This window comes from Mesocricetus auratus, unplaced genomic scaffold, assembly GCF_017639785.1.
Source record: "Mesocricetus auratus isolate SY011 unplaced genomic scaffold, BCM_Maur_2.0 Super-Scaffold_100009, whole genome shotgun sequence".
Taxonomy (NCBI): domain Eukaryota; kingdom Metazoa; phylum Chordata; class Mammalia; order Rodentia; family Cricetidae; genus Mesocricetus; species Mesocricetus auratus.
In genome coordinates this window covers 12,735,008-12,789,389 of record NW_024429193.1, presented here as the reverse complement: position 1 = coordinate 12,789,389, position 54,382 = coordinate 12,735,008, and the positions used below count along the sequence as shown (strand labels likewise).

The 54,382-nt window shown below is 47.5% G+C and overlaps 1 protein-coding gene and 1 long non-coding RNA gene across 8 annotated transcripts; one reads left to right on the top strand and one right to left on the bottom strand.

The window, feature by feature from the left end:
* Positions 1-6,304: 6,304 nt before the first annotated feature.
* Positions 6,305-11,439, bottom strand: LOC121142298. Its single transcript, XR_005879278.1, has 3 exons — positions 10,161-11,439; positions 8,551-8,618; positions 6,305-6,355 (listed from the first exon to the last, which is right to left on the bottom strand). It is a non-coding gene; the product is annotated as an uncharacterized LOC121142298 (long non-coding RNA).
* A 22-nt stretch (positions 11,440-11,461) lies between these two features.
* On the top strand, positions 11,462-53,816 carry Mcoln2 (mucolipin TRP cation channel 2). Of its 7 annotated transcripts, none has more exons than XR_005879277.1 (14): positions 11,462-11,591; positions 25,677-25,836; positions 27,900-28,073; positions 29,906-30,059; positions 33,212-33,296; positions 33,414-33,510; positions 34,327-34,426; positions 36,901-37,013; positions 38,557-38,706; positions 40,718-40,819; positions 40,918-41,040; positions 47,837-48,043; positions 49,931-50,086; positions 53,014-53,816. XR_005879277.1 is itself a non-coding variant. In XM_005081904.4 (14 exons), exons 1-14 carry the CDS (start codon positions 11,515-11,517, stop codon positions 53,048-53,050), a joined length of 1,701 nt encoding a protein of 566 aa, XP_005081961.3. In that variant the 5' UTR covers positions 11,462-11,514; the 3' UTR covers positions 53,051-53,816. The 7 variants fall into 7 exon arrangements, 6 of the variants coding, with proteins under 6 accessions (XP_005081961.3, XP_021089602.2, XP_021089604.2 ...); XM_005081904.4 differs by having other exon boundaries at positions 49,965-50,086; XM_021233943.2 differs by having other exon boundaries at positions 49,965-50,126.
* Positions 53,817-54,382: the final 566 nt, after the last annotated feature.

Below are 54,382 nucleotides of genomic sequence, written 5' to 3'. Positions count from 1 at the left end.
CCGTGGCCTTTTCACTTCCAGTGGCCCAAGGACAAGGATTCTGCTCCTCACATCACAGCTTGGGTCTGCTCAGCCACAACCAGCTTTTTTTTTTGTTTTTTTGTTTTTTTGTTTTTACGAGACAGGGTTTCTCTGTATTGTTTTGGAGGCTGTCGGTGCAGCCTGGCCTCGAACTCACAGAGATCCACCTGCCTCTGCCTCCCGAGTGCTGGGATTAAAGTCGTGCACCACCACCGCCGGCTGCCACAACCAGCTTTGGCTCAAGTGTATGCAGGTATGGCTCCGGTCACACATCCAAAGGCCCCAGTCAACAAAGCCGGGCAGCGTGCTGTGCCTCAAGTGGGCTCAGATGTTCCTTCCACGTTGTCGCTGAGGACACAATAAGCAAATTCTGGAGGCACGAACTCAGATGAACAGAGAGCAGGGGCTGTGAAGGTGTGGAACCCTCCAACTAAACACCGAAAGATGCACTGGACCTTCTGGGGGCTACAGTGGGGACCTGCCAGGATAGGAGCTGGCAGAGTCGGGCTGGGTCTGCACCTGTGACCCCACAGTGCAATGAAGACATCTCCTCCCTTGCCCCCACAGTAGCCACGTGGATTGGGTGCCCAAAAGATGTGGGAACAGAGCTGCCTGCGGTCTAAGGAGCCCGCCTCTATCCCGAGCTTGGATAATTCTAGGTTTGTAAGACGTGATGTCTATTCCGGTGGGTGTCACCCGTTTTCCCATCCCTATGGCTGCTTCTCTCTTTAGGAATGAAAGCGTCTACCCTAAGCCTGTTCTGCTTTTACATCTCAGAAGGTGATGGCGTGTCCTGATTTCACAGCCTCGCACTTCACGGGGCTTTGAAGGTGATTCTGGAACTAGTTGAGACGTGGAGATTACCAGGACAAAATAAATGTATCTTTCATAGCAGGAAGTACATGAACAGGGGACAAAGAAGGAAGGGTACAGTTTGAGTGTGTCCCACCCGAGGCCCTTGTGTTGGGAGCCTGGGCCTAACAGGAGGCATTCGGTCCGTGGGGATAGAGGCGTCATGAGTGGATATATGTTTTCCTTGTGGGAATGGGCAGCCATCCTGAAGGGTTGTGGCCTGTTCCTCTTCCCTTGTCACGTCCCTCTTTTTCTTTCTGCGTTGTCACAGGGTGTTCCTAGAAGGTAACACGATTCTAGACTTTTGGACCCTGAACCACATGAAACTCTTTATAAATTACCCAGTGTCAGGCTCTCCTGTTACAGGCACAGGAGAAGAACTAAGTCTATTGTTCAACTTCACACAAGGGAGAACAGTTAGCTGGCATTTTTCTTTCTTCATTTCTTCTTTTTTTATTTCATTTTAGAGACAAACTCCAACTACATCTGTAGGGCCTGGTTGCCTGGAACTTGATATGCAAACAGACTGGCCTCAAACTCCCAGAGCAATGTCTGTCTATGCCTCCCAAGGACTGGGATAAAAGGCTCATGACAGCACATCTAGGTAAGGAATTGAGGGTTTGAATAAGGCAATATTTATTAAATAAATGAACCATCAACAGTCCTTTAAAGCAGAAGTATATGCTTTGCAAAGGATTCCAAGAGAAAGAGATGAATAAAAGAAAACACTTGAAAAATAAAACAGAGCTAATGATACTCAAACATAATATACAAAGAACTCAAAATTCAGCAATAAGACTACCCATTTAAAGTGGATATAGTAACAGGAAAAACGCCTTATTGAAGATGACATACAGTGACAAACAACATGTGACGGATAGTCAACCTCTCAAACCACTAGGGAGCTGCAAATGAAATCAACTACTGCATACCGTTATAATAGTCAAAATTCAAAACACTGAAAATCCCAAATGCTGGTGAGGATGTGAAGTGACAATCTTGTCTGTTACCGAGGATGACTCAGAATATTATAGTTTGTGACAGAAGTGACAATCTTGTCTGTTACCGAGGACGACTCAGAATATTATAGTTAGTTTGTGACAGAAGTGACAATCTTGTCTGTTACCGAGGACGACTCAGAATATTATAGTTAGTTTGTGACAGAAGTGACAATCTTGTTTGTTACCGAGGACGACTCAGAATATTACAGTTTGTGACAGAAGTGACAATCTTGTTTGTTACCGAGGACGACTCAGAATATTATGGCTAGTTTGGAATGTGGGAGGTTTCTTACAAAAAAGATATTTCCATGGTACACACTCTAGCAGTCCTGGCACTGCTCAGTGTTTGAAAGATCTGGAAACACTCTCACATTAAACGACAAGGAAAAGCAATGTTCATGTAGATGCTTATAGAGGCTGTCTTCAAAATTTATAACACATGCAAGCAACCAAGATACTCTTTTTCCCCTTTTTTAAATTTAAATTAGAAACACGCTTGTTTTGCATGTCAATCCCAGTTCCCTCTCCCTCCCCTCCTCCCCTGTCCCCCACTGACCCCTATCCCATCCCCTTTCTGCTGCCCAGGGAGGATGAACCCTTCCATGAGGGATCTTCAAAGTCTTTCATGTCATTTGGAGTAGGTTCTAGCGCCCCCCCCCCCCGTCTAGGCTGAGAGAGTATCTCTCTATGTGGGCTCCCAAAGTCCATTCTTGTACTGGGGATGAACACTGATCCACTACCAGAGGCCCCATAGATTGCCCAGACCTCCAAACTGACATCTACATTCAGGGGGTCTGGAACAGTCCTATGCTGGTTTATCAGTCTGGGGTCCATGAACTCCCCCTTGTTCAGGTCAGCTGTCTCTGTGGGTTTCTCCAGCCTGGTCTTGACCCTTTTGCTCATCACTCCTCCTTTTGGCTCAGTGTTTAGCTATGTGTTTCAGTTTCCATCAGCTACTAGATGAAGGCTCTAGGATGGCATATAAGGTAGTCATCCATCTCATTGTCGGGGAAGAGCATTTAAGGTAGCCTCTCCACTATTGCTAGATTATTAGTTGGGGTCATTCTAGTAGATCTCTGGAAATTTCCCTAGTGCCAGATTTCTCTTTAAACCTATAATGGCTCCCTCTATTATGGAATTTCTTTCCTTGCTGTCCTCTATTCTTCCCCTGACTCAATCTTCTTGCTCTTTCAAGTCCTCCTCTCTCCTCCTCTTCTGGTATCTTCTTTAATTTCTTTCTTTAAAGACTCAAAGTTCTTGTTATATAGGTCTTTCATTTGTTTGGTTAGTGTTAACCCAAGGTATTTTATGTTGTTTGTGGCAGTTATAAGGGGTGATGTTTCTCTGATTTCTTTCTCAGCCCATTTATCATCTGTATGTAGTAGGGCTACTGATTTTTTTTTGAGTTGATCTTGTATCCTGCTACTTTGCTGAAGGTGTTTGTTAGCTGTAGGAGTTCCCTGGTAGAATTTTTCAGGTCACTTATGTAAACTATCATTTTATCTGCAAATAGTGAAAATTTGACTTCTTCCTTTCTGATTTGTATCCCCTTGATCTCCTTTTGTTGTTTTATTGCTCTAGCTAGAACTTCAAGTACAATGTTGAAGAGGTAGGGAGAGAGTGGACAGCCTTGTCTTGTTCCTGATTTTAGAGGAATTGTGTTGAGTTTCTGTCCATTAATTTGACATTGGCTTTTGGTTTGCTGTATACTGCTTTCATTATGTCTAGTTATGTTCCTGTTATCCCTGATCTCCCCAAAACGTTTATCATGAAGGGGTGTTGGATTTTGTCAAAGGCGTTTTCAGCATCTAGTGAGATTATCATGTGATTTTTCTTTTTCAGTTTGATTATATGGTGCATTACATTGATGGATTTTTGTATGTTCAACCATCCCTGCATCCCTGGGATGAAACCTACTTCATCATGGTGGATGATTTTTCTGATGTGTTCTTGGATTCAATTTGTCAGTATTTTATTGAGTAGTTTTGCATCAATGTTCATGAGGGATATTGGTCTGTAGTTTTCTATTTTTTGTCTTTGTGTGGCTTGGGTACCAAGGCAATCAAGATACCCTTGAGGAAGTGAATGGATAAATATTCTGTGGTATGTCCATTCAATAGAATTATTCAGTGCTAAAAAGTAGTGAGCTAGCAGGTAATTAAAAGACATGGAAGACCTTTAAGTCCATATTATGAAGTGAAAGAAGTCAATCTGAAAATTTTACATACTATTAGATTCTAACCATATGGAATTCTAGAAAAGGAAAAACAGAGACAGTAGAAAGATCCATCATTCCTAGGGGTTACAGGAGATGGGAGAATTAGTACATGGTACACAAAGTGTTATCAGTTAGTTCTGGCTTCTATAACACAGTAGTATAGATCCAGTAGGTTAAACCCAACAATAAATAGTCAGTTTTCACAGTTTGGGGATCTGGAATGGTCAAAGTCGAGGTGTGAGCAGATCCACTGCCAGTGAGAGTGAGTTATCTGATCTGCAGCCCAGTGACTGGGAGACTCTGGTGTGGGGGGTTGATTGTGGGGGAGGCAGGGGACATATAGGAGGCCTCTGGGCTTTCACTTTGAGCCTATATCTGCTCTGAGAAACAAAGTCTGTTTTTAAAAACATAGTGATATTTCCAGGGCTGGAGAAACAACACCCTTTCTTGTTTCCCCCTTGTCTGTGCCAGTATCCGTATCACGCATTAGTTAGATAGAGCCAGTGCGATTGATCCACAGAGCCCAGAGCACTGCCCTTCTCCTGAGAGAAAGGCCACCAACCCAGGGTCACAGGCTGTCTTTGCTGAGCTGGGCTACTCTCTGCAGAGTAGCTGAGCTACCCTTACCTCCTACCACTTGTGAAAGCTGAAGCACAGGGAATTTGATATGGCAGATAAAATCGAGCGCCTATGGAAGAAACAGAATTCCTGTGGCCCTCCGGAGTAACCTTACTTCCGACACCAGAAGCACTCAGGTCATAAAGATAGGCATCACGGTGAATTTCCAACGGCAGAAGGAAAGACTCAGGCCAAGGAGGACCCAGTTCAGAGATCAAGGACCAAATAATGTATTTACAGCGTTTAAAACCAGCAAAAGATTAACATCTACAAGTTCAAAGCCTACTTCTCGCACAGCGACACATAAACAAAGGGGACATTTCCTTGTTACTTTATTGTGCTCTGTCTCCACATCAACTTCCCAGTAGATATTGCTTTGGACTGCCTGTTTTATAGAATTATTGCTGGTCTACCATTACCCTGGCTCACATTTTCTAGAGGACTTAAAAAAAAATCCCCTTTACCAGTAAATCTATGAAATTGTCCTAAGAAGGAAACCCAGTAGAGAAATTCATGACTGTGACTGGGAAACCTGAAAAGTTGTCTGATACATAGTACAAGGTTGAACAAAAGATTCTCTTTTTTTTCTTCATTTTTTAAATTTAACTTTTTACATATATCACTCTCAGCTCCCTCTCTCTTCCCTCCTCCCCCACCCCCAATCCTCCCAACTCCTCATCCTCACCCCATCCCCCTCTGCTCCCCAGGGAGGGCAAGGGCTTCCATGAAGGGTTTTCAGAGTCTGACACATCATCCTGGGAAGGCCTAGGTTCTTCCCCATGTGTCCAGGCTGAGAGAGAATCCCTCCATGTGGTATGGGTTCCCAGAGTCCTTCTGTATGCCAGGAATAAATACTGCTCTACTCTCCAAGGTCCCACAGATTGTGAAGGCCTCCTCTCTGTCACCCAGGTTGGGTGGGAGGGTGTCTGGATCAGTCCCATGCTGGCCCCTCAGTCATCAGTCTGGGGTCCATGTGTTCCCTCTTGTTTAGGTCAGCTGCCTCTGTGGGTTTTGCCACCCTGATCTTGATTCCTTTGGTCATCACTCCTCTTTGTAACTGGGTTCCAGGAGTTCAATTTGCTTCACAGCTGTGGGTGTCTGCCTCTGCCTCCATCAGCCATTAGATGAGAGTTCTAGGATGGCATATAAGGTAGTCATCATTCTCATTATCATGGGAGAGCATTTAAGGTAGCCTTAATGCCAGTTGGTGTCATTCTTATAGATCTGGGAAGATCTCACTAGTGCCAGATCTCTCCTCCAACTTATACTGGCTCCCTCTTTTATGGTATCTCCCATCCTTTTCTCCTCTATTCTTACCCTGGCTCAACCTTCCTGCTCTCCCATGTCCTCCTCTCCCCTCCTCTTTTCTCCCTCTCTCCTATCTCCTTCTGCCCTCCCCTTTTTCCCCCAATCCAATTAGGAGATCTCATCCCATAACCCTTCTCTGGGTTACCATGCATATCTCAATTACAGACCAATTTCCCTCATGAACATTTATGCAAAAATACTCAATAAATTACTGGCAAATTGAATCCAAGAACACATCAGAAAAATCATACACCACGATCAAGTAGACTTCATCCCAGGGATGCAGGGATGGTTCAACATACGAAAATCCATCAATGTAATCCACCATATAAACAATCTGAAAAGGAAAAACCACATGATCATCTCACTAGATGCTGAAAAAGCATTTGACAAAATCCAACACCCCTTCATGATAAAGGTCTTGGAGAGATCAGGGATAACAGGAACATACCTAAACATAATAAAAGTTATATACAGCAAACCAACAGCCAGCATCAAACTAAATGGAGAGAAACTAAAGGTGATTCCTCTAAAATCAGGAACAAGAAAAGGATGTCACTCTCTCCATATCTCTTCAATATTGTACTCGATGTGCTAGCTAGAGCAATAAAACAACAAAAGGAGATCAAGGGGATACAAATTGGAAAGGAAGAGGTCAAACTTTCACTATTTGCTAACGATATGATAGTCTATGTAAGCGACCCAAAGAATTCTACCAGGGAACTCCTACAGCTGATAAACACCTTCAGCAAAGTGGCAGGATACAAAATTAACTAAAAAAAGATCAGTAGCCCTACTACATACAGATGATAAGTGGGCTGAGAAAGAAATCAGAGAAACATCACCCCTTATAACTGCCACAAACAACATAAAATACCTTGGGGTAACGCTAACCAAACAGGTGAAAGACTGATATAACAAGAACTTTGAGTCTTTAAAGAAAAAAATTAAAGAAGATACCAGAAAATGGAAAGAGCTCCCATGCTCTTGGATAGGTAGGATCAAGGTAGTAAAAATGGCAATCTTACCAAAAGCAATCCACAGATTGCTATTGCTATCAAAATACCAGCACAATTTTTCACTGACCTTGAAAGGACAATCCTCAACTTTATATGGAAAAATAAAAGACCCAGGATAGCCAAGGCAACTCTGTACAATAAAGGAACTTTTGGAGGCATCACCATCCCTGACTTCAAGCTCTATTATAGAGCTATAGTCCTGAAAACAGCTTGGTATTGGCACAAAAGCAGACAGGTAGACCAATGGAATTGAATCGAAGACCCTGATATCAACCCACACACCTTTGAACACCTGATCTTTGACAAAGAAGCTAAAAATATACAATGGAAAAAAGAAAGCTGGAGTAACTGGATGCTGGCATGTAGAAGAATGAGGATAGACCATGTCTATTGTCATGCACAAAACTTAAGTCAAATGGATCAAAGAACTCAACATCAATCTAGCCACACTGAATCTCTTAGAGGAGAAAATGGAAAGTACCCTTGAATGAATTGGTTCAGGAGATGTTTCCTGAACATAATACCAGTAGCATAGACACGGAGATCCACAATTAATAAATGTGACCTCCTGAAACTGAGGAGCTTCTGCATGGCAAAGAACACAGTCAACAAGACAAAAAGGCAGCCCACAGAATGGGAAAAGATATGCACAAACCCCACATCTGACAGAGGGCTGATCTCCAAAATTTACAAAGAACTCAAGAAGCAAGTCTCCAGAACACCAAAGGATCCAATTAAAAAATGGGATACAGAACTAAACAGAGAATTCTCAATAGAGGAGTCCAAAATGGCCAAGAGACACTTGAGAAAGTGCTCAACATCCTTAGCCATCCGGGAAATGCAAATCAAAACAACTCTGAGATACCATCTCACTCCTGTCAGAATGGCTAAAATCAAAAACACTAATGACAGTTTATGCTGGAGAGGATGTGAAGAAAGGGGTACACTCCTCCATTGCTGGTGGGAGTGCCAACTGGTTCAGCCACTTTGGAAATCAGTATGGAGATTCCTCAGGAAAATGGCAATCAGTCTACCACAAGATGCAGCAATTCCACTCTTAGGCATATACCCTCATACAATAAGGGCATCTGTTCAACTATGTTCATAGCAGCATTATTTGTAATAGCCAGAACCTGGAAAGAACCTAGATGCCGCACTTCAATGAAGAGTGGATAGAGAAATGTGGTACATCTACACAGTGGAGTACTACTCAGCAGAAAAACAATGGAATCTTGAAATTTGCAGGCAAATTGATGGCACTAGAAGAAACCATCCTGAGTGAGGTAACGCAGTCACAGAAAGACAAGCATGGTATGTACTCACTCATATATGGATTGTAGACATGGAGCAGGGCATTGCCAGCCCACAATCCCACCACCAGAACAAAAGATTCTTGTATTGTTTGGTCACAAAGCTGACTCAAGGTACAAGCTTTGAAGTGTGGAATGCAGAGCAGAAACCCGAGATTGGAATGTCCAACACATAGCACAAAGCAATGCCTGAGGTCACCTACTGAGAAAGGAGTCCGGATCTTCACTGTAAACAAGCGACATTGGTTAACCATTGAGAGTGACTGTGTGCCTGCAAAGGGACAATTGGTGTCTCTCAGTGAACCTGGTAGCCAAACCCTCCAGCCATCTGATTCTCTCCCCTCCTCCCTCCCCCCCTCTCCCCTCCTCTCCTCTTCCCACAGCTTCTCTAGGTTAAGTGGTTTGGGGGTGCTTGCTACTTTCAGAGCAGCACATTTAAACTGACTGAATGAGTAGCATCTTCCCATTGGGGATACAGAGCACTGCCTGATCCCAGTCAGACAGCCTGGAGTCACCTGCAGGCAAAGACTGAGACCCAGCCCCCAGTGGGTGAGCCTGGAGTCCTGCGGACCAGGCCTGAGACCCAGCGCCCTCCGCTGGGAAGCTTCTCCTCTCCAGTGTTCCCTGAGATTTTGCAGGACTGGAGAGAGGGTTCAACAGATCAGAGACCTGCTGCTCTTCCTGAGGATCCGAGTTCCGTTCCCAGCTCCCCACATTATAAAGGCTCAAAACTCCCTGTAACTCTTGCCCCAGGGGATCTGACACCCTCTTCTGCACTCGGGTACACATTCTCACGCATGCACACACAGGTATACGTAAATAAATAAAAATAAAATGAAATTTTTTTAAGAAAAGGATTTGCCTGCTGGTTATATTTCTTATACTTGTTTTTTATTAAATTTTGAGATAGTGTGGTGCTATATAGCCCGGGCTGGCCTGTACTCACGGTATAATCCAGGCTGTTCTCAAACCTGTTGTAATTCTCCTGCTTCAGCCTTCCAAGGGCCGGGATTACAGGGACATAGTGCTCCACTCCCAACCATGTTTTTAAATTCATACCTTTATACTTATTCATGATACAAGATTCATTGATTACAGCTGTTTAGATAAACACATCTTTAAATTTCATTTTTAAAAATTAATTAATTTAAAATTTAAATAATAACATCACTTTTTTTGGTTTCTCCTCCAATGTCCCCCATGTTCCTCCTCATTCCCTCTAAAATTGACGATCTCCTTTTGCTTATCACGTCTCAGCCTATGTCTGGTTGAATTCTTGTTAGTACAGCTTTTGTACAGATGATTTCAGGGCTGACCATTTAGCATTGGATACTCCTGCACTGACTGCTCAGGGAAGATCTTGGAAGAGGGGGCAGAAAGAACCTGAATGCCAGACAGTCGGTTGTGAGGTCCTGTCTTCTAGAAATGGCTGGGAAGGCATGCCTGGATAGATGTCTCTCTTACAGCTATTTAGGTAAACGCATGTTTTCTCCACCGGAGAAACTTGTTTCTAGACTTCCATAGGTGGGAACCTGTTTAGAGACCCTCACTCCGATTAGGAAAGCTACAGAACACCAGCAGCAGTTTTAACGATGTGTCTGTCAGTGGGTGCATCGAGTGATAATGAGGATGACTTTGGAGAAATAACAAACTTCTCTGACCTAGTCCTCCATCCCCTGTCTCCCTTCCCCACTCCCTTAAAAAAAGCCGTATTTATTTCGCGGTGTGCAGAGGGCCACCACACAGGCACTGCCGATGCGGAGAGCGGAGGACAGCTTGCTGTCTCTGTCCATCCTGGGGTCAGACTGAGCACCTTTTCTTCCTTAGCTGTCTCGCTGGCGCCATCCATCCACTTCGGGAGGGGGCAGTGTACAGAATCCTGAGCATGCTGGAATGGTGGGCGCTGTGACTTCTCAGACAGACTCCCCAGGCTCTCTGTACCCAGCGGGCACTTCCGCTAAGAGGGATTCTGAAAGAAAAAAATAAGGACGGGGGGGGAGTGCTATTTTTACCTAGTAGTCCTTGGGTAGTGACTTTTAAACGAGGGTAGATTCTGTGGGGGTGGGGAGGGGCGGGATGAGGGTGGAAGATTCCTTAACACCATCAGAAGGATCAAGTTGGAGGCTCGCCCGGGCAGGTTACACGAGGCTGTCTCTAAATTAAAAACAAAAGCAAAATAACCAACCAAACAAACAACAACAATCTCCTACAAAAAGGGGCCAATAACGTTTCTGCACCTGCCTTTCCGACCAGCTGTTTTTACACAATCTTCTGCAAACTGTCCTTTGCCCTAGCTAACCCTGGGGACCTTTTGAACTTATACTGATACTCATAGCCCGGAAATGTAGGGGTTTTGTTCCGTGATGCTCCTGGTGAAGTCAGGAAGGTCTGGGCCGGTTCTGTCCAAATTGTCCTGGCAGCTTCAGGTGGAGCTCTGTAGTCTGTAGAACAGAGGCGAGCCATCGCCATCGTCTTGAAGCTCCTGGTTTCAGGCAGCCGTGCGGAAAGACAGGGCGACCGCTGGGGTCTGCGGCTCTGGGCTTACCCGGAATCAGGAGACTGCGGCTGCAGAAGGTCTGTCCGCTCAGGAGCCGGGCACCTGGCTCTTTGCATTTCACGTGCTTGCCCGACATCCCAGTCCGTGTCCGGGAATCATCAGAATCAAGACGCGGTAATGAAGAAGCCCATCCCCACGAACTTGCTGATTCCTAGGCAGAGGGACTGCAGATTACTACTCCCAAAGAGCACAGTCCGGGCCCTTGACAAGGCCGAGCAGAACGAGCCAAGGAAGCGGGCAAGCCTGGGCATTGGTGGCGCGTGTTTGTAATCCTAGTACTCGGGAGGCCGAGGCAGAAGGATTGCTTTGAGTTCGAGGCGAGTCCGGGCCACACAGCGAGCTCAAAAGCAATGCAGTGAGCGTCTGAAGGGGTCAAACACCACTCTGGGAGGAAGGGATGGGGGTAGCCCGGGTGGCCGAAGGCGGGGAGGGCGGGGCGGCCGAGGGCGGGGTGGACAACACGCGGCCTCGCAGCCGGCTCCCTGGGTGACTTCCCTTTATAAGGGCGGATGCTCCTCCTGCCTCCCGCAGACACCCGCAGGCGGAGCCAGGTGGAGGTCAGGCGGAACCGGGCAGTGCGGGAGTCCCGCACGTCGGTGGCGATCGCGCCATGCCCGGAGGCGACGAGGCGCTGGACCTGCCTGCGTGGAACCGCGCCCCGGACCCGGCCAGGGACCCCGGTCTCAGGTGCGTACTCTTCTGGGACGCCACGTCCTGTGGCCTCCTTGATTCCAGCGTCATCTCCTTCCGGGACTGCCCCAGCCGCGCTGTGCTGTGCTGTCCCTGCTCCCACACCTGGCTCCTGCCTCCGGCTAGTGGCCACGTAGATCAAGTCCTTGGCCACGCCGGCGGAGCAGCGCCCGGGGTCGCCTAGGAAGGCTGCGGCTGCGGTTGGGGACGCAGAGACGCGGGGGCGTGGCGGGAGAACAGGGCCACGCTCTCACTGCCGCCCCCGCGGGGCCTGGGGCTGAAATCAGAGCGCTGGCTGGAAGGGTAAAAGGCCTTGGATGCCCCCAGGCTTCCATTTGGGGGCTGCTGTACACAGGGCAGGAAATGGGCGAGCAGTGAATCCCCTTTCCAGCTCCTTCTAGACCCTGGAGCCCTGGAAAGTTCCAAAGGCGGAAAGAAGGCTGGCCCTACAATCTGACGGTTTTCCCAGGTAAGGGACCCGGAGAGAGATAAGATGTTTTCAGGTTAAAGTCCGGCTGAGGCTTTTTCTGGAGACAGGACTCTGAAAGATCCAGATTGGCTCCACAGGAGCCTTCTTGCTATCTTGGGCAGGCCCACGCTAACTGCATGCACTTAGTTAAATAAGACCGGATTTACCTTCCGGAACAAACAGGCCTTTTCTTAGGTGGGAGGGTTTCGGTGTGGTCAACCCTGGTTTCCCCAGCTCTATGAAAAAGCGTTCAGCCAAGCCAGATGGCTCTGCCTGCCAAGGGGCCCCTCCTATGTGCTTAAACTTCTGCGGGCCCGCAGTTGAGCCAAGCAGAGAGGTGAGGACAAAGTGGCCTTTGGCTCCTGCTTGCTGCTCTTAAAACAAATAGTGGTGGGCTGTTAAAGTTTTCTAAGGCAGCCAGGAGCAGCTCCTTGCAGCCCAGCAGGGTGCTCTCAAGGCCAGCTAGGAAAAGTGAGTCAGAAGGGAATTTACTTAGTCTATGATGCTTTCCGGGGTGGAGAATCTTCTGCAAGGGTAGCACAGATTTCCCAGAACTTTGAAAGTCCAATTTAGAATTTTAAGAACTACATTGGTGGGGCTAGAAAGGCGGTTCCCTGCGAGTTCAAGGACGGGGTTGGAGCAGTAACAACTAGGTAAAAATACTTAGCGCCTGTAAACCTACTGCAGGAGAGACAGGAGACAGGAGGGCCCCCAAAGATCACTGGCCAGCCAGTCTACCCCAGTTTCTGGGCTCCAGACCAGTGGAATACCCTGTCTCAAAAGAGATCCGCGTTGTTCCTGAGAATGACTCACAAGGTTGTCCCCATGTGCACAACACGCGTGCACACGTGTACACGTACATGGATATACACACATTGACAGCTGTAATGGGTTGTGAATGTCACATCAAAGTGACTGACGTTTTACAATCACAGACTACCTCTCTGAAAGTAGTGGACTTTATTTGTAATCGGCCCACATGGGTAGAAGTTGAGCAACTTCTCCTGTCTTATCCCTAAAGGCACTGTCCTAAAAACTAAGGAACAAATGCTTTCGGATTTATGGGTTCCCAGTGTTCATGTTGGGTGCGATGCATAACCTTTAGTTTTATTTTTATTTGACGTTTTTTCCTGGCACATTACATTCAGGGCTTAACTGGTTTTTGACATATCCTGTGTCTTCGCAAGCTGCATGCATGGTTAAAGGATACAGACTTGATGTTCGTGGAAGCCGAGTTTGAAGACTTGTGGGTGTGAAATACACCACAGGCGGGTGCCGGGCTGTCCAGTATGAGTGGGGCAGTAAGACAGCGCTGCTGTAAACTGAGGACAGAAGGAAGGTGATGGGAGAGGCGGGGACATGGCCCGTGGATATCAGGATGCAAGTCCCGCGATCTTGTGTACAGGGACCAGGGCTACAGCTCTCTCTGGAAGTGGGCTGTGAGCCCCTGCACTGCCAAGTGCTGCTGCTCACGGTACCCAAGACATTCTACGCCAACAGTACACCTCTGGGGCAGTTTGACAGGTTTTCCTTGTAGAGTCTGGATGCTGCTAAGATTTTCGCTCATCTTCCTCTTTACATCCCAAGATGTGTTGAGCACTTGTTCACCCGAACTGACTCCCTACCCACAGCACACCGTTCTCACTCAGCCTTCCTTAAGCCAGGTCCTACAGCCAGGTCCTACAGCCGGGATCTGTTTATTAAATGGGCACCTCTCATGTAGCCTCCGGTACTGAGGCTTTCACGTTCTTCTCTGTAAAGGAGGTTGAGGTGTGTGTGTGTGTGTGTGTGTGTGTGTGTGTGTGTGTGTATGAAAAAGTCATAGCCCTGAAGTCTGCCAACAAAGGGAGAAGACTTGGAACACCTTTTGAGTGGAGAGCTGGGGAACACAGAACTGAAAATCAGGGCCACACAAAGAGAAGCTAATCTCTCTGGCCAGTGGCTCCCCCATCAGTGACATGGAGCCTAAATTAAGACTGCTTTTTAAATGTGGTGGAAAAAACAAACGCTGACAACCAGGTGGCTTCTTGTGGCTAAGATTTGTGAGTAAAAACAGTTGCCAGAGAAAGCCAACTTGGCGCTAAAACCAAAAGTGAGCCATGTTCCGTTGGGCCTTTGAGTTTAGGTTCTCAGTATCACTTCAGAGGAGTGGAATGACTCTTTAGAGCATCTGTGTGTCTCATATGGAGAAAAGTAACTTCATTCCCAGAAGTAATTTTTTTAATACTTATTTTTGTTTGTGTGTACATGTGCCTGTGTACATGCTGTGTGTGTGTGTGTGTGTGTGTGTGTGTGTTGTGTAAGTGCCCATGGGGGCATGAGGGGGCTGCTTATCTCTTGGAGCTGGAGTTGGAGTTACAGGTGACAGCCAGGATCCATACTCGCGTCCTCTGGAGTAGCAACAAGCACTTTTACCCTTGGTGCCTCTGCTCCAGCCCTGGACACTTTAAAAAAGCAGAATAGAGCATTCTGTTCAGCGTGGACTGTGCCCATCTGATCACTTGCTTCTGCAGACACCTGGACTTCCCCTCTGAAGTCTTTTCTGACCCATCTGCAGAAGAAATCCCTATTCTGTTTGAGCCTGCTCTGAAGCTCGCTGGTCCTGAGTTCTCTGGTCCCGGGCTCCCTGGTCCCCGGCTCTTTCTCCCTCAAGAGGGAAGACTCTGCAGGCACAGGTGTCCAACTTCCTCCCCTCTCAGATGGCTGATGTCGGCTGTTCTCTTTCAAAAGTTATCTTTTTTTTTCTTTCTTCGAAATACGTCTTCATGATTTCAGCTAAAAATCTGCTGGGTAGTAATAAGTAACTCGTGAGGCCAAAGATTCTGGAATATTGTCCTCCATGTCCCAATTCTTGAAGACTCATGGTTTAAATGATGGACTTTAAAAAGGAAATCCTGTTACCCATGCCACTTTTCCAAGAGATGTGACCCACCGAGAGACTCACAGGCTTGGTAAGCAGGACATGGATCAGATAGTTGTTGAAAACTTTAGGAAAGCAAAGGTTAGCTAGGACATGCCATCGTTGCAGCGTGGTCCTCCACCACAGAGCGTGCATTCCCTCTTTCTGTGGGCCCTAGGGAGCCAATTCTTCATTATGGTTTCAGAAGGAGTGTGGCTTGTTGAGAAGCACTTTGAACACATGCGGCTGTACTTCTGCATTCCCGGTAGTCTGAGGCAATGAAGAGGAGGGCAGAGGTGGTTTCACAGGAACTCAGCGGCACAGCTGTCTTCTGGGAAATCCTGAAAACTGCATGATCGTCTTCTGTTGAGAGGACTGGTGGGCAATGGAAAGCCCCTTCGGCTTCTGTCAGGGCTCTTCCTGGGATCCCAGTGACCTCGTGCTTTATCTTTCCAGAAACCACCGAGAAGGGAACCAGAGCCTACTTTTTTTTTCTTTAATAACCTCCTTGACTTGGGCAACAGTTAACTTCTCTTAGAAGACTAGGAATTCACGAGGAAATTAGTTTGTAACAGGAAATGGAGTGAGGAAGTCAGATGGGAGTTGTCAGGAGTGGACAAAGTCCTCATGGCCAGGCTGGCCATATGACACTTGTCCTGGGGCCCACATGGCCACCATTGTGGGACCCATATTTACCTTTTCAGACTTAGCCTCCCTCCACTGAGTCCTCCCACTCACAACTCATGAAGCAAGGGCAAGAGGATACCTCGTCCCCTGATACACATTAGACACCTAACTTTAACCTTAACTAAGTTACTTTAACTTGTGATAGTAACGAAATAATTGTCACGTTAGTCACCAACACTGAAGAACATATGGAAAGCATGAGGGAAATTCAGATCACCTAGGAGACACTTCCTAGAGTCTTGAGGGTAGGCAATGCTTTGGTTTTTTTGTTTGTTTGTTTGCTAACTTTAGATGTTTTGAAATGTTGAAATACAGACACAAACACTAACATTTTCAAAAATAATGGGATTATACTATATTTATTTTATAATTAAAAAATGTAACAGGCATTTACCGGTTCATACACAGTCTCAAGCCTGGTTGCAGTGAATATGTTTATAATCATCTTAATAGATGATTACAAAATTTGCAGAAATACATGAAACGTTGGTCCCTCGATCGTACAAACACAGATAATGAACACAGTGCCTTTTAGTACTTACATCTCTCCGGTAGAGCTCCCCCTGTGTTTGATACAGGAGATTTGCACCAACCTGATTGCTATGGGACTTCAGGTAGTAAACACCCACCTGCTTCCCAGACCTTTGCCCATACCAGGCCGTCTTTTTCTCATTAATAGTTTGGGCTGTTAGTAACCCGTACCTATTAGTCACTGTCAGCAGTACGCTTCGGGCTGCTTCACCGTATTGCAGACCTCTTCCAAGTCTGCCTTTTGACTCTGCTGGTGTGTGCGTGTGTGTTCCTGTTGGTGTGCGTTTGCTTGTATGTGAATGCACATGGGTGTCTCTTCCTCTGTCATGCTGTGCTTTTTGTTTACTGAGACAGAGCCTCTTATTAAAACTGGAGCAGTCCACTTAGCCAGCTTATCCTGTCACCCAGCTTGTCCAGGGAACCCTACTTTTGCTCCCAGGGTCCTGGGATTGCAGATGGAGCTCACATCCGCCTGGCTTTTGCGTGCTTCTGGGGTCTGAACACTGGTCCCCCCACTTGCTCAGGGAGCAGTAGCTGCCTCTCCATCCCACTCTCTCTTGACTCTTTGACGTGTTAAACTTGTAGGCCATGTTGCTGTGCTGGTTACTTCCACGCCTTCTGAGCATTGCTGTACTTATAGAAAGACACACTGAATTATTTTTCTAAATTTTATGTCTGATTTATCCACTGATTTTATTTTTTAATGCAAACATTTCTTTTCTTTTTCTTTTTCTGTTTCTGGGAGGATTCTTTGACCAAAGGAGTCATAGTAATTTACCAAGTTGATTCTATTAAACAAAACAAAAACAGAATTAGTGAATAAAATAAAGTAGCATTTCTGTCAGCAAATTGGGCACCTAAACCACCTGAACCTTCTAATCATCTTGGCTAAACATGACTTCATTATTTCATTCAGGTGTTCTTTCTAACATTTTCCGTTTTCTATTGTTATGTAATTAATATTACTGTTGCTATGATTTGATTTTAAAGGGCACCGACTGAGGAAAAGTTTATGTAGCCAGAGTAGTTGCCTCGTTCATTGATTCATTTCATTTCTTCCAAGTGATATTCATTGTATACCTACTGTGTGTTAGGTAGTTTATACCTACTGTGTGCTAAGTAGTCTGCTGCATGCTGCCAGATGCAGTGGAGCAAGGCTTAAGGAAGCGCTCACAGGAAAACCAGTTGTGATATCAAATCAGAGGAAAATAAAGGTTACAATACGGAATAGAAAGGTCACATGTAGTAATGGGGACATGAGTAGCTGGGCCTCTGTGGGTGGGCTGTAATCCCAGCTATTTGGGAGGCTGAGGCAGGAGGATCCCTAGTTCAAGACGAGCTTGGGAAACAGTGAGTTTAAGGCTAGTGTGGACAACTTAGTGAGAACCTATGTCAAAATAAAAAATAAAAAGAAGGTTGGGAGTACAGCCTATGAGCACTTGCTTGCCATGTTTAAAGGTCCAAGCTCTGTTGTCCAGTCCTGCAGGAAAACCCCCACAGGGCCTCTGTAAAAAGGTGACATCTAGCTGAGAAACTCCAAGGGCAGGAAGGACTCAGATATGCAAAGATCTGGGAAAATACCAAGTGCAAACCCCCAAGTGGGGGGAATGTTCCAGAGCCAGGAGTGACCCCATGGGCTCAGTGAGGAAGCGGAGTGTGGAAGGAGTGGGCTGGAGTCTCCTAAGGAATGCCAGGAGGTGGTAGGAGGCTCAGGGCTTACTCTGAGAGGAGCAGGAAGTCCCGGAGGTGTTTTCTGCTGGGAAGTGATGTTTGACTTAGGAAATGAGCTGAAATCAGTTTAAAGGTAGCTAAGTCAGTCTTGAGCATCCCCCTCCAGCTATGGCGTGGGAAGCTAGGCCTGTGATCAGGACGGGGAGAAGATGCTTAGCGCAGACAGGGGCTGCAGAGCTGAGAGCACCCAGGATGCTGGAAGACGTGACAGGGCATGCACCGCCTGGGGATCCCGATGCCCACTTCATACCTCACGCCAGCTGGACCCAAACGTCTAGGAGCTAGGGCCCATTCGGCTCTACCGTAAAGCCGGCAAGGAACCGTAGAAGCGTCTGGAAGGATGTCACAGGTGGCTGCACCGAGGAGGCAGGTAAAGGATAGGTTTGGGAGTTCTAGACGTGTGGGCGGAGTTTCCAGAAAGTTGGATACGCTCTTCTAGAATACAAGCCAGATAACAGAAGAGCCACAGGGCCGTGCCCTGGCATGTGAAGTCAGACAGAAGCCGGGAGAAGCCAGTGAAGGACAATGAGGGGGCCAGTGAGGTGGGAAGGAAGCCAAAGAAACGAGATGTTCCAGAGTTGAGAGAAGGGCTGGGCCAGAACGATGCCAGTTAGCCGTGATGGACGCTGCTTAGCCACCAACCCCAGAAGTGTTGGGGGATCTGCAGGCTGTTTGCTCTGAAAAGTATTATGGAGCAAGGGAAACGGGAACCAGTTGTGCGGGTCATGTTCCCTTCTGTGACAAAACACCCGACTTAAAAGCGACTCTAGGAAAGGGAGGGTTGCTTCCGCCCCTTGTCGGTTACAGTCCATCATGGTGGGGGACGTCGCGGCTGGCCGCGGGAGTATGCGGTCATATGCATCCAGAGTCAGGAGGCAGAGAGATGAGCTCTGTGCTCAGCTCACCTCCTTTTATTCAGTCGGGGACCTCAACCCAGGCAACAGCGGCACCCACATTCCGGGTGGGTCTCCTCACCTCAATGAATTCCTCACACAATGCCCAGGGGTTCCTCTCCCCAGCCCGTGGTTTCTTTTCTTCTTATTCTGGTCGCACGAGAGCATAGACGTCTCCTGAGTTTATGCGTTAGGTGTTTTGCCAAGATGCCATACATTTTCCTTTGAAGTCACACCAGAATTTAACACATGTTCTCCGTCCCTGGTCATTCTGTGGGCCATTAGCCCTTAAGAAGTATCAACTCAGGTGCCCAGGAAAAACCGACAGAGGTCTCAGTAAAAACCAGAGTTTCGTATTGGGGCCAGTGTCAAGTTGAGGGTACCTACCTCTCCTCCGTGGTCACATGATGGGACAGCAATGGGCCAGTCATTAGAATCATGCTGTCACTTGTGTCAGGCAGAGTAAGGGTCACCCCAATGGAAATTCAGCACAGTAGCAGCCTGGAGAGGCCACATCTTTGCCAGCAGGACGCCACCATCACACCTGATGTATGTATTTGTCAGAAGCGAAGGTCAGCAACCTTTGTCTTGTTCCACGGCGAGATTTGGGGCTATGATCCCAATACGGTTAAGCACTGTTGATAGCTGTCTTTCAAAATGCCGGGCTTCCACATACTTGGTTTGATAAAGCTAGAATTGCCCTTAATCATATGGTAAACCGAGGCCCAACCATCACATGGCCCTGTCGCTTAGGGAAGGGTTAGGCTTTCTTAGGAGCCAACCCAGCAGGGGCCTGCTTCCCTTTTCTTCCCGCCACCTGACCAGGCACGGGCTTCATCTTCCATCTGACTGAGTTTTTATTCTGTTCCGTATTTTTATTTTAACACTTATGGATACAGTGTTTTCCCTGCCTTTAGTGATTTGGTCTTCGACGCTGTTATGTAATAGGATTATAAAAGATCAGGGGGCTAGGACAATAGTTCGGTCAGTAGAGGGCTTGCTGCTCGAACCTGAGGACCTGCGCTCAATCCTTAGAATCTACGAAAGCTTCTGTGGCTCCTGCCTATAATCCCAGGGTTGGGGAGGAACACGTAGGAAGACCCGCAGGGCCCTCCGGCCAGCTAGTCTGGTCTAATCTGTGAGCCCCAGCTTCGGTGAGAGGCGCTTTCATCTTCATCATAGTGAGGGAGACAGCTGATGTCAACCTCTGGCTTCCACGAGTGCACGTATACGTACGCACACACACAGACATGCACATGCATGTGTACCCGCGGAGCGGGCCATGCGTTTCCTTTGACTTAGGTAAACTAGTAGTGTATAAATGCTGCGATGGTCCTGCTCGGTTTGCTGCAGCTAATGGGCTGGCATTAGATCTGCTCAGGTGTCTGCTCCCTGAGCAGTGCTAGAGTCTCTCTCACCTCCGCTCGCTTGGAGCTTTTGCCCGTTTTCTGGATCTGTTGCTGATCACCCTGGTCGCTGGTGGGGGCTGCAGCGTTTCTCCTGCCCCCTGACCTGGTTCGTGCTCGCCAAGTAGTGAGTGCTGTCTTCAAGCCCCTGTGCCCATCCCATCTCCAAGCTGGTATTCCCCACCAGAGAGTGCTGGGAATGCGTCTGTCAAACGAATGGATGATTTCTCTTTTATTTCTCTCTTTGTTTTACACCCCTGTGTTGTTGCTATAGCAATGCCTGTGGCTTTATAATACCTTCACCCACTAGGCAGCCGGACAAAACTACAACCCGGGAAGAGGGGAGCAAGAAAGAACTTTCAGGAAAGTCCCAATAACTTACACATCTAAACTTTTCCTTTGACATACTAGAATTTTTGAACCCAAATAGCATTTACTTTTCTCTAAAATTTAGGTGTTTAAAAATCTATGTCAAATTCATCTTGAATGTTCATTATGTCAACTAATTTTTTTTTTGCTGTATTTCTGTCGTTCTGTCAACTGGTCTCACCCCAATGACTCCTGTGTTTCACAGATTGAGTGGCTGCGGGGGAGGGGACATGCTTTTTAGGAGAGTTAAACATGTTTAACTATCCTACTATTAGAAACATTGTGACACCTAGTGAGTTAAGAAACCAGCCTGGAATGACACAGTGGCTCATGTAAGTCACATGACTTTCACTTTCATGCTTTTCTACCTCTTACTATCTTGGCTGTTGCTTTTGCTATCTTGTTCTGGGTTAGCCTAAGGCTGAGGCATGCGTTCGTGTGTATGCGTGTTTCTCCATACGTCAGGGTTCTGGTGGTCCAGTATACACCTTTTCACATTTATTCAAAGACAAGCATATCATGAAATGTCAGATTGGATCCCTTAGGCTAAAGTGACAATGGTTAACTCGAAAGTTATCACTTGTACACCCTCAAGGGTTCACACACGTCTTTGAGAGGCTCTAAAGCTCTTCTATGAGGAGCTGATCTCAGGCACAGGGAAGACAGTACTGGGTCCCTCACCTCCCCAGTCAAGTGTGTTATGACTATGAGAGGGTTCTCCTTGCATTGGAACCCTTTGTCTCATAGTCAGAACGTGGTGTCTGGAATCATGTGTACACTGTGGTGCAACCCTCGCTCACCCGCTTAGTAAGGATGTGTTCCCAAGTCTCTCCTGCTGGGGCTTGAGCATGTGACTGTCAAGAAACTGACTCACTCCCATGTCCTGTCCCAAGAACCCACCCCACACAGTAAGTGACTGTTCAGTCAGTTAGCTGACTAAGGAGCTGCCTATAGCATGCTCAAGAAAAACACATACATAGACCGAACTCACTGGCTGGCCTGGAACTCATTATGTAAGGCAGGCTGGCCTACAATGTCCCGCGCTACCGTCTCGCCAGCAAGAACGACGCAGGACACTCGGATCCTTCTGCAGTAAAGCTTTAATACATCTTGAGAGATAGATGATCAGCTTCTGAGAGGGAGACCCCAAGCTAAGAAACCCAGCCCCTTATATAAGCCTAGGAGCTCCGAGTGAGACGTGTAGAGCCGGGATTGGTGGTTTGCTCATCACCCCAGATGACGGGTGAGGCACAGCTTAAACGGTAAACTCCAACTGACAGCAGATGTCAGCGCCATCTTCTAATGGCGATAGCGATAGTGAGGGCGGCTCCTCACACTACAAGTCCTTAAAATCCTCTTGTACCAGCTTGTGGAGCGCTGAAATTATAGACATGAGCCACCATTCCAGCTTCATCTTTGAAATGAGACTTGTGTAGTAGCTGGTCTATCATTTTTTAAAAAAGGTATTTTGTTTATTAAAGTTTATCTTTTAGGTATTTCACCCATGCTGTATGACATTCAAGGATGCTTTGGCTTTCTTTTAACTTTATTTTTAAACATTTTAAAGGTTTATTTATTTATTATGTGTAGAGTGTTCTGTCTACATGTATTCCTGCACACCAGAAGAGGGCACCAGATCTCATTATAGATGGTTGTGAGCCACCATATGGTTTCTGGAAATTGAACTCAGGACCTCTGGGAGAGCAGCTAGTGCTCTTAACCTCTGAGCCATCTCTGCAGCCCCTTAATGTGTATGGGTGTTTTACCTGCATATAGCTCTGTGGACCATGTGTGTGCAGTACTTACGAGGCTAGGAGAGGGCATTGGATCCCCGAGGGCTGTAGACAGACAGTCATTAGCCACTGTAGTATGGCTGCTGGGAATTGAACCTGGGTCCTCTGGAAGAGCAGTCAGTACTGTTAACCACTGAGCCATTTCTCCAGCCCCAGCTAGTCTCTTTTCTAAGGCATTCAGTCTAATGCACGCAGTGATGCATGCTCCCTTTCTGCTGCATTCGAAACTATATTGTTACTTGGTTGCCATTGGTCTGCTTCTGTTTAATTAGGTGCTGGCCATAGCTTACAAGTTACGTGTTAGATTGTTCCAAGTCCCTGGAAGCTCATCCACTGCCTATCCCAGGACACGGAGAGCAGCTCCAGCTGGAACCCCCAGACTCAAGCAACCCAACACTTTGAAGTACCCCAGCCACCTAGCTTTGAGTCCTGTTGGTCTGGTTTATGGCTAGCATGTCTATGGGGTTGCTTTTTCATTTCCTCTTTCTTTGGAAATAGGATATGGAGTCAGTCTGGTCTGCAGGGTAGCTTTAGCAGCAGTTTCTCAGCCTACTTCCTGAGAGGGAAGTGCTTTGGGGTACACATCTGCATGAGAGGGGGGCCCACTGTCAGCTCACGGTGGGATCTGGTCTCAGCTCTGGTTTCTTGGTCCCCTTTCAGGAAACCACGCACCTACAAAGTCCCAGAGTGCATGAGTGGCGGTTGGTGACAGCTGTAGACAGGTGGTGAGATTACCCCAGGAGCTCTCTACTGTTAGACCCTCCAGTCTTTGCAGGCTCTTCCCCAGCCACCTTTCTGTAGCATGTAGCATGGACCTTCCGGTAGGAACCGTTTCCTCCTCTCTCTGTGTACTGGCTGGCTTTGTGACACAGCTAGAGTCATCAGAGGGAAAGGAACATCAGTTGAGGAAATGCCTCCATGAGATTCAGCTGCAGGGTACTTTCTCAATTAGTGACCAATGGGGGAGGGCCATGCCCTGTGGGTGGGGCCGTCCCTGGGCTGGTGGTCCTGGGTTCTATAAGAAAGCAGTCTGAGGAAGCCAGGAAATGCAAGCCAGTAAGCAGCTCCCCTCCATGGCCTCTGCATCAGCTCCTGCCTCTAGGTTCCTGCCCTGTTTGGATTCCTGGCCCGACTTCCTTCAGTGGTGAACAGCAATGTGAAACTGTAAGCCAGATGAACACTCTTGCTCTGTGGTTGTGGTTTTTCCTCACAGCAACAGAAACCATAGCTAAGACACTCTGTCTTCTTTCTCCCTTCATTTTCTTTTCCCTCCATCTTCCTATGCCTTCCTTCCTTCCTTCGTTCCTTTCTTCTTCCTCCATTTCTTACCTCCTTTTTTATTTCTGGCAGGATGGTTCTAGCTAGCCTAATGTACCAATCTTAGGAACGAAATTTTAAAAAGAAAGGGAAAAGAAAATCAATTTAGAAAGAGCAAGCCAGAGCCAGGGCTGGCGCAGTATGTAAAGGCGGTTGCTGTGGAAGATGGCGGCCTGAGTTCAGTCCCACGGAGAGGTGAGGCAGATGGACAGCATGGGCTCCATTAAGCTCTCCCCTGCTCTCCCACAGACGCTGTGATGTGTCGCCCTGCCTGGTCATGCCTTTCAGCTTCTTCTAAAGTTGTTATTCCAGGTAGATAGCACAGATCATAGACCTGCAAGACATTGTTAAGTAGCCTCTATAAGAGGATCCCCAGTAAGTTCCCCCAAGAAATCTGTAACTTGAGCAATCCTGGCCCGGCAGCACTAACTCATGAAGACATTCCCTACTCAAGCCGACACAAGCTCCCTGGACTCAAGTTTGATCTCAAGGTCTTGAGATAGACAGCTTCAGAGACAGTTGGAGCCCGGAACTCTGGTGTTGGGGGATATTTGTTTACACTGTGTGAAGATGCGTCGCTGTGATTGGTTTAATAAAGAGCTGAATGGTCATAGCTAATCAGGAGAGAATAGGCGGGGCTTAAGGGGAAGAGAGGAGCTTGGATGAATGTAGGCATGTGCGGGGGATGCCAGCAAGACACGGAGCAAGTTGGACACGCAAAACAGAGGAAAGTTAAGAAGGCAAGTGGCAGAGCATAGGTTAATGTGAGCTGGCTGGGGACAAGCGTAAGCTAAGGCCCGGGCTTTCGTAACTAATAATATGTCTCCATGGCATTACTCGGGGCCTGTGAACAAAAAGAAAGTCCTTCTGCACTCTGGCATCATTATTAAACTTGGAGACCGTCTCCTCTAACTTCCTGGGTGAGCTCCAGCCTCCAGAAGCTCTCACCTTGGATTGCCAAACTTACAGCCACAGCCCATTCTTTTAGTTTATGATCTCTGATCTTGTTGACTCTGCTCCAACAGTAGTTTATCGCAATAGTCCTATTATAATCATACTGATTACACGTTACTTTACACATTGTTCTACTATGCTATATAGGTAATATTGTGCTATACATGTTCTATGCTATATTAACTGTTAGTAACGTTCATGCTTTAGCATCAATAATTTCTATACCCTCAGCATATTTTGCACTCCTCAGTTTGGAGACTCAACTAAAAGACATGTGGCCCCTCAGTTATGGTTACAATTTTGTAACCTCATGTCACTGGTTGTCTCTGGCCTTGGTGAATCACATGCCTAGCCATGAGTTTGGAGTCGATGAACCAAGTTCACAAAAATATACCTGGATGTAAACAGAGAGCTGCTATTCTAGCTTTCTCAAGCTGTTACGTTTTGGAATTAAATGTTTGTTCTTTGGCAATTTCATGCATGTGTATAATGTGTTACTCCCATATCCACCCCACCCCCAGGCCCCCAATCTTTTCTGGGATCTTGTAATCACTGATATTTATCCATAAGTGGGGGACATAATCCTTCTCAAATTTATAGAATAAAGATTCTCTAATTCCTTAGCAATTTAATGCTGTTGATCTATATCAAGCGTCAACCATTTCAAACCCAAGGTGTCACGATAGATTCCCACCTGGTTTTTATTGTAACAGCTCACACAAAGAGAAACTCTCACACTTTCCCACACTCTACCTCACCCTTCCATGCACACACTCCCTCCTCACTCCTTAGGAACAGGAGGTACTGTATGTTAAGACGCAGGAAATGACAGGCAAAGCTTTTGACTCTGATAGTAGGCGTTTCGAGTGAGACAGGTGGTCGGATACAAAGGCAGGTGACCGAGGAGTGGAGCCCTCTTCTGGGTTTCCAGAGGCAGGAGGTTCACTGCTCTGAGAGCTCTGCATCTGTGGAACCAGGCGAAAGTGTGTGGGCAGGCTGCTGCGGGGTACTTAAAAACTCTCTTCTGTGGCAGGAGTGCCATGGCCTCTCCTGATTCTGAGGTGAAGGAAGAGCGACTCAGGGAAGACCTCAAGTTCTACTTCATGAACCCCTGTGAGAAATACCGAGCCAGGCACCAGATCCCGTGGAAGCTGGGCTTGCAGATCCTGAAGATAGCCATGGTAACCACGCAGGTAACTCACACAACTACTCCTTCCTTCCCCTGAGATCAAGGTGTTTCCAAGTGTCCTGCTCGCTTATCTGCAAAACTGACACTCAAGTTCAGGAGGCTAAAATTAAGTCACCGCCAGAGGGCAGGGGGCAGGGTGAAGTTCAGTTCAGATGAGCTGGTTTGTGGCTGGCCTTGCTTTCTGAACCCCTAGGCAAGCTTTATTACACCATAAATAATATTATCACCACAGGTGATAACATGGTGACTAATTGCTTTTAATTATTCAGTCTGTACAAATAAACTAAGCGCATTCCCATATTCAACACTAATTGGATTCGGTGGGTTCAAATGAAAGAAAGGACAACATATTAGCTCAGTGGGTAAAGTGCCCATGTTAACTCCATTGACCAGGGCTGGGATTCCAAATGCCCATGTTAACTCCATTGACCAGGGCTCGCATTCCAAATGCCCATGTTAACTCCATTGACCAGGGCTCAGATTCCAAATGCCCATGTTAACTCCATTGACCAGGGCTCGCATTCCAAATGCCCATGTGTAACTCCATTGACCAGGGCTCGCATTCCAAATCCCCATGTTAACTCCATTGACCAGGGCACGGATTCCAAATGCTCATGTTAACTCCATTGACCAGGGCTCACATTCCAAATGCTCATGTAAAGGCCAGCATAGAAGCGTGTCTGTAACCTCTCTGCTGTGGGGAGTAGAGACAAGGGTTTCTCAGATCAAGCTGGCTAGCTAGACTAACTGAACTGCAAGCTCTGGGTTCAAGTGAAAGACTCTAATAGAAGGTGGAGAATGATCGAGAAAGACCCCCAATGTTAACCTCCAGGTCTCCACACACACATAAATGCACATACACGCGTGTTAACATGCATACGAACATGCGCACACAGGAAGACATACTAAAAACCCAGCCAGGCAAAATACAAAAATTAAGACTGTAAACCACTAGGAAGTCCTTATGTGGAATTTCATTAACCTCAGCATCTGAGCCGTTTGATTTGTACACTGTTGTGTGTTTATGTAGCATTCTGAGTAACAGGATATTACAGAACTGTCAGGGCCACTCCATCCACTCTCCTGGTTTCACACATGAGGAACAGGTCAAGGTTCCATGATGATTTAATGGGGAGAGCACTCGGAGGAAACATTCCAGATTTGTAAGACAGCTTAGGGACGTGGGAGAGGCGTGTGAGATGAGCTTGCTGGGATTGCCTCTACCACAGCTGCCTCTGTGTGAGTGTGTGTGTGTGTGTGTGTGTGGCTTTGAATGAAAGTGTGCTGTGTGTGACAGGGTTGGGGTGACAGCATTCACTGCAGGCATGTATGCATGTGAAGGGGGAATCATGCCTGTGTTACAGTGTGTGCACGGGCATATCATGGGCAGCTTCCTGGTTCCTTATAGACCTTTGGTGCTAGCTGTTATGGAGTCTAAGAGGAAAACTATTGCTCTTGGTAAAGAGAACCCTGTGAGTATTTAACTGGATGTCAATAAAAAGATGGTTTGGGGCAGGGGCTGTTGAGAAAGGGTCTCATTATATAACCTGGCTGGCCTTGAGCTCATGGCAATCCTCCTCAATGTTGGTTTTCCAGGAGCGGTCACTATGCCCACCAGTAAGTGGTTTGTAAGGGAGCAGACATCCTAAAGGATAGAAAACACCCAGGACCAAAGTCCTGGTACTGTGTCAACTGTCTTTTCTGTGAGTCATCCGTTCTTCGCTGCTTGATGAGACAGAAGCACGCGGCAGTTCCTGTCTCTCTGAGGGCACTTCTGTCAGGTTAAGGAGCCCCAGAGAAAGTCTCAGGAGAGACAGGGTGGGAGAAGCCTTAAGGTCCGGTGTGTCCCAGCCCCCTTCTTTGGGGTGTTTTCTGAGTATCAACATGCTCTTATGCTAAGAGTGGCTGATGCAGTGCATTGAGATGACTCTTTCATGTTCTTACTGTGTAAATCAAGGAGCGGATATTTTTTTCAGATGCTTAGAGGTGAGAATTGCTAAGAGTCAAAAGCCATTTTCTTTCTCCGGGGATATGGTAACAGCCACGTTCCTGTGTTTTCTTTTGTAGCTTGTTCGGTTTGGCTTAGGCAACCAGTTGGTGGTGGCTTTCAGAGAAGATAACGCTCTCACCTTTAAGCACCTGTTTTTGAAAGGCTTTTCTGGCGTTGATGAGGACGACTACAGCTGTAGCGTGTACACGCAAGACGACGCCTATGAGAGCATCTTCTTTGCTGTAAAGCAGGCAAGTGTTTAAATGGCCCCTTTTAAAGACTACATTGCTGTGTGGCTGCGTTGTCTTAACAAACCAACAAATACTGTCTCATGTAAATTTTGCATGGCTTGCCCACATTTTTACTACTACTTCAGGCACTAATAATAGAACTTACCCATTTAAAAATTTCCTCTAGGTTTTAGTCTTTTCAGTTTATTGACTTAGAACCACTACTTTGGGGGAGAGTATCCCAGAATAGTTAAGAGATTATAAAATCAGATTTTGCGAAGGTTTGAACCACAATCTGAGAGTGTGTCGTGGTCTCAGATTTGATGTCATGAGCATTAATAATCCTAGCTGAATATTAAGGATATGGGATATGATACAGAGTGAGAGTGGCAGATTTGAAGAAAGCGTTTGGGGTAGTGTTTTTTTTTTTTGTTTGTTTGCTTTTGTTTTCCCTTTCATTAATTCAACAAATATTTAAGTCCCTGGTATTTGGCAAGTTCTACACATTGATGCTGTAGCAGTGAGTAAAACAGATAAAATTCTGGCCTTTCTAGAAGGGAGAGCTAGAGAAATGAAGAGAAGTGAGATTCACAGTATTGAAGGCTAGCTCCTTAATGACAGAATACCCCCCAAAACACGCTACTAAGCACAGCTGAGTTACTTGTTGGCAGCAATAAGGAAGAAATCCCTTTGACCATTCTCAGTGATGCCTTGGGTGGGGTGGGAGTCCTTCCTTTTGAAGGGGCTTTGATTAGACTTGGGTGAAGACCACGCAGCAATTGTTTAAAAGTGGTGGACAGGACATTTGATGGCTAGAGGAGAAGTCACGGGTTCCTGGAATTGTAAGACTAAATCTCTACTCTTAGCCAAGTTAGTAAGGATTTGTTTTGCTTATTTTTTGAGCCCTGGCTGGCCTGAAACTTGCTATGTAGACCAGGCTGGTCTTGAACTCATAGAGATCAGTTTTGCCTCTATGCAAAGTGCTGGGATTAAAGGCCCATGCCTCCACGCTCAGCTTTTTTTGTTTTTAATATTCTCGAAATGATTAGTAGTTATTTGCAACATTCCTGTAAGAGTGTAAATGCTTTGTAGTAAGTCACAGCAATGAAGTCGTAGGTTAGTGAAGTCCCATTAGTGAAAGGAGTCAGATTCAGAATTGTGTGAATGTAAGAGCGTGTTAGCTGTGTCAGTGTGAGCTGTGGATGGTTTAGGTCCCCAGTGAGGCAAGGAAGGAGATGGGGAATTTGGGTAGGAGATGGATGTTACACTTTCCTACAGTTTTGAATTTTTTTTATTTTTGTCATTTTAACTAACATATAATTAATTGTGTTATGGCGATGTGGTACAAAGTGAGGTTTTGGTATTTGTTTGCAATTTTCATTAGCCAAATGAGTGAACACCTTGTTGTAGTGGAGGTGTTTGGTCAAGACCTGAAGGAGTGAATGGAGTAGACAGAACTGGAATTCCAGGAAGAGGAAACTAAAAGACCAGAGGTAGAAGTATGTCTGCCAAGTTTTGGCGACTTCCTGGAGGCCGTTTGTCTTTACAGGGTAGAGCCAAGGGACCTCAGTGTGAGGTAAAGTCTGAGAGGCGAGTGAGACCGTGGTTTTGGCTGGGAAGAAGTCAGGAGTGTCCCTCGGGATATTGCTTCGGTGTAGCGTTCGAGGAGGCAATGTGTCCATTCAAACGAAGAAAATGACTTTGGGCTGTGTTGAACTGGACACTGCTCCCCAAAAAGCATTGTATACGCCATAAAAGTAGCTAAAATTGCATTCCATGTGGTACGGCTTATGGTTTTTAAGAACTTGACTTTAGTTTAACTGTGTGTTTTTTGTTTTGTTTTGTTTTAACAGTATCATCATCTAAAGAACATTTCCCTGGCCAACATTGGTTATGGAGAAAATGGAGACAACAGAACTGGCTTGAAATTCTGTAAGCAGCATTACAAGACAGGTGCCACGCTTTCTTCAAATGAGACCCTCAATATTGACAGTGACATTGAGACAGGTAACAACAGTGACCGTTTCATCGGGTGGCTTTGTCGTTTTTCTGTGGTGAGCAAAATGGCTCCCATGCCATGCGCTAGCAGCTGAGCGGAACCGGGTGGAGCCGGCTCCCAGCCAGCAGAGGCTGTGGCTCCCACAGTTGCCTGGGAAGGTTTCTGCTCAGGAAGTCCCGTGTTCCTAGTGATGGGGAGGGAGCACTGCTTAGCTCTGCCTCTGTGATACATCTTAAAACTCTGCAGTATGTGTTCTTAACAAGTGTTGGGACCAAGGGTGTGCACTGCCATACCCATACCCACTCTATTGTTTACAAAGTATACGGCGTTCTTCAAAGGTGAGTTGAGGTTAATGATTGTTATTCTCTCAGGAGACCACTTGACAAAAACTTCCCACCGAGCCACGCAGTCACTTTGGGCCATTCTGTTAATAATGTAAAAGTGTGTGCTTCAAGACTTTGGGTTTTGCTATTGAGTCAACAGACCCAGGGCACTCACCGTTTGCTTCCTGACATGGGGTTGCCAAAGCCAACCCATTTTGGCTTTTAAGTACCAGGCAGTGGGGTAGGCTTTAGTTAAATGGTGACATCTCAAAGACTGTTTAGCCCTATTTCGTATTCTGATGTTGAGGTGTTTTGGTAACACACGTGGACCCCCCACAGGGCAGGAATTTTACCTGCTTCTTTGAGCTGACTGTTCATAAGCCATGCTTGAGCAAATGTGCCCTGGGCTCTGGGTCCTGGAAGAAGTGGTCAATGGGTTACACTGGCCCAGGCAGTGTCTGGCTTCCAGGCTGCTATTAAGGACCATCCTGGGGCCAATTGTTTGGTAATTTAACCACCACCACAGAAATGTTCCTGGTCTTCCCGTGTGGTGGCTTTTGCTCACCTGAGACCTGTTGGTAGTTATATGACTTTCCCTAGGGAAATGTGAACAAGTGTGTGTTTGATGCAGATAGGACACCGATGACAGACCAAAGAGCTGATTCCACACACAGTCCCTAGTGAACCGATGAGTTGGTTGGGGTTGTGTACAGGAGTGTGGGTGACTTAAATGCAGCTTTCTATGGAAAGCCCACCCAGAGCGGGTGACGACTTTCAAAAGCTGCATCCCACATCCCATGGGGCCCCTCGGCCACTAAGAGATCACGTGACCCAGCAAGAGTTCACTGCTTTTGTGACTTCGGAGAGGGCTCCTCGGATCTTGTGGCCCTCAGTGGTTCCTGAGCCCCGTCAGTCTCCTTAGCTTTCTGAGTCATAGCCGCCCTCACCCTCAGTGCCCACGTCCTTGAGGGAATGCTCAAGGCCAGAGGGAATAGCTACCCAATAGGCAGTCAGGGCTCACTTGCGATCTCTTACATGGGAGCTCACCCAAGCCTCATGATGCAGACAGTTCCTCTGACTGACTGTAGCCATTTCTTTAAGAAATGTGGTCTGTGTCAGTGCCTAGGGAAGGTGGACAGGGCTAACATGCAAGGTTTATTTATTTCCCGACTGTTGTATAGTGGTGGCGCTGTTCATTTCCTTCCTGAGGGTATATGGGACATTTTAGAGGGAATGGAGAGAGGTAGCCTATTAATCTGAGTTTAGGAGAGACTGCTAAGTGCACTCATTGCCTCATTGCAACCGTCAAAGAGAATCTGTAAGCGTTCTGAAAAGGCATAAAGGTTTTTTTTTTAAAAGAAATTGATTCTTGATTTTGTGGTTTATATCAGAGAACATCTGCTAATGAGGTAATTGTGGATTGATTTTTTTTTTGTGGTGGGTCACATTTGACTGCCTTGGGATGTGGTTGTAGGCTAAGTAGAAGGCTTGGTAGATGCTGTACTGTCTTAGCTACTTGTAAGTGTGGCATTTCCTTTGCTATGTAGGAAACCATCCTTCAGGTTTCAAATGCAGACAATCGCCCATGTGGCCAGCCACCTAGTGGGCTGCAGCTCAAGCTACCAAACTGCTTGTGTAGATCAAGTCGACTTTAGTTTTTGTTTATTCTTATGGACAGGACTCCCTCTTCTGCCTAAAAAGCATGTGTCTTTACCATTCTGCCTTACCGTTGTGAATCCTGTAAATAAAATTCCCTAACAAGTAAGTGGCCATCATTTTAATACAGCTTAAATGTTCCTTATCCAATATACTTGGGACCAGGAATGTTTTGGATTTGGGGTGAGGGTGTGTGTGTGTGTGTGTGTGTGTGTCTGTCTGTCTGTCTGTCTGTCTGTCTGTCTGTCTGTCTGAGAGTCTGTATGTTTTTTGTGTGTATATGTGTGTGCGTGTGTGTCTGAGTGTATGTTTTTTGTGTGTATATCTGTGTGCGCGTGTGTATGTGTGTGTCTGTATGTGCACACGCATGCACTTGTACCGTAGTGCATGTATGGAGGTCAGGGGACAAATTGTGGTGTGTTCCCTCCTTCCACGTGGGTTCAGGGAGTGAACACAGGTCATCAGGCTTGGCAGCAAGCCCCTTTATCCCCTGAGCCAGCTCATCATCCCTAGGTTAGGTTTGTCTTTCCAAACGTCCTCAGCATAAGACACGAGGACTGCTTCACCACATTCCTGGATCTTTAAGGAGAAGTCTAACCTATGACCCTCTGAGGAGTTCGCTATCTTCTGGGAAACCCTGTAAGGAAGAAAATGACACTGTTGTTCTCAATATCTGCTAATCCTGCTGCAGTTTGATGCCTTCCTTGGGGCTTTTTAAGACATTGATTTTGCTACTATCAGGTGCTTAATGGCTTCAATATCACTGACTATGGTGTGAAGCCAGAATATTTCAGAGACTTCTGAATAGGCAATGAGCTGACATGTAGCTTTGGAATCACAAAGTAAGAGAAAATTTGAAGAATCAAGCAGACTTTTACAAGGCAGATTTACACACAGTATTAATTAGCTTACAGACTTCGATCATGCTTCTTTGACTCTAAGATTCTATTAATTTATAGGAAGACTGCACACTGTTTATCAATGTATGCTTAGTATCCTATGTATTGTGTCGAAGGCTAGCCCACCAGGTGAGCTGTGCGCCATGTTGTGACTAGCTGATACTTTCTGGCAGACGTCTTGAGACGTTCCAAGGGCCCTGCTTCTCATCACGTGGATGGTGTACTCATTGCAGCGCCAGATTCTTGCAGAAATGACCATTCCTTGTCTGTCTGTTGCTCTAGACTGCACTCACCTAGACCTCGAGGTGCTCGACAGGGAACCCGAGGGCTGGATGCAGGCCCCGTTCTTCAGGCTGGATTTCTACCGGTAAACGCAGCATCAAGTCTCAGTCCCCGGGAGAGGAGGCCTGGGCGGGGGTAGGAGTGGGGTTGGGCAGTACTGTGGCGAGGCTGACACTTGTGCCTCTTGCTGTATTGTATTTAGGCTTGTGCAAGTTGATATCTCCTTTGCCCTCAGAGGAATTGACCTCCAGGCAATCCATTCCCGAGAGGTACCAGACTGTTACAGCTTCCAGAACACGGCAAGTGTCTTTGCTGCCCACCAGCCTCTGTCTGTTTTGTTCCCCGTGGCTTTTGTAGAACAGGATGAACAACCACAGCCCACAGACATTGGAGCAGCCTTAGTGACGGTGTGGTCTCATCTAGACACTGTTTCATGTGAAGGCCAGCCTTTTCCAGCTCCCTGAAACTGCATTCCCGGACTGGGAAGGTGGCTCCGGATCTAAAGCATGAGGACCTGAGTTCAGGGCACCCACAGAAACCCATCGCCCCTTACACTGTACTTCTCAGCACTAAAAGAAAACTGTAAAAGAATCCTCCCTGTTAGCGTCAACTGTCAGCCTGACACAGCCCACGGTGATCTGAGTGTCCACTAGAGGGCTACCCAGATCCGACTGGCCAGTCAGTATCTCAGTGGAGCGCTTCTTGGCTTCAGGCTGACATAGGTAGAAGAGCTCATCCCAGGGAGCACACTGCCATCCTGGGCAGGCGGTCCTGGGCTGAAGCAGAAAGCAGGCCGAGTGAAGGTTGTAAACAGCCTCCTTCCTCTGTGGTGAATCCTTTACCTCCTGCTGTGACTCCTCTCTTGGTGGAGTGAGACCTGGAACTGTAAGCTGAAATGTCCTCGGGCTGCTTAAGTGAGACCTGGAACTGTAAGCTGAAATGTCCTCGGGCTGCTTAAGGTCGCGTTTTATCACAGCGACAGCAGCTAGGCCAGACCCCACACTGGTGTGATCTCTGTGTCCTCATTCCAACTGGACGCTGCTAACTTTCATAAGTAGTTGAGCTAATAACTCCCACCTCCCGCTGGGCTATAACCTCTCCATTTCTGTCTCCAGATTACCTTCGACAACACAGCGCACAGCGGAAAAATCAAAATCTATTTTAACAGTGAGGCCAACATAGAAGAATGTAAAGCCATGAACATATCTGGGTCTAGTAAGTGCTGTGCAACCGGCCCTTTGTGTGCTCCGAGCTGTGGTTGGTGGTGGTGGGAAGAAAGTTCCATAAAAACAAGGCTCAAACACGAGCCTGGAGACGTCTGTCCAAGTCAACAAGGGCTTATTGCATCTCTGGAGGACTTAGCATGAGACGGTGGCTTAGATCAGCTCCTGCAGCCAGGTGGCCTGGGTTTCAATCTGGTTCTGTTTGCCATCGGCCTCTCTGCCTTAGAATTCTCAACAGAGCAAGAGCAGTGACTGTATTTGTTGACAGTGTCGCACTCTGTGCTGAGAATGGGGGTCCTCAGAGTTGCTTGGCTCTAACAGAGGAGGAAAAGCCTTAGTGAGGGAGACTGATGTGACCAGATCTCTGGTGCATTATGGGTAGGGGTAGCCACAGAAGTATGAGAGGTCTGAGGAAGAAGGTAAGTGACAGATTTGACCAGGGCTGACAGGGAATCATAAAATGGTTCTTGGAGAAGGTGTGTTTTGATCCAAGCCTTGGACAACAGAGAAGAGACCCCAGAGTGCAGATAGCAGCCCGAATAAACATGGGGACATTTCCTCAGTCACCTCATGGTCCATATGCTTAAGATGGCCTTGGTGCACTAGGTGTGGGGTCACAGACCTGCAAGCCCAGCTCTATGGAGGAAGGCACGGGGAGATTTCAAGTTCAAGGCCAGCCTAGGTTACACGGGGTAACCTAGAGGAGGAAAGCCTAGGCTAGGTGCATCCCGTTTGTCCAGTGGTCAGGGCGCTGTCTCTGAAAGATGGTTAGCATTGCGACTGGCAAGCATTGTTTAAATGAACCCCCCTTTGAGCAGGTGACCAGAAAGATTATAAAATACGAGACACGTGATTTCTATGCTAATCGTGGCCCATTACTTTCCAGTTGTACAGTGACTGATGATTCTGAAGTTTCCTTTTTCTAGCTTGGGTTTCCATTGTTCCTAAAGGAAACATGCAGTTTGAGTTCTGATAAGTGGTTTCCTAAGCCACAGCAGATACTCTGTCACTCACAGAGCACCACCAAGTCCAAGTAAAGGCTGGAGCTGTGTCCTGGGGGGAAAAATCACCTGTGTCATATTTAAAACGTGATTTTCAGTAGTCACCACGAGGATCAAAGTGTGTCACAGAGGTCCCCAGACCATGGCTCCTTCTTAGACATTGGGGCTCCCCGACCCCTGTGCACAGACAGGAGGAGCTCTACCTCCCCCTTGTGGCCGACAGAGAGAAGCACATGTCACACAGACCGGAGTGGGAAAAAACAGCTAAAATGTGCTATTCTCTCCAGAAACTCCACCTCATCACCAGGAAAACATTCATTTAGGATAAAGTGAAGGGTTGTGAGATCGTTAGAAAGCTGAGGTTTAGGAACCAGTTTAGGAGATGGCGTACGCCCCCTCTTTCGTTTGAAGCTGGGCGGTGGATTAAGGAGCCCTGCCCGAGGACAGGGACAGAGGGGACATCTGATGACTCTGGCTGCTATTTCCTACACGCTCTGATCCTCCCTCCCACTGCTCAGCATCTGGGCCGCTCCCTTCCCCTGTGGTTATCCACATTTACCCACGTCTCCTGCAAGCGCAGGCAGCGCGCCCTTCCACAGGTGGCCCTCATCGGCTTCCTGATGACTGGCTCCCCCAGTGTGTCTGGTCTCGTCAATTTGAGTTTACAAGGCGGCTTGGGAAGAGCTGGTGGGCAGGGCCCCCTGCTGATGGGGATGTGGTAGCATTTACCTGTTGCTGGGCAGGAGTTAGTAAATTTGGATAGCCTGAGCCAGTGTCCCACAGGCAGACAGTGGCAGGGTGTCTATACCGCATCAGGTGTTGGGGTGGTGGGATGGGTAGGGTGTGGGACTTCCCTCGCTAGTCAGGGTAGCAGTGCGTATTTCTGAGCCAGTGTTTTCCAGACTCGGGCTTGGAAGCTGTTGCTACAAGGCAAAAAAAGTTTCGGTGCACCGCGAAGCCCCTGAGCAGAACTGGGGCTTCCCGGTGTGGCGTTTTAATTTGCTTTCTCATTAGTCAGGCAAACTTGCCGTCTGTCTCCTCACGTGAGGTGACTTAGGCCATATTGGCACTTTCACACCTTTTGAGTGGAGCGTAAATGTTGACTTCTGCCTTAGAGTAAATATTTATAAGGAATTTTAGCTCTCTGACTAACATTGCCTACATTTGTAAATTCTTGACCCTCCAGGGACTTCTGAATGAATGCAGTATGATTTTGCTTCTGATAGTTACTTTTTTGTTTTGTTTTTACGAGACAGGGTTCCTCTGTATTGTTTCGGAGGCTATCGGTCTAGCCCGGCCTCGAACTCACAGAGATCCGTCTGCCTCTGCCTCCCGAGTGCTGGGATTAGATAGTTACTGTTTTAACAACAGATAAATTAATTTTTCTTGGGATTTCCCTTCAGACTGCCACTTGCTGGGAAATTTGTGCAAGGACGGACTTAACCTTTGCACTCCTGTTCTGCAGTCCAGAGAAGCACCCACTATGTGCTGGTGTTTGACGTTCTTGTCATCATGGTCTGCCTGGCGTCCCTCGTCCTGTGCACCCGGTCCATTGTTCTTGCTCTGAGGCTGAGAAAGGTAAGCACGGCCCTTCCGCTCTCCCTCCACTCTCGGTGTGCAGACGGCGAGTGCCCACATCATGGGGTCTTCCCACGCTGGGCTAGGACGCCCTTTCTCCATTCCCTTCCATCACCACCCAGAGGTACAGGAAATAAGAAGAGGCCCCGGGACTAGTGTGATGGGCCCGTTGGCAAAGTGCTTGCCACACAAGCATGAGGATCTGAGATTGATTCCCAGCACACACATAAAAAAGCCGGACAGGACCACATATGCCTATAACCCCAGCCCTGGGGCGGTGGGAACGGCAGGATCCTTGGGTATTGCTGGCCAGGCAGTGTGACGGGATCAGTGAGCTCCAGTGTCAGTGAGAGACACTGTTTAAAACAAATAAGGTGGGGAATTGTTGAAGAAGACACCTGCCTCCCACATGTATGTGCACATATATACACATGCATGTCAACAGCACATATACATGCATCAAAACTTTAAAAGGAAGGAAAGGTTTAAGTTCTTTCAGGAGCTCCGATCATTATTCTGCCTGAAATTGAGCTAACAAGTACAAGTATTTGTGGTAAGCTGCCATGCATTTAGAAGCTTCCAGAATAAAATTTTAATTTCCAGGGTGATCTTAGAGCATGCGTGGGTTCCGTCTTGTCAAGCCGGAGTTCACTTTGACACGAGGTCACAGTAAATGGGTGATAATGAAGCATGACATGCTTGGGTTTGGTTTCTGAGGTAGGTCCATCGTACCTTCTACCTCTTCCAGTATGGATTCTCAGGAGCGTGCACTGGAGCTCACCGCGTGCCTTACTCTGGCTTGAGGCGTGAGTGTAGGTTCCTGCTGGGGCCAGGGGGAGCAAGAAGACACAGGAATACCATCTTCAGAGCAGGAAATAGCCCATGGTCTATTTTCTTTGATCTTGACTTCCATGTTGGTTTTAAATTTTTTTGAATTTATTATTTTGTGTGTATGAGTGTTCTGCATGTGCACACATATGCTTCTCTGAGGCCAGGAGCAGGCATCAGATCTCCTGGGACTGGAGTTACAGACAGTTGTGAGCTGCCATGTAGGTGTTGGGAATTGAACCCAGGACCTCTGGAAGAACAGCCAGTCCTCTTGAATGCTGAGACATGTCCCCAGCCCCTTGACTTTCACTTTGTAAATGTGTACTCCATATCTGCCTTCCAACCCTGTAGATATTCCGAATCCAAGGTTGAGGTCTCTCTCTGCCAAGCGCAGGTATAGCATTGGGAACACAGTGCTCATATCTGGGCTACAAGAGAATCCCAGTTCGAAGGGTTCCCATCAGTTGGTTCGAATGAGACCATGATATGCCGTGTTTGGGACACACTCTGGGAGCGACAGCACATGTACTTAGTGTTGGGTTAATGTAACAGACATCTAAAAGCTCGCTTACCTTGGAGTAGACAACGTGGCTTCCTGCGCGGCCTTGTGTCTCTCTGTGAGGTAGATCTGCCATCCTGGAACTGTTTGCTCTTGTCTTCTGCCTCCAGAGGGCAGTGCGATTTGTAAGAAATGCCTTTTGAATGTTTGCGGTAGAGGTTTCTAAACTTCTTCCTGGAGAAGTACATGCGACGTGTGTGCGACACTGACCAGTGGGAGTTCATCAATGGATGGTACGTCCTGGTCATCACCAGCGACCTCATGACGGTAACTGGATCCATACTAAAGATGGAGATCAAGGCCAAGGTGAGCGGCACACCATCCAGGGTTTTGTATCGCTTGGCGTTACGAGATACAGAATGCTTGCGGAGACTAGCTCGATTCTTGTGTTTTCTCTTTGACGTCACCTGTGGCTTGAAGCTGCCTCTCACTCTTCCTCAGGAAGCGTGTGCACTGTGGAAGGTGGCGTCTGTGGCCTCCCTCCAGGCATGTGTAGTCGTGTCTTTAGAGCAGGAATTGAAGTTTGGGAAGACTGAGGGTTTCCTTTGCATTATTATTATTATTATTACTAATTTATCTATTTACTTGTGTGACTTACAAGGGAAGCAGCTGGCACACTGATCAGTCACCTCTCTTGAACATATCTGAAGAGGCAGTGGCAGGTGTGTGTGTGTGTGTGTGTATGTATGTGTGTGTGTGTGTATGTGTGTGTATGTATGTGTGTATGTGTATTTATGTGTGTGTATGTATGTTTATGTATGTGTATATGTGTGTGTATGTATGTGTGTATGTGTGTATGTATATGTGTGTATGTGTGTGTATGTATGTGTGTGTATGTGTGTGTATGTATGTGTGTGTATGTGTGTATATGTGTGTATGTGTGTGTATGTATGTGTGTGTATGTGTGTATGTATGTGTGTATGTGTGTATGTATATGTGTATGTGTGTATGTGTGTATGTATGTGTGTGTATGTGTGTATGTATGTGTGTATGTGTGTGTATGTGTGTATGTATATGTGTATGTGTGTATGTGTGTGTATGTGTGTGTATGTGTGTGTATTTGTGTGTATGTGTGTGTGTGTGTGTGTGTGTGTGATGCCGTGCACCCTGACAGCTGAGGGAGGAACGAGGAGTGCTTGCGTGTCTACAGAGTCTGACTGGTTGTTGGTGCTAGTTAGCTGGTTTGCTGTCACAGTTGGACTCCGCCTGCTCTGTTTAACTGTCTCTCCTGTGCACTGTCAGTCTTACAGAGCTGCCCTCCTCGTGGCTACAGTGCCTCCTGCCCCTCTTGTCTCCATCCCAGCTATCCCAGCTTCTCTCAGGCTGACCTCCTCTCGGGCCTGGACTGCCTCAGCAGCCTTCTTGTTGGTTCTGCCTTTTGTCTTATATCCCACCGATCCAGCTGTACAGTGGTTGGGCACGCTTCCTGGAAACACGCAGCTTGCTGTGACAGTCCTTCCTGTCTCCCAGGATCTACTTAGGATGAAGAGACCTCCTGTCATTATGGCCTCTGAGGGTCCCCTCACTGTCTCTGGCTCCCATCCTGGCTCCTGCTCCTTTCCACATGCCAGACTCAGCCCTGGTGACATTCAGCCTCTGTCCGATAGCCTGTAGACTTCTCTCCAGTCTGTGCTGGGTCTCCAGTTTAGCTTGGGGCATGCCCCATTGGAGGGCCTCTGTGAAAAGTGACCACTGTGTCTTCCATGAAATTAGTAGCGTATTGTATTAGAACTGTGTTTATTGTCTGTCTCTTCAATGAAGCCTAGAAGCCTAGAACCTCTTGAGAGTAGGAACTATGTTGGCTAATAACACTGGATTTTCTCCCAAAAGTGTCTGGGCTGTGTTATTTGATATTTGACAAACACCATGCTCTTTCATGCCTAGGCCAGTGGTAAATGCAAGTCCCATTTCACAATGATATTTGGAAAAGAAATAAGTTCACAATTAAAATACTGAAAGAAAATAAAAACCAAACATTTAGTTTTCCTTTGCTTCCTTCCCCTCCCCTCCCCTCTCCTCTTCTTCTCCTCCTCCTCCCCCTCCCCTCTCCTCCTCCCCCTCCTCCCCCCTCTCCCCTCCTCCTCCTACCCCCTCTCCCCCTCCCCCTCCTCCTCCCCCTCCCCCTCCTCCTCCGTATCCCAGGCTGGCCTAGAACTTACTGTGTAGTTAAAGCCGGCCTAGAATTTACTGTGTAGTTCAGGCTGGCCTTGGGAACTCATGGTGATTCTCCAGCCTCAGCCTTCAAGTGCAGGGATGACAGATATGGGTAGAGGAGGCGGGGCCGTTTTATTCACCCGTGTCTTCTTTTCCTCCTTAGAATCTCACAAATTACGATCTGTGCAGCATTTTGCTTGGGACGTCAACGCTCTTTGTCTGGGTTGGAGTCATCAGATACTTGGGCTATTTTCAAACATATAATGTAAGCTTTTAGACAAATCGCGCTCGACACTCATTTCTCTGGGTTCTACCAGCTGCTTTCCCCCCTCCAACCCGCCCACGGCTCTAACTGTTTTCCAGGTGCTCATCCTAACCATGCAGGCCTCACTGCCCAAAGTCCTCCGCTTCTGCGCATGTGCTGGGATGATCTACCTGGGATACACGTTCTGCGGCTGGATTGTCTTGGGACCGTACCACGAGAAGGTGAGTGGCAGCAATTCTTCCTGCACCGAGGGACCCTTCGCCTTGAGCCTCTGGCACTTACCTCCCCCACTCTTCCCCAGTGAGCCCCCCTGACGTCAGTGCCCAGAGAACTTTCTTCTCTACTTCTCTGCTTTCTCCTTTTGAGGGGACTTTAGGATGTAGAATCAAGAACTACAGGAGATGGAAAAACACCCCTCTCATAGTAGTCTGGGCTTGGCGGAGTAGTCAACCAGCTGATTAGCAATGAAAACTGCACCTGAGCTCACTGTTAGCCAAACTTAAACTATAAGGAGAGCACGGCAGGATCTCTCCAGTGGGAAGTGTCGGGCTTGGCATCCACACTGGCTGAGGAGAATGGAGAGGAGTGACAGCTCTATCTACCGGGCACGAGCATCCATCTCTCTTGAAAGGAGCTCACATCTGTGAGGGTGGCTTTGACCAAGCTTCAGGTCTCCATCTTAACAAAGGTCAGGATCAGAGTCTCTAACTGTTACTTCCCTTCAGCGTCATAAGTCCAAGATGGTCGGGCTGACAGTCAGGCATGGTATGATCCCAAGAGCTTTGAGGAAGGAGGAGTGCTGTGAGTTCAAGGCCAGCCTGGACCGCAGCGAGCCGGGGTCGTAACTGATTGACAAGAGCATCATGGGAGGAAACAGGGAGGCTGTGTTCCAACCCGAACAGCAACAGGAGCTGTTGCATCTTCCAGTGTTTCTTCCCCAGTCTCCCGGCTGTTGAGACACAGCAAAAATGACAGCAGTTAGCACCTGTTACCAGTGGGATGGGTGCACAGCATTCCAGGGTCTCTCTGTGCCCCACACAGCCCCGTCATGCTCACACCGGTGTCTTCAGGAGAAACGAGGCAGAGAGCACAGGATTTCCTCCGAATTTGTATTAACCCTAAGTTCTGACCTTGACATTAACGGAGGTATGGTTGGTAAGCTGTTCACGGGGTGATACGTGCCCAGACCCTCCCCCACATCCTACTCAGTCAAACCCCAGCTTGAAACACCCGGGCTCCCCTCTCTGTCACACTTAATGTGTTCAGAGTCCCGATTATTCTTCCTGGGAAAAACAGCCTAATGAACAAGGGACAGCCTGTGGCTTAAGAGTAAACCTTGATGAGCCTGGTGAGTTTTCTGTTCCGTGTCACTCTTTGAAGGTGACTCATAGGTAACAGTTGCTCTCTAACTCTAACGGGGAGAGCTCACTGTCTGACCAAGGCCTGGAGACTGCGTTTTTCTTGCTGTTGCTTGCCTCCTGCTCCTGGCGCGCCCCCACCTCTCTGTCACTAGAGGGCACTGTTGCACCGTGTGGAAGAAATGCTGAGCCTAACCTGGGTTCCATCAACACATTGGCCCCAAGACAGTCAGTCAGACGACTGGTCCTATGTCCTTTGTCACTCGTTTCTGGCTGATCTTCCATCCCTCACCATTATTCTGGAAGGCTCTCAGTTAATACTGTTTGAAGTTCATGGGATGGCTGCTATTTTTGCTTTTTCCTAGGCTCATTTGCTGTCCAAGTTTTTTATCATCCTTGCCCTGTTTACCACACATCCCTCTTAGCCCCCGCCCCTGACTCTGTGATAAAATGCCCAATAGACAAACTTGTAAGGGAGAAAGGTCTATCTCATGGTTTCAGTCCAGGACCACTTAGCCCTGCTGCCCTAGAGACTGTGACCAGGCAGAGTGCATTGCGGCAGGACTACATAGAGGGGACCTGTTTCCAAAAAGGGAAGAGGAAACAGGAACAGCTGGATTCCAATCACTCCTTCAAGGCACGCCTCCAGTGGGCGTTACCTCTTCAGGGTACTGCCCCCAGTGGGCGTTACCTCTTCAGGGGTACTGCCCCCCAGTGGGCGTTACCTCTTCAGGGTACTGCCCCCCAGTGGGCGTTATCTCCTATGGGTGTCTAATGGTGCCGCGGTCTGGAGATCAAACCTTTATCACACGGGCATTTGGGAGACATTTTGAGGCTCCAGCTCCAGCTCCTCATCTTCTGTCCCTGTGCGGTGATACCTTCCTTTACGGAGAGTACGAACCCTAAGCCATTTTCTGTGGTTACCCAGATGGCAAATTGCAGCGTCAAACCCGGCCTGCCCAGCCTCAGTAATCATGCTTTGACCAATAATACCCACTGGTGCTTTTTTTCTTTTGTATTGTCTGATGCAAACCATTATGAAAGGACATCCAGTTTGATCTGAGAAGCAGCCTGTGCTTGTACCTCAACTGTAAGACAATCAGTTGTGTCCCTCTGATGTGTGTTAAGATCACCTGCTGGAAAACTGGCCACTTGCTCTGAGAGCCTGACGGCGTCACCGTACGTTCATCTGTGTCCTTCCAAAGAGTGTGGGAGGAACTGGGGTGCTCCGGGCCAGCGCTGTCCAAAGAACACGGAATGCAAGCCGCGGATGCAGCCCTTGTGCCCATGTCACACTATTCCAATATCTGTATTAAGCTAAGGAGGAGCAGGACGGAACTGATTTTAACTATGCATCCTGTCAAGCCTGGCAAAGCCCGGATCCTAGCTTTGGCTCATAAGCAATGTAAGATGCCTCAGCGCCTTCCTCCTGGCTCTTTTGTCCTCTTTGAAGTCTCGCGGTTTTGGAGCCATTCACATGTCTCATCCTAGTTACTGAAGATGCTTCTAGAGACAGGTTCTCAAGTAGACCAGGCTAGCCTCAGACTTGCAATATAGCAGGGGATGGCCTTGAACTTCTCATCTTCCTGCCTCTCCCTCCCGAGTCCTTGGATTGCAGGCATGTATCGCTGTGCCCTGTTTATGCAGGACTATGGTTCAAATCCATGGATGCCCGTGTTGGTAAGCACTCTGCCTACTGAACAACATACCCAAACATCTCAGTTTTACAGACTGCGCGTCACATGCTGGACATCCACACGTGGTGGGTGGCTACAGTTCTGGGCGTGTTCTTCACTTGTGCAAGCTTCCCTTCACCTCCCTCAAAGGGAGGGGATACCCAGTATCTCCAGTCGATGGCATTGTGCTCTGGTCAGACTGATAGTCTGGGAGCGTAAGTGGCTGAGTTTGCTCAGTAAACGCACAGGCCAGCGGGTGAAGAAATCAGCCTGACTGATGCTGCCCCATGATGCTGCTGTTTTAAATTGGAAATTGGAAAATTTTGCCGCCCCCGGCCGCACCACCCCCAGCCTAGACATCTGCTAGAATGTTCAGGTTATGCCACGAGCCATCGAATCAGAGCCACCCGAACCCCGAGCAGCTGAGCATCGTGGCCAGCATTCGCTAGTCGTTTGAGAATCACAGCAGCCTGCAGTGTGGAAACCATTCTTCGCTTAAAGACACAAGCTAACAGATGCTCTGAAGGGACCGTGTCATGAACATCCTCACTTGATGGGAATCAGTGCCCCAGATTCCTTAGCTTCCTGCCTTCCTGCCACACATCTGGTCACAGTGATTCAACTCAGGAACAAAAAGTGTCACATCGATGTCCATTTCCAGCACTAATGGACTTTGGCACCATGCTCCTTGAAGACGTCTGGGCCCAGAGAGCTAAAGACTGCCGATGATCTTCCAAACCTCGTCTTGAATTATTAAGCACTTCTCTAATGTGGCTTTTACATTTCCTGTCTCCAGGGGACTTTTTTTTCTTAAACTATGATGCATGAATAATCGTTTTTGCATTGTCCCCATTTTACAAATAAGAAGAACAAGGCATTAAGAAATTATTGCACTTTGCTGACGCCATGGGCACAATCCTGAGATTTCCAAGGCTTCTGGTCTTGCCCATACACTTCGCTTCTTTAAAATAATCACGAGCCAGCTGAAACGATCAATCTAAATATTCTAAATAGAAGGCAGAGACTGTGACCCCTTACTCTTCAAGTTTCCAGTGTCAGCCGCTCAGCAAGTTTGCCTCTGGAGATGGTTGATCTGTCTCCAGGTTAATCTGCACGATCACCCTGCCTAGATTGAGAATTGTCTCAGAGACATGCCTCCAGGCATGAACATTTGGGCCTTCCAGAACATTCCAGCAGAGGGGGAAGGGCTCATCCTGAATGTGGGTGGTACCAGCGTAATGATCAGAACTCAGAATGAGTAGAATGGGGAAAGGAAGAGAGCCAGGGGAGTGTCCTGACATTGTCGTCCCACTGAGATGTGAGCAAGAGGTTGTACACTCCCACTGCCCCGCCTTACTGCCACGATGGATTGGATATCCTCCTCAAGCCACGAGCAAGGTGACCCTCCCTCCTTTCCAGCTAGACGTGGGGGCTTGCCGTTCTTAGGAGGCTACTCATGTGCTGTGTAACTGGGGACGCTTTAGTACTTGACCATTGGCCTCTTTTATGCTCGTGTGTTTGGAGTCTGGCCACTTAATGGACATTGGTTATAATCTGTTCTTGCGGTAGAAAAATGAGCCAGGACGCTAGTTACTTTACTGGGTCTTTGCTTGAACCTGGTGAGTTGCAACAGGTCTCCTTTGTCCACAGAGGGAGAGATGAGAGGGTTCTGGATACACTCATGTTGAGATGGGCATCACATTCATACTGAGAGTGTGTGTAGGACAACACGCGTGCGATGTGGTGTTTGCTCTCCAGCTGAGGTGTGGAAATGCATTTCAGGGCAGTGAGAAGACAGCCCTTCCATAGTCTCTGAAGTTCTTGCTGACAGTGGAGCAGTGGCTGGAGCTGGCAAGGCCCTCTGTCCCCGAGCAGACTTTGAGGTGGCCCTTGAATGTTGACTTTGTTTGACACAGAGAGGAAGGAAGGCTATATGAGATGAAGAGACTAAGTCTACCAGGGAAGTGTTTTATGGGGGGGGGGGGGAGCTAAGCCCCAGTGTTAATATTGACAAGCAGGAGCCGTGAGGTGACACGGAATAAGGACTTACTAGAACCTTCTGTGCTTACGCTTCCCGTTTTCATGGCCACAAGCAAGAGAAATGCCTTTGAAGCTGTCTCTGTGAGGTTTGGGGTTCTTGCTTGCTCTTTTCAGTTTGGGTTATGGGAGGGTGGGGGCGGGGACTGGCAACACAAAAAAATATTTCCCCAGAAGTTTCCGGAATAAGCCAGCATTTGCACTGGCATCGGAATGGAAGAGGACCAGGTAGTGGGGAAGGCTGGCCAAGTCAGCACAAAGTGGAATGTCCCCGATTGTCTTGGCACAGATGTTTCTTTTGGTTGGGGGTTGGAATCAGTTACAGACAGAGGGATTTGAAAGGAAAGCCCTTTTCTTGGGTAGGGTGATGGGTGGTTCATTTTGTTACCTGTAAAGTGACAGCATGTCCCTCCTCTCTCATGGGGAGATGTCCCAGATGTTTATTGAGGCCCTGGGTGTTCCCAATGCTCAATTAATGAACACAGAGACCCTGACCCCCTAATGTCAGAGTTTGATCAAAATTTCTGTCTTTTGTTTATTTAGTCATTGTTGCTCCATGAGTTTTCATATTCATCTATTATTTAAACCCCTTGCCCTTGGGACGTGTTTATTAATAGTATGCAGTGTGTTTTAGTGGAGGTGGTAGCAGCTTGATAGCTTCTCCAAGCCAAGATGACGGGTTGTGGGTTCTGGTGATACTCTGTGTTAGCCTTGGGTCAGAGCTTAAGCTCTGCATTCACACCCTCAGCTGAGCCTACTGTCTGAGTTCCCACCTCAGATGTACTGGCTCTAAAATTGTCTGTTAAAAGCCTATGAGCAGTACTTTTTCTTCTATGGCTAACAAACGAGACTGAAGAAGGAGTTTGCTCTGGCTTACAGTTTGAGGGTACATTTCACCACAGTGGGGAGGTCGTGGTGGTGAGAGCGTGAGGTGGCTGTCACGTTGCACTTGCCGTCAGGAAGCAGAGAGCGGTGGATGCTGGTGCCTAGCTTTCTCCTTTCCATTCAGTCCTGGGAATAGATAGTGCATTATTATTTTGGTTATAATGATTATAAAATATTGTAATATAGATACACACATATATACATATACATACATACATGCATGCGTGCATACATACATCCACCTATATATAGGATGGGTCTCCCCACCTAAGTGTAACTGCTCTGGGACCTCCTCAGAGACCTGCTGGAGGTGTGTCTCCTAGGTAACTCTGGATCCCGGCACGTCAACCATATTCACCATCACATGATCCCAGCCCTGACCCTTATCCTTCCTGCAGATAGACTTTCTCCAGAGTCTCTTTTCCTGGTTAGACTCTCTGCCTCACCTGGACTCCTAATGTCACCTTTGACTGGCACCCGCCCCCGGGCTGCTCCTGCTCTAGGAGATCTCCCTTGTGCCGTTAGTCTTTAAAGACGCATGCGTCAAATTGCATCACTCCCATGGCTCAGATGTCACTCACTCAAGCCTGCTTGCGAGCTGGATTGAACCTGATGTACGCCCGTGTCACTCAGGGCCTCTGCAATTCGTCACAAACGCCTCTGCTCAGCCTCTGCTGTGTCTCAGCATCAAAGGTCCCCCCAGGCACTGTCTCCATCGTCACTGACTGCAACCTCTTCCTCCCCTTGCTGAGAACTAGTCCAGTGCATCCCTGACCTTGTATGCCCCACCCCACAGGGTCTTGATGTCTGTCTTAGCTGGGGCCTGTCCACTTAGCAGGAAAGTGTTCTTCAGTGTGGTTGTGGAGACCGATAAGACCACTTAGGAAAACTTTGATCCCATGTTGTCTTAACCACTTCCCTACGTAGCTGGCTGCAGGATCCAGACGCTACGGTTCTACCAAAGGTAAAAGCAGCTAGAAGAGGACCCGCTGACTCCAGCTCCCCGCTCCTTAACCGCGCAGCACCCGGATTCAGGAGTTCCTTTGTGTTTGCCCCTGCAGTTTGAAAACCTGAATATAGTGTCCGAATGCCTGTTTTCTCTGATCAACGGTGACGACATGTTCGCCACCTTCGCTCAGATCCAGCAGAGGAGCACCCTGGTGTGGCTGTTCAGCCGTCTCTACTTGTACTCCTTCATCAGCCTCTTCATATACATGGTCCTCAGCCTCTTCATCGCGCTCATCACCGATTCTTACCACACCATTAAGGTGAGTCACGGTCAGTGTTCGCCACCCCGAGGCACCGTGAACATTGGATGGGGCAGCACGTGAGAAAAGGCTGTAATCTTATTGAGATGCAATTTTATTCAAGCCTTAAAAAGTTGGAAAATTATCCCATGGGTTCTGATGACAGATTTTAAATATGCGCTTGTCTTGGGGTTTCTGTTGCTGTAATGAAATGCCATCGCCAACAGCAAGTTGGGGAAGAAAGGGTTTATTTATTTCGGCTTACACTTTGGCATCTTATTCCACCATTGGAGGAAGTCAGGGGCAGGAACCTGGAGGCAAGAGCTCATGCAGAGGCCATGGGGGTGAGGGATGCTGCGGACGGTACCACCCACAATGGCTGGGCCCTCGCCTGTGAATCATTAACCAAGAAAAGGCCCCAAGCAGAGGCAGGCGATCTCTTTGAGTTCGAGGCCTGGCTGGACTGACAGCCTCCAAAACAATACAGAGAAACCCTGTCTCCAAAAAACAAAACAAAACAAAACAAAAAAAAAAAGAAGAAAAGGCCCCACAGCCAAATCTTTTTTTAATATTTTATTTATTTATTGTGTATACAGTCTTCTGCCTGAATGCCAGGGGAGGACACCAGATCTCATTCAAGGTGGTTGTGAGCCACCATGTGGTTGCCAGGAATTGAACTCAGGACCTCTGGAAGAACAGTCAGAGCTCTTAACCTCTGAGCCATCTCTCCACAGCCAAATCTTATGGAGGCATCTTCTCAGTTGAGGGTCCCTCCTTTCAGATAGCTCTAGTTTGTGTCAAGCTGACATGAAACTGGCCAGCACGGTTCTTGAAACATTTTACCTGTTGCCCTGGTCGAGGCGGTTGGGTTTGGAGGTGTGCTGGGAAAGAGAGGGAAAGGAAGAAAAGTATGATTAATTCAGCAACCAGATGGCTGTTGTTGGCACTGCCAGATGCTCCTGCCCGAGTGGCTACCTGGGACTCAAGACTTCAGGATCAGTTCCTGTAATAGGAGCTGGTTGTCACTCTGGGTAGAGAGTGACGTACCTCCTACCTGGCGATGGGAACGCTCGTAGTGCCCCCCTTCGTTAAGATGAAGAACGGGAAGGTTCCAGCTTTCCTGAGTCATGGTGTACCCCACACCCTCCCTGAGGGTGGGCCCGTGAGGTCCATTTGGAACTCAAGGGAGCTCACTGCCTTCGGATCTGTTATCTCCGCCGTGGATGGCGGTGCTGGCCAAATCACTTCAGGACCAGCGAGCGCCTCAACCACACAAGGCGCTGCCCTCTACTCAGCCCTTCCCAGGCTAACTCAGAAGAAAGCTGTCGGTGATCAGTGTGTGGGATTACGTGTGCATGGCAGTTGGTCCCTGCAGCAGGGTATGTCGGGGCAGACTTGTAGGCTCTTGCCATGAAGATTCATGTCCTTGACATGGTAGTGTCCTTGTGTGGGGCAAGCATCAGTGTTGAGCTGGATGACCTTACTGAGCATGACTGGAAGCTAGGGGTTTTCCGTGTGCTGAGAGAAGTCTGCCCCGTCCCTCTCTGTGGTCAGCGTGCAGAGAATGGGTGTTGTCTGTTAGGTTCTAGGTGGGCAGTGTGCAGAGTGAAATTTATCTGCTGTTCTCATTATTAACACTCTGGCTTTGTGATTCTAACTATTTCTTTCATTCTTCTTTTCAATTGCACCTCTTCTCTCTTCTCCCTTCCCCAGTGGCTTGTTTTCTGGAGATTTCCTTTCCGTTGTTCTCAGTTCCCAAGGCCTCCCTGGCTTAGCTGTTCTAGAACTGACAGAATGAGTCATCACTGTTCATAGTCCTTCTTGGATCTGAGCTAGTGCTGCGGGGAGTGTCATTTCACAAAGGTGGGTTTGCTTTGTTCACAAAGGAAACAATTTCTCATGCTCTAGAGAGGAGGTAACGGCATTGTGTGCTTTTCAAAAGAAATACCAGCAAAATGGGTTTCCTGAAACGGATCTGCAGAAATTCCTGAAGGAACACAGTGGCAAAGACGGGTACCAGAAAGAGCCACCAGCCTTGCTGTCCTGTGTCTGCTGTCCGAGGAGGTCAGTGTTGTGTGTGGAGCTGGAAGAGAGTCATTCCAAAGTTAGTACTGCGCTCTGAAGTCAGCTCGTGGTGGGAAATAGTTGCTTTTTCTTTTCTTTCCCCCCTAACACAAATTTGTTTGAGAAATGAATTGTTTCTTATAAAACAATGTTCTACGCAACATGGTTGTGTAGAAAGCTTCATGGCATGATTGAAACTCTTAGGGACCTTATAAGTGCCTCTTGAGAAGATGAACTGTGACCCACGTCAAGAGGCTGGCCCCTTAAGGGACCGACAGTGGACTCTGAAGGGACCAGGGGTATTTTGGAGGTGGACTTTCAGGCATGTCAGATACGTTTCTCCCCTCCAACATGTGGTACAAATCATCTCCCTGGACAGATGGAGTCCCGTTGGAGAGGAAGCTGTTGGTGTCTGTCCTAGTTACTTTTCTATTGCTGTGACAAAACACCATGACCAAGGCAACAACATAGAGAAAATCAGAGGTTATTTGAGTGCACAGATGCAGAGGTTGAAGCCACCACGGCCGTCACGGTGGGGAGCATGGTGGCAGGCAGGCATGACACTGGAGCAGTAGCTGCCAGCCACACCCTGATCCACGAACACAAGGCAAAGAGAGCTAAGGCTTTCAAGACCTCGAAACCCCCAAGTGAAACACCACCACCAAGGCCGTACCCCCAAAGCTCCACCAGCTGGGGATTAAGTATTCAGATGGCTGAGCCTATGGGGACAATGTGTTCTTGGTTAGAAGCACGCGTCCGTAGCTCTTCAGTGCTCAGCCTTGCTTGCTGGCTGTTTGGACTCTCAGAGGAATGACAGGGAGCGCACTGACCAGAGTTGTGTGTGGACCAGACGGCGATGGTTTTCTTAGGTGCATCCATCGGTGTTTTCCCCTGAGTTGGGGGTAGGAGTTTTAAAGGTATACTGTACCTATTTTTTTGTTCGTTTGTTTGTTTTGTTTTTTTGAGGAGGATTCTATAATTCAAATTCCCACAGGAAGAGGGGCGATCATATCTATTTATACTCACATGATGTGTGTTTCTGTTAACCAATTCACATTGCATCTTGGGGCTTGCAATGAGGTGATTTGTAACACAAATAATAAAAGACCCAGAGACAGATATTGGGGTTCAAGCTTCAAGCTGAAGATCAGAAAAACAAAGCAGCCAAACCACTAACCCTTACCTCTACCTCAGGCTGAAATGGCTGACCCTGTCTCCATGACTCTCACCGAGCCTCAGACTGCTGCCTCTCCTCAGTGTGGCTGGATAATCAGTGCTTCCTATCCTCAGTGTGACTGGAGAATAAATGTCTTTCTATCCTTAATGCAGCTGGAGAATGAATACCAGCCCTGAGACCCTGTTCCTGTCTTATATACCTCTCATGGGTCCTAGGATTAAAGGCATGAGCTCTGTTACTCTTTTAGACTGATTCAATCTCATGTAACCCTGGGTGGCCTTGAACTCACAGAGATCCGTCTGCCTCTGTCTCCTGAGTCCTGGGATTAAAGATGTGTACCACGACCACCTAGCTCTGTGACTAACTAGTATGGCTGCTTTTGCGATTTTGATCTCCAGTGGCTTTAATAAATCATAAACTATATATCGTCACAGTGACTGAGCACACAGGAAGAAAGTCTAGTAAACATAAAATGAGGTCTTCTGAGTTGTTTTCAAAATTGCACTTCACCGTCTCAGAGCGTCAAATCGTTGCTGTGGATGCCAGGATAAAGGAGAACTAATTTTCTTAGTTGGCAACTACCTCCTAAGGGATGGGAAGGATAAGGCAGGTCTCTTGGGGTTGCCTTGCTATCGTGAAGTTATTATATCAGTGACTCTTCTTGCTACTGTGATAAAATGCCGGTGAGAAACAGCCTAAGGAAGGAAGGGTTTCCTTCAGCTCAGAGTGTGAAGAAATAAAGCTTGGTGACCAGAGCTCGTGGCAGCTGGTCACGCTGCACACACAGCTAGGAAGCAGAAAGAGATAAGCGGGGGTGCTCAGTTAGCCGCCTCCTCCCCCTTTTATTTAACCCATGACCTCAGCCCATGAGATAGGGCTACCCACGTTCAGGAAGGCGGTCTTCCCTTCTCAGTGAAACATCTCTGGAAAGTTCTACCCAGATGAATACATCCCATTCCTCTCCACTTGGTGCCTGCAGCCAGTCAGGGTGGGGCTGGTGGTCTCACAGTCCTCTTCCTGGGCCTCCCAGGGAGGGAAAGGCTTGGCTGATCAGCTGCTGAGCTGCCGAATGTTCCCTGCTGTGAAAGAGTGCCTGGTCCTTATAGCCATCCATAGGCTGTGCTACAGTGAGAGTCCTGAGAGGTGATGGCTGCTTACAGGTTGTTTCCAGAAGCGTCTATCTGAGCCTCAGAGTATGCACATTTCCCTTCAGATTTCACATTTTGCTCATGTAAGCTGTGTGTGTGTCTAGAATGTAGACTATCCCAGTCTTTTTGTAACGGTTTTGGGAGCTGGGATGGGGTAGAGCAGTCGCCTAGACTGAGTAAGGCCCTCAGTTTGACCCTCAGCGCTGCTATACAAGTAATAAGGTTTTAAAAACTATACATGTCGCCGGACGGTGGTGGCGCACGCCTTTAATCCCAGCACTCGGGAGGCAGAGGCAGGCGAATCTCTGTGAGTTCGAGGCCAGGCTGGACCGACAGCCTCCAAAACAATACAGAGAAACGCTGTCTCGTAAAAACCAAAACCAAAACAAAACAAAAACCTATAAATGTCAAGCATGGCTAGGCATGCCTTCCGGGAGGGGAGGCAGAAGGACCAGGAGTTCAAGGTCATCCTCAGCTGCATAGTTTGAGGCCAGACTGATCTACGTAAGACCACATCTAAAACAACAACTACAACAAAACAAAGCTACCCAAACAAAAATTCTTCAGTCAATGCTGTCTTTTTTCTTACATTTCTGTTACAGGAGAGGAAGTGATGACCACTTGATTCTCATTGACTAAAACCCTTCTGCTAATGTCAAGTCCAGACATCTCCTGTGGGAGCGCAGAGAGACCCCGGAGGGAGCAGAAGTTCACTAAAAGATTGTCTTACTGAATTGTGGATCCAGAAGGCGCGGTTTCTGCCAGCTGCTGACCAGAAGTGACATTCCAAGTTACTTTTTATAAATATGGAGGGTAGAGAATAAGCCCCTCCTGAGATTTAATGTAATGGAAGTGTAATAATGAAATTCATCAGTAGTTTGCTCCTTTGTGACATCAAAATGTTGGGATGGAAAAAATATACTAGCATTTCAGAGTGCGTAAACAATATTTAAAGCCAGGTAAAGATATATGTTTATCGCCAGAAAAATATTTGTTTTAAAATGTGATCCTTGGAATTGAAGACATTTGTTAATTCGTGATCAGCACAGAAGTACTTTTGGTTTCAAGACCAAATTAAGGCTTGAAGCTGGAGAACCGGTAAACCATGTAAGGCTGACACTCTGACATTAGCAGAAAGATGTCTGGGAGAATCCAGATCCTGCCTGGTTGTACTGTGAACTTGCTTCTCGGGCAGGCTGTGCAGTGTCCGTTATCACAGTCTGTGGGATGAAACAGAACATCTGGATGTCTCCTCGGTTGAGCTTTCCCTGGTCTATACACACAAGATGAGTGGTGCTAAACTTGGGGTAGCCACCTGTTTCATGAGTCATCTCCACCGTGGTGGGAATTTACCTTTGTCAAGCAAGGAAATGTGGCGCATCCTTAAATAAATTTATTTTCACAACGCCATCTTGCATTATTACTGTGTGCTAACACGCAGCGTCTCTCGACAGCTACCAAGTGGGAGTTTCATATCACACCCCTCCTAACCACTTTGTCCACATGAGAGATCTCTCATTTTTGAACAAGTGTTGGAAGAGCTATGGGGCTTGGTTCATAGAAGAGATTAAGATCACCCTAAACATAGATTCACGGCGTAGCTGAGCTGCCTCGGGGGCCGTGAGGTCTACTGGTGTGGAGTGAAATTGAACTGGCATTTCCCTGGTGTTGTCTTTGCCCCAAGACCCTGGTGTCAGGAATCATGTGTCTTATTCTCCGTCCGCTCCTACCCTTGACTTTATTCGTGTGCTTACATCAAATATGGGCAGAGAAAAACCATACTGTCAATAACATTCAAATTGTAAGCAAGCAAATGACTCGTTTCAGAGTTAGGGTTGCTTCTGAACAGAATAGATTTCCAGTCTGCAGCTGTGATTGTCATATGAACAGAAAAATAATGGTGGTCTCACCCATTCTTGGCTATTTTTTTAAATTGGCTTTCATGGTTCCTTTTTGTTCCAGTTGGCTCAA

What these genes read in the sequence shown, in the direction of transcription:
- Mcoln2 (XM_021233943.2), top strand. Translation starts at nt 11,515, where the DNA reads ATGCCCGGAGGCGACGAGGCGCTGGACCTGCCTGCGTGGAACCGCGCC. An exon ending in CATGAACATATCTGGGTCTA is followed by an intron (nt 34,427 to 36,900) that starts GTAAGTGCTGTG and finishes CCTGTTCTGCAG; the next exon opens with TCCAGAGAAGCACCCACTAT. An exon ending in ATTCTTACCACACCATTAAG is followed by an intron (nt 48,044 to 49,964) that starts GTGAGTCACGGT and finishes GCTTTTCAAAAG; the next exon opens with AAATACCAGCAAAATGGGTT.